The sequence below is a fragment of the Oncorhynchus gorbuscha genome, linkage group LG16 (assembly GCF_021184085.1).
Source record: "Oncorhynchus gorbuscha isolate QuinsamMale2020 ecotype Even-year linkage group LG16, OgorEven_v1.0, whole genome shotgun sequence".
Classification (NCBI taxonomy): domain Eukaryota; kingdom Metazoa; phylum Chordata; class Actinopteri; order Salmoniformes; family Salmonidae; genus Oncorhynchus; species Oncorhynchus gorbuscha.
Window position 1 is genome coordinate 27387123 of NC_060188.1, and position 70869 is coordinate 27457991.

The 70869-nt window shown below is 44.2% G+C and overlaps 2 protein-coding genes and 2 non-coding genes across 17 annotated transcripts; 2 read left to right on the top strand and 2 right to left on the bottom strand.

The window, feature by feature from the left end:
- The first annotated feature begins 762 nt into the window (after positions 1–762).
- Positions 763–40091, top strand: LOC123999095 (supervillin-like). Of its 11 annotated transcripts, none has more exons than XM_046304495.1 (33): positions 763–900; positions 9994–10683; positions 11316–11480; positions 11702–11875; positions 12921–12955; positions 17401–17462; positions 18704–18852; positions 20512–20743; positions 21231–21778; positions 22172–22280; positions 23758–23808; positions 24003–24065; positions 24252–24326; positions 24411–24567; positions 24679–24774; positions 24868–24948; positions 25124–25325; positions 25586–25758; positions 25995–26114; positions 26239–26375; positions 26627–26774; positions 30539–30684; positions 30919–31094; positions 31193–31331; positions 31669–32133; positions 32342–32444; positions 32560–32767; positions 32878–33011; positions 35362–35517; positions 36157–36300; positions 38884–38996; positions 39221–39376; positions 39841–40091. In XM_046304495.1, exons 2-33 carry the CDS (start codon positions 10349–10351, stop codon positions 39925–39927), a joined length of 5139 nt encoding a protein of 1712 aa, XP_046160451.1. In that variant the 5' UTR covers positions 763–900; positions 9994–10348; the 3' UTR covers positions 39928–40091. The 11 variants fall into 11 exon arrangements, with proteins under 11 accessions (XP_046160451.1, XP_046160449.1, XP_046160454.1 ...); XM_046304493.1 differs by having other exon boundaries at positions 777–900; positions 9991–10683; XM_046304498.1 differs by having other exon boundaries at positions 777–900; positions 9991–10683; positions 25998–26114.
- A 228-nt stretch (positions 40092–40319) lies between these two features.
- LOC123999097 (transmembrane protein 98-like) lies at positions 40320–47180 on the bottom strand. Of its 4 annotated transcripts, XM_046304505.1 has the most exons (9): positions 47005–47180; positions 46568–46615; positions 44640–44877; positions 44083–44154; positions 43713–43844; positions 43472–43505; positions 43266–43381; positions 43109–43168; positions 40320–42935 (listed from the first exon to the last, which is right to left on the bottom strand). In XM_046304505.1, the coding sequence occupies exons 3-9, from the start codon at positions 44768–44770 to the stop codon at positions 42734–42736; spliced, it is 747 nt and encodes a 248-aa protein (XP_046160461.1). In that variant the 5' UTR covers positions 44771–44877; positions 46568–46615; positions 47005–47180; the 3' UTR covers positions 40320–42733. The 4 variants fall into 4 exon arrangements, with proteins under 4 accessions (XP_046160461.1, XP_046160464.1, XP_046160463.1 ...); XM_046304508.1 differs by lacking the exon at positions 44083–44154; XM_046304507.1 differs by lacking the exons at positions 46568–46615; positions 47005–47180 and adding an exon at positions 45686–46521.
- A 7488-nt stretch (positions 47181–54668) lies between these two features.
- On the top strand, positions 54669–54740 carry trnac-gca. Its single transcript has one exon. It is a non-coding gene; the product is annotated as a tRNA-Cys (tRNA).
- Positions 54741–61610: 6870 nt separating this feature from the next.
- trnac-gca lies at positions 61611–61682 on the bottom strand. The gene has a single exon. It is a non-coding gene; the product is annotated as a tRNA-Cys (tRNA).
- Between the last annotated feature and the right edge of the window lie 9187 nt (positions 61683–70869).

Sequence of the window (70869 nt, forward strand, 5' to 3'; positions counted from 1 at the left end):
GTACTCTGTTAATTTAAAGGCAGAGTCAACTATATGACGTGGATGCACAAACTAAACAGCATAGTGGGTCAATTTCCGCAACAAGGAAAAGCATTGGAGCACAATGCTAAACTTCACTGTTTTGGTCCCGTGGCTTCCACGTTGTAAGCGTGTGATGCGAACCTTTGCGCAAGCGCAGTTACAGTTTTTATTTAACTAGGTAAGTCAGGGGCAGAACGACAGATTTGTACCTTGTCAGCTCGGGGATTTGCAACCTTTCGGTTACTAGTCCAACGCTCTAACCACTAGGCTACCCTGCCGCCCTAGTTAGACTGTTTGAGAGCGAAGTCTTGCATCTCACTCATTGCAATATTTTCGTTACTGCTTGTGCAACGACATCCTTTTAAGTGAAATGGCAAAGTGCCTGTTTGGGCACTGGAGTCAGTATTTTATATTGAGAGGTGGTAAGGGTACTTCTCAAATGAGTTTGCCTTACAGTATTTTCTGTTATCTAGATAAAACGGTTGATTATTATTCCTGAGACATTTTTGGATAAATACAAGTTGTCTTTATTCAAGCGTATCTTGATCCATGAAATGGCCAGACTTGACATTGTAGATGTAGCCTATGTGGTTGCAAAGAAAATGAACACATCCAATCATAGCTTAAACGATAGAGAAGACCATGCTCTATTGACAGTGTGCTGACATTGTACTGGTTCTGTCAGTTGCTGTCTATAGCTGTCCCAGCCTTGTCCCCTGCATGTGGCAGCGCCCGGGCAAGGGGAGGGGGTTATATTTTTAACCGGGACAGTCTGCGCTCGCCGTAAATGGGCTTTCACGCTCTGTTGCTGCGGCGCACAAATGCCCAGTCCCTGCTGTTGTTAGTGGCCATAGCCGGTCCCCTACGATTCGAGTACATGTAAGTACCCTAGCAAAATTCCTTTATGTAGGCTTCTAAAACAAAACCTGTTGAAAGCCAACGTACAATGGGAATTGTTTAGCTTTTCGTTCATTGTAAATGACACCGTGAGTTTTAGTGCGCTTTGGCACAACTTGATAACAACAGTTGATTTGACTCAAATAAACTGACACATTTAAGGACATAGTTCATTTAAATGATTTGCATTTAAATACGAATTTGATCTATTAATCGTAATCGTACACAGTTAGAAAAACCTCTTCAGTGCGCACGAGTGGCAAGGAAAATAGACCCTCGAATTGTGTCCATTACGCATCAGTTACTGACAAGTAATTGTGTCCCGATTGGAAGGTCTTCCCCCATGTTTTTTTTTCGTTGGCATTTGGTATCAAATAGTGATTATACTCTGTTAACAGATCTGTAATATCAAACTACGGAGAGACTTGGTCGGCCTGGTGTCATTATCTTTCCAAACATTTGACTTGAGACTTGTTTGCATAGGAAAATTGTTCTCATTCGTGCCATGACTCATGTCTTGTTTTGTCAGAGTGTATTTTTTGTTCTTCGATTGCCTTCCTTACATACTATACTGTGAGATCCTATTTTGGATAAATATTTGGTGGTAATGACGTTTGTTGCCATGGTGTTTTCTTAAAGTAGTGAGCTACTGACTGTGTTGTGGCTGATGTAGAGGGTGGAAGTTAGTGGATTGGCATGTCATCTAGGACTGAACTATATGTACAGAAAGGAACCGTGATGTCATCACTAATACTCACATTGTAATTCATGTGATTTAGGCTAGATCTTTTGGACGCCATCTGGCATTGGTGGAGCAAAACTTTCCCAATAGTTCACACTTGGATGTCACACAGTAGACAACTGTTAATGTGTCATATCATTCCAGGGGCTGAGGGGTGGGTTACAGTATGAAGGGTGGAGGAGGAGGAGAGCTACAGCTGCTCTAGAGGCATTATGTTCTGTAGTGTAGACAAGTCCTAGAAGCTGCAGTTGTTATCATTTCAAAACTCAATTAGTGTCTTTGTATAGGCTCTGCAGAAGTCTGCCCCAGTGATAGAAGCATTCTAAGCTATTTAAACCCAGAGCATTTTATTTTAAATACAAGACTCTGGTTAAATCTATCCCCAATTTACCTGCATCACATGTCCATTGTGTCCAGTGATTATCCAGAACATGGGTACAGAGAGAGGTAACACCCCTTATGCCTTCCGCATGCTAGCCGAACCGAACGAGTGTGCTCGCATACTCCCTTAGACATTCACTTGAAAAGCTAGAAAAAAGTGGCAATAGTACTGTTTGTCCATCTTGAGACGCCATAGCCAGTATACACTTCCTCAAAATAGAAGTAATCTAAGATAAGTCAAGAAATCTGTCATTAATTTTGGCATTTTCTGCCAAGGAGATCTTTTTACATCCAACTAAGATGTTTGATGCAGTATTTCTCAAGCGAAACAAATGTTGCATGAAAACGATTAGTCTCATTGAATGACAACAAACACTTCCATACTGTTCACCAATCACCGTAGAAGGGGCGTAGACTTCGCCTTTAGAATGGGAAGAGTGGATGGGAAGCCACCACTCATTTGCCCTTAAATTATACTGCTGCCCAGTGGGGGGCTACCGATCTAATCCCGTGTAATTCCTCTCTTTAATCTGGCCTTCGCAGTCTGTTCCATTCCTGAACCCGATGACATCATCTGATGTAACTTCTTTAACTTCAATGGGGGAAGATGTGAGTTCAGAGACCCCATGTTTGGAAAAAATCCATTGCATTTGTATTGAAAGTTCTAAGGTTTTGTAAGGGTTCTCGTCTGGGAAGTGTCCATAATGTTTTTTTAATAAAGACAATAGAACACTGGAACAAAACAACAAACGATGACGTGAATATACAAAACCGAAAACAGTACCGTGTGGACCAAACACCCACGACCAAACACCCACAACCCAAAAGTGAAACCCAGGCTACCTAAGTATGATTCTCAATCAGGGACAACAATTGACAGTTGCCTCTGATTGAGAACCATACTAGGCCGAACTCAAAAACCAACATAGAAAAACAAACAGACTGCCCACCCAGAAAAATAAAAACAAATACAGACTGCCCACCCAGAAAAACAAATACAGACTGCCCACCCAGAAAAACAAATACAGACTGCCCACCCAGAAAAACAAATACAGACTGCCCACCCAGAAAAACAAATACAGACTGCCCACCCAGAAAAACAAATACAGACTGCCCACCCAGAAAAACAAATACAGACTGCCCACCCAGAAAAACAAATACAGACTGCCCACCCAGAAAAACAAACACAGACTGCCCACCCAACTCACGCCCTAACCATACTAAAACAGAGATATAATAACAGAACTAAGGTCAGAACGTGACAGGTTTAGTATGGACATTATCTATGAATAATCCTTTAATTATAGATTGCTGTGTGGGCATCTTGAGTTCTGTTAAACAAAAAAACATATGCTAATAGGATAAGGGGCAGTTGTGATTTTAGCATGTAAATCTTGGTGGGGCAAAATATTAAAAATGTGTGATGCATGCCAGCAAAGCCAATACACAACACTAAACAATACATCAATTGCACTATAATGGTGACAAACGGTACCCACAAACTGTTAGGGCCTACATAAAGCTGTCCCAACAGCAGTCCCAACACCTTAGCACTGATACACCTGGCTATCAGTTGAGCCTTGTCTGGCAGCGAGACAGTTCATTCAGCCTCATTAAAAAAAACATAGCTGATATGGCTAAATTGCTTGAAAAAATATAGTTTCTACTAACAATTGAGATGTACAAACTATGGCATAAGGGGACGACAAGGGGCCTAGTTAAATAAAGGTTTAAAAAACACAGCCAATCCACTGAATACTATGCTAATGATTACTTTGTAATGCTTGCAGTTAGCCACTGATTCCTTCCAAACCACTCATTGTCGATTTTGAGATATCCAACTTGTCGTGAAATGTTTATGCCCAATGGCCGATGAGCATCGATACGTTTTATCTATAATTTCTGTTCATATTGGGGCAGAACGAAGGCTAGTGGTTAGAGCATTGGGCCAGTAACTGAAAGGTTGCTAGATCGAATCCCTGAGCTGACAAGGTAAACATCTGTCATTCTGCCCCTGAACAAGGCAGTTAACCCACTGTTCCTAGGCCACCATTATAAATAAGAATTTGTTCTTAACTGACTTGCCTAGTTAAATGAAGGTTAAATACAATTTTAGAATATGACAAGGATTAAAAAGGATTTGCCAGTAGATTGTTGACTTGATTCATGATGATGACTGCTAGCTAAGATTTTTTTCTGTAGCCAATAACCTTGAGCTTTCTTCAATGGGCACTTCCAATCTAACTCTATGGCAGCACCCAAGGGGCTTGAATTTTCGAGGTCTACCCTTAGACTTGGCGGTGACGTAGTGTCCCCATGAGTGACAAAACACTGAGCCAATCCCAACACAATACTCCGTATTTTTCTGCTGGCTTGCCCCACCACCACAGAAAGCACTGAACTAGGCTGAAACACATGTATTTTGGAGCTGCCTTACTCAAGAAAACAGAAAAGACACCATGTTTGTATGCAGCTTTATTAACTCAATGATATATATATATTTTAGATTGTTTTCAAACTGATATGTGACAAAATAACATGCAAAACAGGCAAGCCTCCATTTGTATTTTTGGGGCTCTGCCCCACCTGCCCCCAAGGATGGGTCGCCACTGGTAAGGGGATACCTAGCCAGTTGCACAACTGAATGCATTCAACCGAAATACGTCTTCGCAATTTCACCCAACCCTTCTGAATCATAGAGGTAATATGTCCTGCATCACAGAAAGTTGGTGGCAACCTAATTGGGGAGGACGGGCTTGTTGTAATGGCTGGAGCTGTACAGGTGGAATGGTATCAAACACATGGCTTCTACGTGTTTGATGCCATTCCATTTGCTCCTTTCCAGCCATTATTATGTGCCGTCCTCCATTCAGGAGCTGCCACTGTCCTGCACTGCATGACCAAAAGCATGTGGACACCTGCTCATCGACCATCTCATTCCAAAATCATGGGCATTAATATGGAGTTGGTCCCCCCCTTTGCTGCTATAATAGCCTTGACTCTTCTGGGATGCCTTTCCACTAAATGTTGAAAGATTGCTGCAGGAACTTGCTTCCATTCAGCCACGAGAGCATTAGGGAAGTCGGGCACTGATGTTGGGCGATTAGGCCTGGCTCGCAGTCGGCGTTCAATTCATCCCAAAGATGTTCGATGGGTTTAAGGTCAGGACTCTGTGCAGGCCAGTCAAGTTCTTCTGCACGGATCTCGACAAACCATTTCTGTATGGACCCCGCTTTGTGCAAGGGACATTGTCATGCTGAAACAGAAAAGGGCCTTCCCCAAACTGTTGCCACAAAGTTGGAAGCACAGAATCATCTAGAATGTCATTGTATGCTGTAGCGTTAAGATTTCCCTTCACTGGAACTAAGGGGCCTAGTCCGAACCATGAAAAACAGCCCCAGACCATTATTCCTCATCCACCAAACTTTACAGTTGGTACTATGCATTCATGTACAGAACACAGAACAGTGCAAACTGGCTCTAACATGAGTAGAAAGAGGAGTAGGAGGCCCCGGTGCACAACTGAGCAAGAGGACAAGTACATTAGAGTGTTTAGTTTGAGAAGCAGATGCCTCACAAGTTCTCAACTGGCAGCTTCATTAAATAGTACCCGCAAAACACCAGTCTCAATGTCAACAGTGAAGAGGCGATGCCGGGATGCTGGCCTTCTAGGCAGAGTTGCAAAGAAAAAGCCATATTTCAGACTGGCCAATAAAAATAAAAGATTAAGATGGGCAAAATAACACAGACACTGGACAGAGGAACTCTGCCTAGAAGGCCAGCATGTTCTGTGAAGGGAGTAGTACACAGCGTTGTACGAGATCTTCAGTTTCTTGGCAATTTCTTGCATGGAATAGCCTTCATTTCTCAGAACAAGAATAGACTTACGAGTGTCAGAAGAAAGATCTTTGTTTCTGGCCATTTTGAGCCTGTAATCGAACCCACAAATGCTGATGCTCCAGATACTCAACTAGTCTCAAGAAGGCCAGTTGTATTGCTTCTTTAATCAGAACAACATAATTGCAAAAGGGTTTTCTAATGATTAATTAGCCTGTACGCCTATGTAGATATTCCACACAAAAATCGTCAGTTTCCAGCTACAATAGTCATTTACAACATTAACAATATCTACACTGTATTTCTGATCAATTTGATGTTATTTTAATGGACAAACATTTTTGCTTTTCTTTCAAAAACAAGGACATTTCTAAGTGACCCAAAACTTTTGAACGGTAGTGTACTTTTGCATATATAGTGTACATTAAAGCTGTTCGTTCAATGCCCTGTGTGTCCTCAGGGTCAGCGTGGGACTGGGGTGAAAGAGGGACATAAAAGATGGTGTCCGTGACTACTTCACCTCAGCTCTGTTTACAATGACATGCGGGGAGATATGATACTCACCTTCCGTTTTACCTCATTAAAACCTCTCTGTGAACTTACTTTTGCAAGTTGATTCAACTTTATCTCGGCAAATAGTGAAAACAGTATCATTGCTCTGTGTATTCCTAGCGAGTACTAACTAGTCTGTTCTTCCGGGTGCTTTAGAACAAGCTTGTTTATTAGTGTTACTGGATTAGAGACTGATGATCCATGCTGAGCTCCAATGGCAACCAATCTCTCTCACCCAATCCAGCCCTGCCTAGCCCGTGACACGACCTCTGCACCGGTCTGCCAAAAAGATGGGCACTCTGTCTCCGTCTTCATTGTCTTACTCTCAGTCAATTACATGGTATTGGGACGTTCCTCATCTTGCCCTCTGTTACTCTTGGGAAGGTAAGGGCTATACCAACCAAGCTGTCTCTATTCTTGTGGTAGTCAATTTTGTGGTTGTGTTGAACTTGACCTCACATACACAAACATACACACGTGAGCACACACACATACACAGACTTAGCACACAAACTCAGCTGCCCTTCTGATCTTGATGTCCCGTAGGGATCACTGCGTCTGACAGCTCAGCTTTCGGTGCCTGGCCTTTTGCTGTCGTCTGCGACAGGTCAAATTTGGAGATCCACCTGGCTCTATGTTAGTCGCTTGCTTACACTGTCTGAGAGCTGTAGTCAAAGTCAGGGGTGTATCCAAATCAATGTAAGTCAATCATGTCTTCCATATATATAAGCTTGCAATCTGGAAGACACTCTGTCTCACACCATTCCTAATACTCCCAGAGCAAGCGATGTATCTATAGTGTAACTGATGTCTGTGTTTATCTGTATATGGTGAAACCATGACTGTTACAGACCACCACAGAGTACACGGTGCCCTTTAGGCCTGCAGTAGCTCTACTGTACTAAGTCCTATGAGTCCCATAGCTCTCTCTGCTCATTGTTCCATAGGCCCCATTGTGTGTCAGCGGTGGTGGGAAAGGGACAGGAATGCTGACGCTAACATTTAGCCATTTCAGAACACCACTCACACACCAATTTTTGGCGGCCTAGCAAATGGCTCAAGTCCCTACTGATTGAGAATACAAATGTGGTGATGTCATTATTTATAGACGGTTGAAGTCGGAAGTTTACATACACCTTAGCCAAATACATTTAAACTCTGTTTTTTTTTTTTTTTTTTACAATTCATGACATTTAATCCTATAAAAATTCCCTGTCTTAGGTCAGTTAGTATCACCACATTATTTTAAGAATGTGAAATGTCCAAATAATAGTAGAGAGAACTATTTATTTCAGCTTTTATTTCTTTCATCACATTCCAAGTGGGTCAGAAGTTTACATACACTCAATTAGTATTTGGTAGCATTGCCTTTAATTCAATTGTTTAACTTGGGTCAAATGTTTCGGGTAGCCTTCCACAAGCGTCCCACAATAAGTTGGGTGAATTTTGGCCCATTCCTCCTGACAGAGCTGGTGTAACTGAGTCAGGTTCGTAGGCCTCCTCGCTTGCACACGCTTTTTCAGTTCGGCCCACAAATTGTCTATAGGATTGAGGTCAGGGCTTTGTGATGGCCACTCCAATTCCTTGACTTTGTTGTCTTTAAGCCATTTTGCCACAACTTTGGAAGTATGCTTGGGTCATTGTCCATTTGGAAGAGCCATTTGCGACCAAGCTTTAACTTCCTGACTGATGTCTTGAGATGTTGCTTCAATATATCCACAGAATTTTCCTACCTCATGAAGCCATCTATTTTGTGAAGTGAACAAGTCCCTCCTGCAGCAAAGCACCCCCACAACATGATGCTGCCACCCCGTGCTTCACGGTTGGGATGGTGTTCCTCGGCTTGCAAGCCTCCCCCTTTTTCCTCCAAACATAACGATGGTCATTATGGCCAAACAGTTCTATTTTTGTGTTTCATCAGACCAGAGGACATTTCTCCAAAAAGTATGATCTTTGTCCTCATGTGCAGGTAAACCGTAGTCTGGATTTTTAATGGCGGTTTTGGTGCAGTGACTTCTTCCTTGCGGAGCAGCCTTTCAGGTTATGTCAATATCGGACTCGTTTTACTGTGGATATAGATACTTTTGTACCTGTTTCCTCCAGCATCTTCACAAGGTCCTTTGCTGTTTCTCTGAGATTGATTTGCACTTTTCGCTCCAAAGTACATTCATCTCTAGGAGACAGAACGTGTCTCCTTCCTGAGTGGCATGACAGCTGCGTGGTCCCATGGTGTTTATACTTGTGTACTATTGTTTGTACAGATGAACATGGTCTTAGCTGATTTCTTTTGATTTTCCCATGACGTCAAGCAAAGAGGCACTGACTTTGAAGGTAGTGCCTTGAAATACATCCACAGGTACACTTCCAATTGACTCAAATGATGTCAATTAGCCTATCAGAGGCTTCTAAAGCCATTACATAATTTTCTGGAATTTTCCAAGCTGTTTAAAGGCTCAGTCAACTTAGTGTATGTACACTTCTGACCGACTGGAATTGTGATACAGTGAATTATAAGTGAAATAATCTGTCTGTAAACAATTGTTGGGTAGATGACTCGTGTCGTGCTCAAAGTAGATGTCCTATCCGACTTGCCATAACTATAGTTTGTTAACAAGTCATTTTATGGAGTTGTTGAAAAACAAGTTTTAATGACTCCAATCTAATGTAAAACTTCCGACTTCAACTGTATGTTTTGTGGTTCAGGTCCTTGTTTGTGTTCGAACAGCCAGGAAACCTAGTAACCAGGATGGAGGTTTTGCATGTATTTGCTTGTTGAGAGAGACATTAGACTGTCAGATGAGTGATTAGGGACATTCCTGCTCAGGGATATTTCGAGGGACATACATTCCCAATGACATGTTTAGTACCATGTTATTGGTAGAGGATCAGAATGCTGTAGCCTACCTGAACCATGATTGGGTTTGAACAACCAGCAAACTATACCTCTTTGAAATATTATTTACTTTGTAAATGCAATATTTTGTTTTGTTGGTGAACTTAGTGCTTGCCGGACAGCGTCTCCAACTATTCAGCTCGCTAACATAGGAAGGCACTAACTAACGTTGAAAGCAAGAGGGACTGATCTTGTCCAACCTGCAGACAGTCAGCCATGTACTGTAGGACTGACGTGGAGCTGACTGGCTGGCTGGCAGTATAGGGTTTCAGTGCAAGGGGAGATTTCTGCTTTGCAGAGCAGCCTACAACAGGTCAACTTACAGGGCTTCAGCAGGAAAGAGAAGAGAAGGGAGCCGGGCGACAGGGGCGCGGGAAGGAAAAGAGGGGGCAGCTATAATGTAGCTGGTTGCCTACAGATGGCAACCATGGCAACCTTTTTTTGTGTTGTCATCATAGCGACATGTTATTTGATTTAATAGTGCAGGCTGGTGCTCTGTTTATGTCGCGGTGGTTGACTTAACGAAGAACATGCGGATGTGAAACAAACGGTGAATGAGTTATTCAACTGGTAGGGAGTGAATGCGTGGCTAACTGATGGGGAAAGTGGGATGGCGCAAGTGGGATGGCGCAGTTATCTGATGTTTCTATTGCTCCCTCTGTCTCAGCAGTGCGATGAGCTCAAAGGAAGGATTCATCTGTCTGACAGCCTGCTGACTGGAAGAAGACGTTCCCAATGCCAACGACGGAGGTGCTGAATGGTTCCACATGCCAACTTTGGACTTTTTGATTGGTCAAGCACATTAGGATATCTGATTGGTGTCTGCTGTTGTTTGGAGCACACACTAACTTACTGGAGGAGGAATTGATTTTTGAACATCCATTTATCCTTTGGTGTCTGATAGCTGAGAAGTGACGTAGGGAGGGAGTCTCTTGAGGTTTGAGTCATCAATGCCCAGGCCATTGTTAAAGGAGACCTACTGAGACCTTCTGACTAACGGACAGACAGGGAGTGAAATAAGCAGCATGGACACTATCGAGAACCCCGACTTGGAGCCCAGATCGGAGCGGATCGCCCGCTACAAGGCTGAGAGGAGGCGGGAGCTGCAAGAACGCTATGGCAACATGGAGGAGCTCCCATCCAAGTGGGTGAGGAGGGATGGGGCTCTCATGAACTCAGACAGTGCACCTCCCTCCACAGACATGACCCTCTCTGGGGGGTTGAACGGCAGAGTGGGGGGGCCGGAGGGTGGCTGGAGGGGCCTCCACTTGGAGAGCAACACCCCTCTGGAGTCAGAACCTCTGAGATTCTCCAACGGCTTTGAGGCAGACACCGCTGCAGACCCAACATACCTCCAAAGGTGAGTCCCTTCCATGTGTAGCCATTAGCCAATCAGTAGTGGCAATCCGTCTCAACCACATCAGGAAGACAAGTAAACAAAGAGTGATGCAGCAGACAGGTGGCAGACACTGACAATTTTCTTTGTTTCTGTCTTTGATGTCACCTAGTTATGCTGAACGAATGCAGGCAATGCCTGCTGGCCAGTGAATTTCTGTGTTATACAGTATCAGGCCATGTTTCTTTTCCCGGTTCCCTAACAACAGATTGATGAATAGAAACAACCATATTATGTGTAACCACCTCTTAAAACAACCCCCTTCCAGTCGCCAAGCTCCTTTTCCAGTGAAAACTCTATCCTGCGACCTTTCAGCCTCGTAAAACAGTTGTCAGGGTTCACCTGTGCTCTACGGCCTTTGTTGCTAATTCATATGGAGCGAGCTAAACCTGACTTCCAGCGTCATGCAGTACTAGTTCAGCAGAGATCCCGTTGATTCCTCCATGTGTGTTTTATACCCTCCTGACCTGGGCTCCCTTTCCTTTAAGAGGTACAATACTTTGTCAGGGGTGCTCTTTAGGAATGGGTGTAGTTGTGGTAGTTTGCCACTTTCCGTACGCCACCTCTCTCCCACCTCCCTCCTCCCCCGCCTCCAGGAAGTGTTCTTCTGACTCTGCCGGCGTGTTGAGTGGGGTGAAGCCCCTAGCTCCCCCAGGAACCCCTGGACCCGACGCGGCCCAGCTGCAAACGCGGGTGTCGGTGGGCCAGTTGAGGTGTGCCCTGCTGCAGCAGACTGGGACTGGAACACAGCCTGAGAAAGTGTAGGGTCTCCTGCATGAAACGGCCTATGTGTGTGTGTGTGTGTGTTGTTATTCTGAATAGGTGTGGGCGTCAGTCTTCTATTTCTTTCTGTTTGCATGCGTCTGCGGTGTGTGTCAGTGGGAGTTGTCCCACTGCTTCCAGTTGGAAAGTTTTTTTTCTCATCTCTCTCTCCCCTTCTCTCCCGATGCTCACCCTGTTCCTCTGTGGTTGGGGATAGTAGTCCTGACAGTGGCCGTGCGGCCTCTTCCCTTGACCTGGCTGTAAAGCCGGGCTCGGAGGGGGGACGGCGGCGCACCCGTCGCTATGTCCCTGGGTTGTCAGGCGGGGGCAGCAAAACCAACGAGCGCTTCAGGACACAGCCGATCACAGCCTGTGAGGTGCAGGAGAGCGGCGGGTAGGGACTGTGTGCTGAGGCCAGCCATATCAACCATGTCGTATCAGAGCATGCAGGTCAAGCCAGGGGCTCTGCCCTAGTTTGGTTACTCTTCAGGTGGAGAGGTTTGCAGTGTTTTGTGCCATTGCCGTGGTTCTTTTCTTTGCTGATTTTTTGATAGTGTGTGATAATGGTTTGCGTGCATATAAATGCTTCCCAGATATTTGCTGTCCTCTCATATCGGAGAATCGCTTTTGGTGGTCCTCGTGGTTATTTATTGAAATAGTTTGGTCTTGGTACACTGGCAAGAGGCATGATTTGAATGTATGTTTGCATCTGTTCATGGCGCTTAATAGCAACCATGACATGAACAGTGTTGCTTTGTTGAGCATGCAGATATGACCCTGTGTGTGAGATACAGTAACCCGCACAGACATCAGAGAGAGTGAAAAGCGAGAATTATACCAGGCAGGAATGAGCATGGTCAAACTCCTCTCATCTTTTGTCTTGATCTCGTGCTGATTCTCTCTCTCTCTCTCTCTCTCTCTCTCTCTCTCTCTCTCTCTCTCTCTCTCTCTCTCTCTCTCTCTTTCTGTCTCTCTCTTTTTCTGTCTCTCTCTTTCTCTCTCTCTCTTTTTCTGTCTCTCTCTCTCTCTCTCTCTCTCTCTCTCTTTTTCTCTCTCTCTCTCTCTCTCTCTCTCTCTCTCTCTCTCTCTCTCTCTCTCTCTCTCTCTCTCTCTCTCTCTCTCTCTCTCTCTCTCTCTCTCTCTCTCTCTCTCTCTCTCTCTCTCTTCTCTCTCTCTCTCTCTCTCTCTCTCTCTCTCTCTCTCTCTCTCTCTCTCTCTCTCTCTCTCTCTCTCTCTCTCTCTCTCTCTCTCTGTGTATCTTTCTCTCTCTCTCCCTCTCTCTCTGTGTGTCTTTCTCTCTCTCTCTATTTCTCTCGCTCTCTCTCGCTCTCTCTCTCTGTGTGTCTTTCTCTCTATCTCTCTCTCTCTCTCTCTCTCTCTCTCTCTCTCTCTCTCTCTCTCTCTCTCTCTCTCTCTCTCTCTCTCTCTCTCTCTCTCAGGCTGCTGGAAGCAGAGGAAGAGGAGAACGCTAAAGGTACCAAACCCCGCCCACCTGGCTCTCACATGGCCCGTTTTATTTTGCCACACACAAACGGTTGATCCATTGCCTATTGTACAGCCTCTGTGTTAACTGAGTGGGGCGAGAGACAAGAGAGCGAAACAGAGAGGGACAGAGAGAGGGGGGGTCACAGGCATAGTGCTGTGTGGCTTGCCAGTGTTAATGTTTAACACGGTGACAAAGAAGAGCACGTGCTCTCTCTCGCTCTCCTCTCTCTCTCTCTCTCTCTCTCTCTCTCTCTCTCTCTCTCTCTCTCTCTCTCTCTCTCTCTCTCTCTCTCTCTCTCCCTCTCTCTACTCTCTCTATATCACAGAAATGCCGACATAGGCGATAGGAGGTGGCAAAGCTGTCTGATCAGCACTTGTCTCTACAAGTAGTGTGTGATAAAATGGCTCAGCCAGCTACTGTAATAGGCGTTTGTCATCACACAGTAGCTGAAAGAGCGAGAGAGACAGACAGACAGAGAGAGAGAAAGAAAAGGGGGGAGGACAACATCGGGTCAGAAGGAATAACTGTTTTTTTTCTATTTTCACTCATAAACAACCGTTAATATTAACACCCAAACCTACAGTGGGGCAAAAAAGTATTTAGTCAGCCACCAATTGTGCAAGTTCTCCCACTTAAAAAGATGAGAGAGGCCTGTAATTTTCGTCATATGTACACTTCAACTATGACAGACAAAATGAGAAAAAAAATCCAGAAAATCACATTGTAGGATTTTTAATGAATTTATTTGCAAATTATGGTGGAAAATAAGTATTTGGTCAATAACAAAAGTTTCTCAATACTTTGTTATACCCTTTGTTGGCAATGACAGAGGTCAAACGTTTTCTGTAAGTCTTCACAAGGTTTTCACACACTGTTGCTGGTATTTTGGCCCATTCCTCCATGCAGATCTCTAGAGCAGTGATGTTTTGGGACTGTTGCTGGGCAACACAGACTTTCAACTCCCTCCAAAGATTTTCTATGGGGTTGAGATCTGGAGACTAGCTAGGCCACTCCAGGACCTTGTAATGCTTCTTACGAAGTTGCCCTGGCGGTGTGTTTGGGATCATTGTCATGCTGAAAGACCCAGCCACGTTTCATCTTCAATGCCCTTGCTGATGGAAAGAGGTTTTCACTCAAAATCTCACGATACATGGCCCCATTCATTCTTTCCTTTACACGGATCAGTCGTCCTGGTCCCTTTGCAGAAAAACAGCCCCATGCTTCACAGTAGGTATGGTATGGTACTTACCATATATGGTATGGTGTTCTTTGGATGCAACTCGGCATTCTTTGTCCTCCAAACACAACGAGTTGAGTTTTTACCAAAAAGTTATATTTTGGTTTCATCTGACCATATGACATTCTCCCAATCTTCTTCTGGATCATCCAAATGCTCTCTAGCAAACTTCAGATGGTCCTGGACATGTACTGGCCTAAGCAGGGGGACACGTCTGACACTGCAGGATTTGAGTTCCTGGCGGCGTAGTGTGTTACTGATGGTAGGCTTTGTTACTTTGGTCCCAGCTCTCTGCAGGTCATTCACTAGGTCCCCCCGTGTGGTTCTGGGATTTTTGCTCACCATTCATATGATCATTTTGACCCCACGGCGTGAGATCTTGCGTGGATCCCCAGATTGAGGGAGATTGTCAGTGGTCTTGTATGTCTTCCATTTCCTAATAATTGCTCCCACAGTTGATTTCTTCAAACCAAGCTGCTTACCTATTGCAGATTCAGTCTTCCCAGCCTGGTGCAGGTCTACAATTTTGTTTCTGGTGTCCGGTGACAGCTCTTTGGTCTTGGCCATAGTGGAGTTTGGAGTGTGACTGTTTGAGGTTGTGGACAGGTGTCCTTTACACTGATAACAAGTTCAAACAGGTGCCATTAATACAGGTAACGAGTGGGGGACAGAGGAGCCTCTTAAAGAAGAAGTTACACGTCTGTGAGAGCCAGAAATCTTGCTTGTTTGTAGGTGACCAAATACTTATTTTCCACCTAAATTTGCAAATAAATTCATTAAAAATCCTACAATGTGATTTTCTGGATTGTTTTTCTCATTTTGTCTGTCATAGTTGAAGTGTACCTATGATGAAAATTACAGGCCTCTCATCTTTTTAAGTGGGAGAACTTGCACAATTGGTGGCTGACTAAATACTTTTTTGCCCCACTGTATATCAACTAATAGCTACTGTATAACAGTGCATTTAACAGTTATCCTGATGAATATAGTCTGACCTCTACTTACACTCAACCCCACTTTGTAGCTGCCTTTACAGAACATCTATAATAAACAGAACATCAAATAAATCAAGTGATTTTATTTTTAAACACTTCACCAGACCCAGATGGGCACAGGGTGACGGTAGAATGTTGAAGTTCCTCGGTGGCGATGGATTTATGAGCCATAAAAGCATGCCTGAGCACCACACCGCCACTATAAAAAATAGTCCCCGCTTGTACGCAGTAGCTGTCCAATAAGTTCTCTCTCATGCATTCATTTGACTGTCCACCTAAAATACATGATTAAATGGCCATTGAGAGCAGTGTTAGAAACAACAGAGACAGTTGACACTCACTCGATCGGTGTTGCTGTCCAACTACCTGGTCAAAAGGATGAACTGTGTGGTCATTAAGTTCAGGCCAGGTGAGAGGAGAACTAGGCAGCTAGCGGTGCCAGCTGAGAGATAGTGGTGGTGGTGCCATGTGACAGTCTAGTGAGTGCCAGGTGAGAGGAGAAGCAGGCAGCTAGCGGTGCCAGCTGAGAGATAGTGGTGGTGGTGCCATGTGACAGTCTACTGAGTGCCAGGTGAGAGGAGAAGTAGGCAGCTAGCGGTGCCAGCTGAGAGATAGTGGTGGTGGTGCCATGTGACAGTCTACTGAGTGCCAGGTGAGAGGAGAAGTAGGCAGCTAGCGGTGCCAGCTGAGAGATAGTGGTAGTGGTGCCATGTGACAGTCTACTGAGTGCCAGGTGAGAGGAGAAGTAGGCAGCTAGCGGTGCCAGCTGAGAGATAGTGGTAGTGGTGCCATGTGACAGTCTACTGAGTGCCAGGTGAGAGGAGAAGTAGGCAGCTATCGGTGCCAGCTGAGAGATAGTGGTGGTGGTGCCATGTGACAGTCTACTGAGTGCCAGGTGAGAGGAGAAGCAGGCAGCTAGCGGTGACAGCTGAGAGATAGTGGTGGTGGTGCCATGTCACAGTCTACTGAGTGCCAGGTGAGAGGAGAAGCAGGCAGCTAGCGGTGCCAGCTGAGAGATAGTGGTGGTGGTGCCATGTGACAGTCTACTGAGTGCCAGGTGAGAGGAGAAGCAGGCAGCTAGCGGTGCCAGCTGAGAGATAGTGGTGGTGGTGCCATGTGACAGTCTACTGAGTGCCAGGTGAGAGGAGAAGCAGGCAGCTAGCGGTGCCAGCTGAGAGATAGTGGTGGTGGTGCCATGTGACAGTCTACTGAGTGCCAGGTGAGAGGAGAAGCAGGCAGCTAGCGGTGCCAGCTGAGAGATAGTGGTGGTGGTGCCATGTCACAGTCTACTGAGTGCCAGGTGAGAGGAGAAGCAGGCAGCTAGCGGTGCCAGCTGAGAGATAGTGGTGGTGGTGCCATGTGACAGTCTAGTGAGTGCCAGGTGAGAGGAGAAGTAGGCAGCTAGCGGTGCCAGCTGAGAGATAGTGGTGGTGGTGACATGTGACAGTCTAGTGAGTGCCAGGTGAGAGGAGAAGTAGGCAGCTAGCGGTGCCAGCTGAGAGATAGTGGTGGTGGTGCCATGTGACAGTCTACTGAGTGCCAGGTGAGAGGATAAGCAGGCAGCTAGCGGTGCCAGCTGAGAGATAGTGGTGGTGGTGCCATGTGACAGTCTACTGAGTGCCAGGTGAGAGGAGAAGCAGGCAGCTAGCGGTGCCAGCTGAGAGATAGTGGTGGTGGTGCCATGTGACAGTCTACTGAGTGCCAGGTGAGAGGAGAAGCAGGCAGCTAGCGGTGCCAGCTGAGAGATAGTGGTGGTGGTGCCATGTGACAGTCTAGTGAGTGCCAGGTGCAGAGCGATGGCCTCACATGAAGGGATCAGTCACAGAGATCTGTCCATCTCATTGTGTCGCAGTGGACTGGCGGCTTGACTAACAGGTAGCCTCTCTGGACTGTATCTCTCCCCAGGCTACTATGAGCAGGTTAACTGTGTTTTTCTGTATGACAGGGACTGCTATATGATCACAAGGTGTGTGGGGGTGCTGTTATATTTTTTTGTTTGCCTATTTTTATTTAGAGGGTTCGGCTTAATGTGTTTGACAGGCTCAGTGATGCCAAAAGGATATCCCTGCTGATGACACAGACAGGCTGACAGGGATTTAGTGTGTCTTTGAGTGTGTATGCACTTACCTCCAATGTATTTACCTCTGTTTGCCTGACTTGATGTATATATTTAATGTCATGTACACCCCCCCCCCCCCCAGCTGATGTGAAGACAGACGACAGAGCCAAGATGAGTGTGGCGGCCAAGATGTCTCTGTTTAAAGTAAGCACGTCCATCTAGCTCAACCTTGGCTGTGAAACAGGAGCCCCTCCCAGGACCCCCTTCCTGTTCCCTTGTACCATGCTGTCCGTCTCCATGCCTGATCACAAAAGGTCATCACCATGGAGACCAGGTCTATCAACAGCACATCAACAGACACGACAGAGCCCATGTTGAGAGGAGAGAGAGAGTTGTTTATTATCTACTTCACTTGCTTTGTCAATGTTAACATATGTTTCCCCTGCCAATAAAGCCCCTTGAATTGAATTGAAAGAGAGAGAGAGAGGCTGCTCACCTTACAGTCACGGAGCAACACATGATGAGCCAGCAGGCTGAGCTGAGCATGCAGAACTGAATACACTGAACGAATGTTGAGGAATATGAATGGCCAAACAGGTGCTGCTCTCTGATCCAGACAGGGCCTTGTATAATAGTACTGTACTAATATATCAGGACATGGTGCCTGAATAAGACCAGGTATGCAGACAGAGTATAGTATAGGACATATAGGAAGCCAGACCACAGAGTGCATGCAGATGGACCCTTCTGCTCTTAGTTTACTCCCATTGGTTAATGTTTTATTGTTTAAGTAGCCTTTGGCAGTCTGTTTTGTTAACAAGACAGACTACCCCCCCCCCCCCCCCCCCAATATTTCACTTCCTGGTGGGTTTTAGTCACGTAGCATCTGTCTAAACCTAGGTGAAAAGTAGCCAGGGACTATCAAGCCATGAACAGCCATTAACAGGTGGTTATAATTAGCCCACAGCTAGCTCCTGTCAAGCTGGCTGGTGGAGGAGGGAGGCAGGGCCAGGAGGGAAGGGGCTGAGGGGAGGGCCAGGGGGGTAACGGTACACTACTAAGGGAGCTCTGGTTACACTGTGACCTGCAGGCCTGGCATTCTATCCCTCTCCTCTACCTTCTTACATAGGCCTCCCACAGCACCTTACAGATCCCTGGTTTATTCACCAGCTATCGCACCCACTTCCTCTGCCTACTGCACCTCCATTCACATTCCAGGAAAGAGGGACACTTTCAATGAAAGAGATGAAAAAAGGAGAGGACATTTTGTCATTTCTCAGTGATTATTTTATGCTTTGTTTGATCTAAATGTTGATTATACAGCTGTGGCAAAGGCATTATTGTTCAAGATGTAGTATTACCTATCAAATATGAACATAAATGTTATGAATGACTATTTCTCTCGCTCTTTCTTTCTCTCGTCTCCGTCTTTCTCTCTGTTGCAGGAGCTAGAGAAGTCAGCAGCCCCTGAGGCCTCCTCCTTTCTGAAGCCTCGCTCTGGCAGCGTCGCGTATGAACGCAGAGTACGCCGTGGCAACGAGCACCGCTCACTCACTCAGCCAATCACTTGTGAGGAGATGGTGGTGGCCACCAGGTGAGCAGGGTCAAGGGTCACACCTCTGGTCAATGTACAACGATATATTGTATCTGTTGGCAATGAGGTGTTGGCATACCGTATGCAAAAAACATAGCCTCTCACACATTAAAATTCCTTGCCCAGTGGGTTATGGAATCCACATGGAATGGTCATGAGATCATAACTGATTATAGTTGTGATACGGTTTATGGTATTTGGTTTATGTATAGCATTCTAGATAATGCATTTTGGTATGGTACCGCTTAGGTGTAAACTCCCCTAAAGAGGGGGCTAGCGTGCGTTTGGTACCAGTTCCGACCGACATTTTCACATATGAAACAGTGTATGGACACCGTAGATCGAAATGGCTTCCATTCAGCAACAACCCTAGTTCTCTTCCGCCTGTGTGACTCAGGCTGTGAAATCTTACACCACTTGAAGCTGGGATGTCCCACCTACCATTTCATTCGCTCTTCCGACTGTCCATCAACTCCTGGCTGACAAAGCACATGCCTGCAATTCTTTAGATCCTAGCGCAGCAGGAGAGCGTGGGTTCGTCGCTCTGGGACATTCAGATAACAATTTATCACCAATTTTATCAAAGTAACCTAAAATAATTCATAGATATTAAACAAAAAAACGATTTATATTTGTCATAGATGGACAGGATTAATATGAGATGAAAGGCCAAGCTAGAGCCCTGTGTGATGTTCAGAAGGGTGCAGAAGTTTTAAACGAGAGAGACCTTAAGAAAATATGCCACATTTTTTTCGGACACTAAACATACAAATATATATTTTACAGTTATAAGGAAGGTGAAATCTTATAGTGAAGTTATTTTATAATTTGATTCCACTATATTTAGAAAGCATTGAAGTCATTTCAAGTCTTATTCATACAGTTTGTTTGAGTAGGAAATACATCATATAAAACATTTTGTATTTGTGTCAAATTTGTACTGTGTTCTTGAGCTTGTGTCCTCAAAAGTTACTACACCTCAGGAATTTAAAACAGTTTTTACCAGCAATGTGAGATTTTAATATTTCTCACAGTAAAAACATTTTTTATGGTCCTCTCATTATAAAAATTAATTTAGTGTATGTCTATTTAGGTAGAGATCTACATTTTGCCATTACATTGAGCAGGTTTAATGTGGCACTGTTTTTTATTGAAAACCTAGAGCTGGCAGGGTTTGTTCACTCATAATGACGTCCTGTCTGGCTAACTACATGTAGTCTAGTGGTTAGAGCGTTGTGCCAATAACTGAAAGATTGCTGGATCAAATCCCCGAGCTGACAAGGTAAAAATCTATCATTCTGCCCCTGAACAAGGCAGTTAACACACTGTCCCCCAGAAGGCTGTCATTGTAAATAAGAATTTGTTCTTAACTGACTTGCCTAGTTAAATAAAGGTTAAATAAAAAAAATAAAAAATGATGAGACCTTTACTGAGTTAGACAGAGAGATTCATACCCCTAATTAGAACAGGGGGCAGTCAGAGAGGAGGCTAAAACACTGATTTACTGCCATGCATTAAAAATATCTCACATTGTGTTCCCCAGTTCCTGTCAATCCACATTTGAATTAACATGGCTGTTTCTCTGTTTTAACTATTAACTCTTCATCCATGACTTCCATTCACCACTTTCTCCTACCTATCTACCCCATATCCCTGCAGCACCCCCCAGCCAGGAGAATCAGGCGAGGCCCAGGCTGTGCAGGCCGAGGCGGAGGCAGTGGAGGACGATGAGAACAATAAGCTGACTATGAGCGAGAAGCTGGCTCTGTTCAACAAGCTGTCCCTGCCAGGGAACCTGGGGGATGCCGCTCCCCATGCCCCCCCAGAGAGACGCAGGCAGAAGGGGGCGCGCTACCGCACACAGCCCATCACCGTGGACGAGGTCAGCCTGGTGAGTGGGAGTGGGACCAAGACATCCTCAGAGGAATGGAAGAGGGAATATTAGAGATGATTGGCAATTGCGTGTGTGTCATTCTTTAACTGAGAAATGTGGATTGTGACACAGGTGAGTGCGAGTGTGAGTGAGTGTGTGTGTGTATACTGGATGTTGACGTGAGCATGAGGGAGTGAGTAAGTGTATGTGTACACCAAACTGAATGTCACACTCTGTGCTTCTAACTGTTGTGAGCACCTGATTGATCAATAGTTTTATTTGATCAGTATCAAGCCAATATCGACCATAACACTGTCCAGAGGGGAACACTACACTCGCGTCCAATTCAATCACACTAAAATTAGACAGGTCCAAATGGATGACTCAGAAATATGTAGGAACCTCTTCTTCTTATAGTTTTCATACTAATTTACACTATTGTGATGAGTAGAATCTATAATCTCCATGTCTCTGACAGTATTCTCCTCTCTTTGTCCTCCCTCAGCTCCAGAAAGGCCCCATCCGACTGCCCCCGCTGCGTCTGTCCCCCACCTTGTCCGACAGGCAGCAGGAGCGGTCCATCAATCTGAGGCCCAGTGAGGTGCGTCAGGCCCAGCCTCGACCCGGGGCCGATGTGGAGCCTGCCACAGGACCTGACCCGTCCCAGCAGGGCCAGCAGCTGCGCAGGGACTCTGAGCCAGGAGAGATCAGAGGCATCCTGAGGAACAGCGCTTCTGGAGCACCAGTATGGGACCGAGACAGAGACACAATGTGGGAGGACAGACAGCAGGACCAGGACGGAGGAGGGGAGAGGGGGAACGAGGTGGAGGAGAGGAGGGCAGAAAGACATGACAATGTACCAGTGCCTTGTAGAGACAGACCAGCCCCCTCGGCCCCCTGGAGGCAGAGGAACAGGAACAGGAGGGAGACGGTGGCCGTGTGTAGCCCAGCCAGGCCCTCCTCAGAGCAGGGTCATCCCCAGGAGGAGAGGCCTTCCCTGGCTGAACAGAGAAAGCAGATGGACCCCCCTGGGAACACCTCTGGGAGAGACAGGTACACAATTAACACAGAGCCAACATACGGGCCTTTTAAATTGTGTTTGTGTGTGAACGTTGAGGGAACGTTGTGACCCTGAGCGTGTATTGACATTTGTGTGCTGCAAGAGGGATCTCTATTGCTGAGTGTCATGGAAGGTTTGTCTTTGTGTGTGTGTGTGTGTGTGTGTGTGTGTGTGTGTGTGTGTGTGTGTGTGTGTGTGTGTGTGTGTGTGTGTGTGTGTGTGTGTGTGTGTGTGTGTGTGTGTGTGTGTGTGTGTGTGTGTGTGTGTGTGTGTGTGTAATATAATAATATGTGTGTGAGATTGCGAGCATGTGTGCGAGCAAGCATGAGCACGAGAGAGAGATTTGCATGGCTATTTTTTTAGACCTCCCCTCTGCCTCTGTACAGGCTGTCAGATGCTTCCAGGGAGGAGGGAGAGGAGGAGAAGTGGGGCAGGGTGAGAAGAGACACTCCTCCCAGACAACACGTCCAGGTGACTTTAGCGGACCAGAGGAAGGTAAGACCAGCGGCCGTTTTACTGGACCTCGCTTTAGTCTAAACACACAGACACACCTCAGTCAGAGCAGGCAGCTACTGGGAATGGTGGACAGTGGATAGATGCTGACATCACTGTTTTGCATTGGAAATCTCGCACGGACTGAGCTCATGTGTTTCGGAGCCAGTTGGTTGGCTGTTTATAGTTGATTTGGGTCTACACTTGTGTTTAGCATCTTGAATATGTTGGCTCAGAATTACAGTGGGGCAAATCCAGTCTTAGCCTGGAAAGCAGAGCAGCGGACAGCTGTGGACATATCATTCTCAGTCAGATATAGATATATAGATCCACAGGAGGCTCCCAGACAATCCCTAGCCCTCAGGGCCTGTGATACTATGGCTTGGCCCCCACTGTAACACACCAGCCCAGAGAAAAGGCCCTGGCTTCCACTTGTAATCTCTAATCCTCTGGGTGGCTGTCTGGAACCAGTGGGTTTAGTGTAACCTGTCAGCCAGGGAAAGAAGGGAGGATGAGGGTCACCAGGGGGCCTTATCACAGGGGAGATAAGAGGGGATGCTGTCCGCACGCCACCCAGGAATGATATCGAAATAGGATATTTATTTAGAAAATGGTAAAAAGGTGCCGTTGTGCCTGGCCAGGTAGGAGGAATTAGTTAGCTGTCCTATCTGTTCTTGAAGGTTGAACAGATATGTTGTGTGGGCTGGTTCAGCAAGCAGTGCTTAATTTGAGAGTTTGTTAAAGTTTTGCCATTCTACTGAAACTAAAAGAGCATCATAATATCATAGCACCTCTACACCAGCCTTATATCTTACTATGGTATGTGTTTAATATCATAGCACCTCTACACCAGCCCTATATCTTACTATGGTATGTGTTTAATATCATAGCACCTCTACACCAGCCCTATATCTTACTATGGTATGTGTTTAATATCATAGCACCTCTACACCAGCCCTATATCTTACTATGGTATGTGTTTAATATCATAGCACCTCTACACCAGCCCTATATCTTACTATGTATTAAATCACTGAGAGCTACCTTGCTTTACTTAGATATGGGTGCAGTTTCTACTGGTGCTAAGGCCCAGGAATGGGCTGAATGGCTCTGAATGACATGGAATGTTAACAGATAGACTGAGATGCTTCCATGAACACCCCCTTGACCCAATTAGGCCCCCTTAGCTGGACAGTGTTGACAGTTCTCTGGGGTGTGTGTGTGTGTGTGTGTGTGTGTGTGTGTGTGTGTGTGTGTGTGTGTGTGTGTGTGTGTGTGTGTGTGTGTGTGTGTGTGTGTGTGTGTGTGTGTGTGTGTGTGTGTGTGTGTGTGTGTGTGTGTGTGAGAGACCTCCATACATTTTCTCATCGCTCTTCACCCTCTCTTTCTCCTGTTTGCCATCTCTTTTCACCTGCTCGCTCCTCTCACACTCTTTTTTTTTTCTTGGCTTTGCTGACCACACCCCTCTCTGCTCCTGTAGGAAGACAATGAGATCTCCCATGATGCACCAGTCGTCAACCCTCAGTGCTGGGTAAGTGGAGTGCAGGCTCTGTGGCACCCTATTCCCTACATAGTGCACCTCATTGCCTACAAACCTCTGTGTTTGGTTATTTCAACCGAACTTATTACCCTGGTTTGTTGACTATGCTGCTCGTTCAAGTCATATCACATCTATTCTATTCTGTTCTACCCAATCCTGGGCTTATTCCTTTATCCTCCTCCCAGGTTCCTGTCTTTTCCTCTGTCTATTCTAACAGTACACCTCAATATGTCATGTGCTACAATCAGGTGAGTGTGTGTGCAAGCACCCGTTCAGGTGTGTGAGTGTGAAGTGTGTCCATTGCACGCCATTGCCCCTCAATAGTCCATTTAAATGTACTTGTTTGAGTGCTGTGATGTGAGTTGTGTTGATACTGCAGTGAAACATGTTGACGTAGTTCCCCTTCATATATCCTGTTTTCTCTCCCTCCTCAGACCAGCTCTTCCTATGAGGCCCAGGAGGTCTCCTCTCCTACCCAGGTCTGCTCTCAGCCCCAATGGAGACAGAAGGTGACACATACACACAAAAAAACCACACACACATACTGGTAGGTGTTACTGTATGGCATCTGATCCCGTTCTCTGACCATGCAGCAGACTAGACCAGTAGAAGCGGAGGAGCTGCCACAGGCGTCGGTGGCTGAGCGCATGAGAACCCTACAGGACAGCGAGGAGCAGTGGAAGACCAGAGGGAGAGGAGCCGCCAACGACTCAGCCCAGTACACTGTGGCCGGACGCATGGCGAAAAGAGGTGAGGTTTCCCTCGTTCTCATTTTCTCTGTCTCTCTTTCTCTCGTTCTCTCTTTCTCTCGTTCTCTCTTTCTTTCCTCACTCAGACCTGTGTGGGATTGTCCCATTGCAGGTTTGGTGACCCCTGTATCAGACATAGATGAGACCCCTCCATCTCACACTAAGAGACCCTCCACAGGAGCCACAGCAACAGCATGCCCATATGAAGGTAAACATACCCCATCAAGAAAAGAGAAAAGATGTTTGTGTCTGGTTTGTGATTGTAGATCCTATCCCTGACCTCTGGTTCTCCTCTCAACAGAGATCTCCAGTCACCCTGAGATGGAGGTGGAAGAGGACACAAAGCTGGACAAACTGGATTCCATTGTGGACCGGTTGAATAGTATGTCTTATTATCTATTCTAGGATGATTTGTCCAAACCTCAGATTAAGAGAGGAAGTCTATCCACTAGTGTCTATTGTATCACTTACTGTGTTTTTCTCAGTGATGCTTTGAGTATCCTAATGAAGTAGAATACCTGTAACTTCTCTCATGTTGTCCCCCTCTCCTCCCCCAGCCACTCCCCAGGACACACCTCTGGAGGTGACCTCAGTGGGGGAGAAGGAGGTCATGACCCCTGATGACCAGGAGACATGTGGCGGTTTCTACAGGGAGGTGTCTCCCCACTCACCCTCTGCCCTCCCTGCTGGGGCTGGAGCTGCCACTGGAACTGACCCAGAACAGGACCTGAGTGCCCTCTGCCAGACCAACACACCCATGTGAGTTTGTTTGTGTGTGTGTGTGGGGGGGGCTGTGTGTATGTGTTTACATGTACACTTCTATCTAATTGTATGAGTGTGTTCATTGCCTGTGTTTGTGTCTTAATGCCCCTTTGTGGTGTGTGTGTGTGTGTGTGTGTGTGTGTGTGTGTGTGTGTGTGTGTGTGTGTGTGTGTGTGTGTGTGTGTGTGTGTGTGTGTGTGTGTGTGTGTGTGTGTGTGTGTGTGTGTGTGTGTGTGTGTGTGTGTGTGTGTGTGCAGGCTGACATCAGAAGTAGCGCAGCACAGGCGGTCGGTGCGTCCGTCCCGTAGGACCCAGGGCTCCCGGAACCCTCTGCGTGCTCTGGTGGCCCGCGATGACATCAGACAGGACTTCATGGGAGAGAGAATCACCATGGCTACCGTGAACACTAACAGGACACAAGTGGAGAAGTGTGAGTGATGTTAACATATACCAGAGAGATCTCTCTCTCTCTCTCTCTCTCTCTCTCTCTCTCTCTCTTCTCTCTATTTTTCTCTCTCTCTCTCTCTTTCTCTCTATTTTTTTTCTCTCTCTCTCTCTCTCTCTCTCTCTCCTCTCTCTCTTTCTCTCTTTTCTTTCATCAGTCTTCTTATATACTGTTTACGACTTTCTCATCTCTGATCTCTCTGTCCCATGTCTGAACTCTAGCAGGTCTGGCCAGTACAGAGGACTTCAGTAACGTCCACCTGCGTGATGTCACTTCCACAGAATCAGTGAGGAACAGCAACAACCTGCCCATCAGCAACCTCATGCTCATTCACATCAAAGGTCAGCACAGATTGTGTGTGTGTGCATTCATATGATTGCGTTTATGAGTGTGTACGTGTGCATGTGCGTGTGTGGATACAAATTCTCTATTCAACATGTGTGAGTGTGTCTTCTACGGTGCCAGGTTGGCATCATGTACAAGTGCGTCTGGTGGAGCCCACAGCCAGGTCTCTGAACAGTGGAGACTGCTTCCTGCTGGTCACACCCACTCACTGCATCCTCTGGAGCGGAGAGTTCGCCAACGCCACAGAGAAAGCCAAGGTACGACTTCCACGCGACACACGCATTGTATCACGTACTGACGGTCTACTCGCTAGATCCCTGTCTTGTATTGTTCATGAGGGATTCCCATTGGGCGTCTTATTCGTCTGTAATTCAAACTATATATGACTTTTGAATAATACCATTGAAGTACATTTAACATTCTTCAGTTTAACACAATGTGAAGCCACTGATTCATGTCTGTTATAACTGGTGATGATGTTTGCCTGTCTTCTGCTGTCTCTGTCCAGGCGTCAGAGCTGGCCTCGTTGATCCAGACACAGGGGGACCTGGGCTGCCTGGCCTGTGAGGTCATCCACCTAGAGGAGGGGGTCAATACTGACAACAGCCTGGCCTCTGACTTCTGGAACCTTCTGGGAGGAAAGACACAATACGGAGGTCGGACTAGAACTAGTCACCAACCACTCTGACACACCCTCAGTAGACAAACTATGTGAAAATCCTATTAAAACAACCAGAACTCCCTTTTAGGTACGTCAGTCAGTAAGCTAAGTTAGTCAGTCAGTCAGTCAGTCAGTAAACTATAAGTCAGTCAGTCAGTAAACTATAAGTCAGTCAGTCAGTAAACTAAGTCAGTCAGTCAGTAAGCTAAGTTAGTAAGTCAGTCAGTCAGTAAACTAAGTCAGTCAGTCAGTAAGCTAAGTTAGTCAGTCAGTCAGTCAGTCAGTCAGTCAGTAAACTATAAGTCAGTCAGTCAGTAAACTATAAGTCAGTCAGTCAGTAAACTAAGTCAGTCAGTCAGTAAGCTAAGTTAGTAAGTCAGTCAGTCAGTAAACTAAGTCAGTCAGTCAGTAAGCTAAGTTAGTCAGTCATTCATTCAGTAAACTATAAGTCAGTCAGTCAGTAAACTATAAGTCAGTCAGTCAGTAAACTAAGTCAGTCAGTCAGTCAGTAAGCTAAGTTAGTCAGTCATTCATTCAGTAAACTATAAGTCATTCATTCAGTAAACTATAAGTCAGTCAGTCAGTAAACTATAAGTCAGTCAGTCAGTAAACTAAGTCAGTCAGTCAGTAAGCTAAGTTAGTCAGTAAACTATAAGTCAGTCAGTCAGTACACTAAGTCAGTCAGTCAGTAAGCTAAGTTAGTCAGTAAACTATAAGTCAGTCAGTCAGTAAACTAAGTCAGTCAGTCAGTAAGCTAAGTTAGTCAGTCAGTCAGTAAGCTAAGTTAGTCAGTCAGTAAGCTAAGTTAGTCAGTCAGTCAGTAAACTAAGTCAGTCAGTCAGTAAGCTAAGTTAGTCAGTCAGTCAGTAAGCTAAATTAGTCAGTCAGTCAGTAAACTATAAGTCAGTCAGTCAGTAAACTATAAGTCAGTCAGTCAGTAAACTATAAGTCAGTCAGTCAGTAAACTAAGTCAGTCAGTCAGTAAGCTAAGTCAGTCAGTCAGTCAGTAAGCTAAGTTAGTCAGTCATTCATTCAGTAAACTATAAGTCAGTCAGTCAGTAAACTATAAGTCAGTCAGTCAGTAAACTAAGTCAGTCAGTCAGTAAACTAAGTCAGTCAGTCAGTAAGCTAAGTTAGTCAGTAAACTATAAGTCAGTCAGTCAGTAAACTAAGTCAGTCAGTCAGTAAGCTAAGTTAGTCAGTAAACTATAAGTCAGTCAGTCAGTAAACTAAGTCAGTCAGTCAGTAAGCTAAGTTAGTCAGTCAGTCAGTAAACTAAGTCAGTCAGTCAGTAAGCTAAGTTAGTCAGTCAGTCAGTAAGCTAAATTAGTCAGTCAGTCAGTAAACTATAAGTCAGTCAGTCAGTAAACTTTAAGTCAGTCAGTCAGTAAACTATAAGTCAGTCAGTCAGTAAACTATAAGTCAGTCAGTCAGTAAACTAAGTCAGTCAGTCAGTAAGCTAAGTTAGTCAGTCATTCAGAAAACTAAGTTAGTCAGTCAGTAAGCTAAGTTAGTCAGTCAGTCAGTAAACTATAAGTCAGTCAGTCAGTAAACTAAGTCAGTCAGTCAGTAAGCTAAGTTATTCAGTCATTCAGAAAACTAAGTTAGTCAGTCAGTAAGCTAAGTTAGTCAGTCAGTCAGTAAACTAAGTCAGTCAGTCAGTCAGTAAGCTAAGTTAGTCAGTCAGTCAGTAAGCTAAATTAGTCAGTCAGTCAGTAAACTATAAGTCAGTCAGTCAGTAAACTATAAGTCAGTCAGTCAGTAAACTATAAGTCAGTCAGTCAGTAAACTAAGTCAGTCAGTCAGTAAGCTAAGTTAGTAAGTCAGTCAGTCAGTAAACTAAGTCAGTCAGTCAGTAAGCTAAGTTAGTCAGTCATTCATTCAGTAAACTATAAGTCAGTCAGTCAGTAAACTATAAGTCAGTCAGTCAGTAAACTATAAGTCAGTCAGTCAGTAAACTAAGTCAGTCAGTCAGTAAGCTAAGTTAGTAAGTCAGTCAGTCAGTAAACTAAGTCAGTCAGTCAGTAAGCTAAGTTAGTCAGTCATTCATTCAGTAAACTATAAGTCAGTCAGTCAGTAAACTATAAGTCAGTCAGTCAGTAAACTATAAGTCAGTCAGTCAGTAAACTAAGTCAGTCAGTCAGTAAGCTAAGTTAGTCAGTAAACTATAAGTCAGTCAGTCAGTAAACTAAGTCAGTCAGTCAGTAAGCTAAGTTAGTCAGTAAACTATAAGTCAGTCAGTCAAAACTAAGTTAGTCAGTCAGTCAGTAAGCTAAGTTAGTCAGTCAGTAAGCTAAGTTAGTCAGTCAGTCAGTAAACTAAGTCAGTCAGTCAGTAAGCTAAGTTAGTCAGTCAGTCAGTAAGCTAAATTAGTCAGTCAGTCAGTAAACTATAAGTCAGTCAGTCAGTAAACTATAAGTCAGTCAGTCAGTAAACTATAAGTCAGTCAGTCAGTAAACTATAAGTCAGTCAGTCAGTAAACTAAGTCAGTCAGTCAGTAAGCTAAGTCAGTCAGTCAGTCAGTAAGCTAGGTTAGTCAGTCATTCATTCAGTAAACTATAAGTCAGTCAGTCAGTAAACTATAAGTCAGTCAGTCAGTAAACTAAGTCAGTCAGTCAGTAAACTAAGTCAGTCAGTCAGTAAGCTAAGTTAGTCAGTAAACTATAAGTCAGTCAGTCAGTAAACTAAGTCAGTCAGTCAGTAAGCTAGTCAGTCAGTAAACTATAAGTCAGTCAGTCAGTAAACTAAGTCAGTCAGTCAGTAAACAAGTTAGTCAAACAGTCAGTAAACTAAGTCAGTCAGTCAGTAAGCTAAGTTAGTCAGTCAGTCAGAAACCAAGAACGTAAATTAGTCAGTCAGTCAGTAAACTATAAGTCAGTCAGTCAGTAAACTTTAAGTCAGTCAGTCAGTAAACTATAAGTCAGTCAGTCAGTAAACTATAAGTCAGTCAGTCAGTAAACTAAGTCAGTCAGTCAGTCAGTAAGCTAAGTTAGTCAGTCATTCAGAAAACTAAGTTAGTCAGTCAGTAAGCTAAGTTAGTCAGTCAGTCAGTAAACTATAAGTCAGTCAGTCAGTAAACTAAGTCAGTCAGTCAGTAAGCTAAGTTAGTCAGTCATTCAGAAAACTAAGTTAGTCAGTCAGTAAGCTAAGTTAGTCAGTCAGTCAGTAAACTAAGTCAGTCAGTCAGTAAGCTAAGTTAGTCAGTCAGTCAGTAAGCTAAATTAGTCAGTCAGTCAGTAAACTATAAGTCAGTCAGTCAGTAAACTATAAGTCAGTCAGTCAGTAAACTATAAGTCAGTCAGTCAGTAAACTAAGTCAGTCAGTAAACTAAGTCAGTCAGTCAGTAAGCTAAGTTAGTCAGTCAGTCAGTAAACTATAAGTCAGTCCAGTCAGTCAGTCAGTAAACTATAAGTCAGTCCAGTCAGTCAGTCAGTAAGCTAAGTTAGTCAGTCAGTAAGTGAAGTTAGTCAGTCAGTCAGTAAGCTAAGTTAGTCAGTCAGTAAGCGAAGTTAGTCAGTCAGTCAGTAAGCTAAGTTAGTCAGTCAGTAAACTATAAGTCAGTCCAGTCAGTCAGTCCAGTCAGTCAGTCAGTAAACAAAGTTAGTCAAACAGTCAGTAAACTAAGTCAGTCAGTAAGTAAGTAAGTCAGTCAGTAAGTAAGAAACCAAGAACGTAAGTATGCAAGCAACCAGTAAGTGGCCATTTGCATCTGTCTTTGTGTACTGTTGGTGTGATCGTATATGTTTGTGTTCCCTGTAGGAGCGGGAGCCCCAGAAGAGGATGAGCTGTATGAGAGTGGGGTGGTGGAGTCTAACTGTTTGTACAGGCTGGTGGAGAACAGACTAGTACCCCATGAGCAGGCCTGGGCAGCCATCCCTACTGTCTCCCTACTGGGATCCACTGAGGTCAGTCCCTCTCTGGATCCCCCTGTGTGTTTCTGTGGCTTCTCAGCCATTGCTGCCTTGGTGCTACATATCAATCAATGGGTTTTAACTCAAAACAAAGATTATAAACTGGAATGCCACCTGTCTACTCGTGTGTGTGATTTTCAACACTACAGATAGAATCTGATCTCTGAATGGTTCTCTCTCTCTGCCTCTGTCTCTCTGTCTCTGTTTGTTCCCTTGTCTCTCTACCAGGCCCTGGTGTTTGACTTTGGCAGCGAGGTGTACCTGTGGCATGGGAAGGATGTTGCCCCTGGTGACAGGAGTGTGGCTGTACAGCTGGCCCAGCAGGTGTGGGGTGGTCCCTACGACTATAGCAACTGTAGGGTCAACCCACTGGACCCCACACACTGCAACCCCAGCATACAGCCGTAGGTACACACCACACAGGCGCTTACATAGTAAAATACCTCATTTACATACATACTGTTGTATTCATTGATACATTATGTGTGTGATTTGTGTACAGGCAAGGTGAAAGACGGCCCAACTGGGCCCTGTTTGGCTGTGTCTCTGAGCACAAGGAGACAGCCCTCTTCAGGGAGAAGTTTCTGGACTGGGCTGCAGATAAGGAGGAGACGGCTGCAATGGTGGTAGAGGAGGCACAGGTTAGTTACAGAAAGATTAAATCAAATTGTATTTGTCACGTGCTAAATACAACAGCTGTAGACTTTACCGTGAAATGCTTACTTACAGGCCAAGTCAAGAAATATTTACTAAATAAACTAAAGTTTTTTAAAAAGTTTTAAAAAAGCAACAATAAAATACTAATAACGAGGCTATATACAGGGGATACCGGTCCCGAGTCAATGTGCGAAACACACGACTCAAAGCCAAATAGGACCCATCCTGTACAGATTCAGAGTGACTGTGAGAAAGATGCCTGGTCTTTTTTGACTGTATTTCTCCTCTCCCTTCCTCTCTCTACTGTGTCTCTCTGTGCAGACTGCCATGCCAGTGTGGACAGACAGTGCAGACTGCCATGCCACCCTGCCCCAGCAGCAGATAGAGTGTGTGTCTCTGTGTGCGTGCGATGCCAAGGCGCTGGTGGCAGGGCAGGGGGTGGCGCTGCCAGGGGACGGGGTGGTCTCTACAGTCCTGGAGGGGGTGGACGTTCGGAGGGGGCATGGGGTCGTACCCCTGGAGGACGGGCGGCAGGTGGAGCTGAGCACTGTTTCCGTGGATACCTGGCACATTCAGGAGTTTGAGGACAGCGAGGCCCAGCTGGAGAGCCCAGGGCAGCTTCATGAAGGAGACACTTACCTGATCCGCTGGACCTATACTCTCAGCCCAGCGGATGAAAGCGGGCAGCCTGGGAGGGAGTGCTCTGCTGTCTTCATCTGGCAGGGCCGGCACTCCAGTATCAATGGGCGAGGCGCGTCTGCACTCAGGAGTCATGAGGGAACAGAGGTGGGTGGTTCTTCCAATTAAACTCTTAAACCACCCATAGCCTCAGTTAAAACCATAGAGTCACATATAGAACATGCACGTTTTAGGATGTCTATGGTTAAACCTGCCTAGCATTTCAGAGGCCTGAGTTTAACCAGTGTTATTGCTGTTGAGTACAGTTGGCTCTCTGACGGATGTTTCTACCTGTGTTGTTGTTGTCCTGTTGAAGGTGATGGTGCCTCAGGGGCAGGAGCCTCCGTGTTTCCTTCAGCTCTTCCAGGGAGGTCTGGTCATCCACAAAGGCTGCCGAGCGGACACCACCAACAACACAGGTGGGATATTACCTTGGCTTTACCTCCTCTGATTTAGGTGGTGTGTGTGTCTGGTTGTGTGTCTGTGTTCTGCATAGATGTGTGTTCCTCACTGCACTCTCTCTGTGTCTTGCAGGGGTCTGGCGTCTGTTCTGTGTGCGTGGGGAGCTGCCTGAGGAGGCCAGTCTGTTGGAGGTGGACTGTAGCTGTGGCGGCCTGCGCTCCCGAGGTTCTCTCATACTGCTCAACAGTCAACAGGGGGCTCTCTACCTGTGGTACGGCTGTAAGGTCCACGCCAGCTCCCGGGAGGCGGGTAAGAGGGCTGTGGAGCGACTCACTCAGATGTAAGTTTCCCTTCATGGATGTGTTATTGTGCTTCTGTATGTATTCATTCGTTGGAATGCAAACAGTATTAATATGTGGTTATGTGTGCTTTCTGCGGTCTCTGTGTTAGGTGCCCTCCTGAACTGGGCCTCAGCAGTGATAGCCTTTCGAGGGTGCAGGAAGTGGAGGAAGGGGCGGAGCCTGTGGAGTTCTGGAACGCTATTGGGCAGCAGGACAGGAAGACCTATGACTGCATGCTGCAAGGTACTGAACACACCTCTCAGCTCCTGTTCATACCTGAACAAAACACACCTCTCAGCTCCTGTTCATACCTGAACAAAACACACCTCTCAGCTCCTGTTCATACCTGAACAAAACACACCTCATCCTGAACAAAACACACCTCTCAGCTCCTGTTCATACCTGCTCATACCTGAACAAAACACACCTCTCAGCTCCTGTTCATACCTGCTCCTGTTCATACCTGAACAAAACATATTCCTCTCAGCTCCTGTTCATACCTGAACAAAACACACCTCTCAGCTCCTGTTCATACCTGAACAAAACACACCTCTCAGCTCCTGTTCATACCTGAACAAAACACACCTCTCAGCTCCTGTTCATACCTGAACAAAACACACCTCTCAGCTCCTGTTCATACCTGAACAAAACACACCTCTCAGCTCCTGTTCATACCTGAACAAAACACACCTCTCAGCTCCTGTTCATACCTGAACAAAACACACCTCTCAGCTCCTGTTCATACCTGAACAAAACACACCTCTCAGCTCCTGTTCATACCTGAACAAAACACACCTCTCAGCTCCTGTTCATACCTGAACAAAACACACCTCTCAGCTCCTGTTCATACCTGAACAAAACACACATTCAAATACAGTGCCGTGAAAAAGTATTTGATCCCATTCTAATTTTCTCTATTTTGCATATTTCTGATACTGAATGTTATCAGATCTTCAAGCAAAACCTAATATTAGATGAAGGGAACCTGAGTGAACAAATAACATAACAATGACATACTTATTTCATTTATTTAATAAACCAAGTTATGCCACACACAATGCCCCTGTGTGAAAAAGTCATTGCCCCCTTACACTCAATTACTGGTTTGGCCACATTTAGCTGCAATGACTCTAAGCAAACGCTTCCTGTAGTTTTTGATCAGTCACTCGCATCGCTGTGGAGGAACTTTGGCCCAGTCTTCCATGCAGAACTGCTGAAACTCAGCAATATTTGTGGGTTTTCAAGCATGAACTGCTCATTTCAAGTCTTGCCACAACATCTCAATTGGGATTAGGTCTGGTCTAGGCAATTGGGATTAGGTCTGGACTAGGCAATTGGGATTAGGTCTGGACTAGGCAATTGGGATTAGGTCTGGACTAGGCAATTGGGATTAGGTCTGTAAAATGTGTTGCTTTTTAGCCATTTTCATGTAGACTTGCTTATATGTGTTTTGGATCATTGTCGTGCAGCATGACTCATCTGCCCTTCAGCTCACAGACAGATGGCCTGAGATTCTCCTGTAGAGTTCTCTGATACAGAGCGGAATTCCTCCAGGACTTGAGTCAGCGAAGCATCCCCCAAACCATCACACTACTGCCACAATGCATGACCTTTGGTATGAGGCTCTTACTGTGGAATGCAGTGTTTGGTTTTAGCCAGACATAATGGAACCCATGTCGTCCAAAAAGTTAGACTTTTGAATCATCTGTCCATAAAACATTCTTCCAAGAGTCTTGATGATCATCCAGGTGCTTCCAGGTGCTTCCTGCTCCTGAGGCAGCAGCTACACTTCCTGGGGTCCAAAGCACACCACATTACATATAAAACAGTGAACTATGTTTGTACTGAATGAGGTAAAGATAAAACAGGACATCATATAACATCCCTACACCACCACATATCCACAACACAAAATGTTCACTACCACCATACAACAATATCACAATGTATGTGTATGCGTGTGTCTGTACCGCACAGTCCCCGCTGGGTATTTTTACCTGTGCCTGCTTTTTAAACCTGATTCTACTGCTTGCACCAGTTACCTGATGTGGAATAGAGTTCCATGTCGCCATGGCTCTATGTAGACATGTATCAGAGACTTCTACAGGAGGTCAGGCCATCCATCTGTGAGCTGAAGCTGAAGCACAGCTGGGTCATGCAGCAAGACAATGATCCAAAACACACAATCGAGTCTACACGAAAATGGCTAAAAAGCAACAAATTTGAAGTTTTGAAATGACCTAGTCAAAGTCCAGACCTAATCCCAATTGAGATTACTTTTTCACACAGGGGAATTGGATGTTGCATGACTTAGTTAATTAAATATATACAATAAGTATACATTTTTGTGTTATTTGTAAACTCAGGTTCCTTTTATATAATATTAGGTTTTGATTGAAGTTCTGACAAAAAATATGCAAAAGTAGAGAAAATGACAAAGGGGGCACGTTTCACGGCCCTGCATTTAAATGTCTTCTTTTTAAATGAACACACATATGACTAATGTAAGAAGGTTTACACCAGCTGAACCTGACTGAGTGCTGGAAGGTTGAGAGGTTGATGTGATGAGATGCTGTGTGTTGTTATCTCTCAGATCCAGGGAAGTATAACTTCACGCCACGCCTCTTCCATCTGAGTGGCCGTTCCGGAACCTTCCAGGGGGAGGAGCTGCAGAGCCCTGCACGGTTGCCAGGGGTTGTCATGGCGATGCCCTTTGTCCAGGAGAGCCTGTACTTTGTGCCACAGCCAGGTGAGTGTCCGCTCAAAGCCCAAACACACACGTATGCATGCACGCACTCATAAACACAACTTCCATTGTTATCACGAGGACTCGAGGTACAAAACACTCACCTAATATCCCTCCTTTTCTTTCCCTTTCTCACCCTCCTTTTCTTTCCCTTTCTCTCTCTCTCTCTCCCTCTCTCGCTCGCTGTTTCTCTCTCTCTCTCCCTCTCTCGCTCGCTCGCTGTTTCTCTCTCTCTCTCCCTCGCTCGCTCGCTCGCTGTTTCTCTCTCTCTCTCTCTCTCCCTCTCTCTCTGTTTCTCTCTCTCTCTCTCCATCTCTCTGTTTCTCTCTCTCTCCCTCTCTCTGTTTCTCTCTCTCTCTCCCTCTCTCGCTGTTTCTCTCTCTCCCTCTCTCGCTCGCTGTTTCTCTCTCTCGCTCTCCCTCTCTCTCTGTGGCTCACTGTTTCTCTCTCTCTCTCTCTCTCTCTCTCTCTCTCTCTCTGTTTCTCTCCCTCTCTCTCTCTCCCCCTCTCTTTCTCGCTTGCTGTTTCTCTCTCTCTCTCTCCCTCTCTCTCTCTTTCGCTCACATTTTCTCTCTCTCTCTCCCTCTCACTCACTCTCTCTCTCTTTCTCTCTCTCTGTCTTTCTCTCTCATCCCTCTCCAGCCCTGTTCCTGCTGGATAACTGTATGGAGCTGTATCTGTGGCAGGCAGGTGAGCCTGAGGACAGTCAGACCACTGGCTCAGTCTGTATCCGCTGGGCGAATGAGAGGAGGTGTGCTATGCAGACAGTGCTCCAGTACTGCAAAGGTGAGAGCATGTAGACAAAGCAAGGCAGCAAATAGAATATTTATTTTTTATTTGACCTTTATTTATCCAGGTTTTTCTCATTGAGATAATATCTCTTTTCCAAGAGAGACCTGGTCCAATAGCAGCAGGGGGAACAACGTTTCAGACAAAACAATTTACATACACTAACACAACATTGAACAAAACTATAAACACACAGTACAACAAAAACATTTTACTTGACTAAAAACAGCTGTCCTAAAGACAATTACACTCTTCTATGATATATACATCGATCAAGTGTTTAAACTCCACCAACGAAACAAGATCATCAAATTTTTAAATGTTCAGGAGAGAGTTCCTGGACCAGGGAGCTAAGTAACTAAAACTATTTCTACCATGACCTGTTCTAATTTTTGGTACTGTTAGAAGCACATGAGAATGGGATTGTAATTGATATTTATTTACAGACCTGACTAAAAAAAGAACAGAGATAAAATGGCATTTGACCTAATATGGCCTTATAAATCAGTGAATACCCGTGTTTAAGCCCACGCAAGGTCAATGACGACCAGCCAACAGCTCTGTAGAGATCACAATGATGTGTTAGACGTTTTTGATTTGTAATGAACCTGAGGGCTGCATGATACACTGAATCTAGTGCTCTCAGGGTAGTGTTTGAGGCCTGCATATATATATATATAACATCACTCAAATCTAAAACTGCCAGTAATGTACATCGTACCAGCTCCTTCCTGGCCTCAAAAGAAAAACAAGCCTTATACCGGTATTAAAAACCTATTCTAAGCTTGAGCTTCCTTATCAAGTTCATTACATGCACCGTGAAGCTCAGCTTATCATCAACCCACACACACAAATATTTGTACACTTGCTCTATAGTATGTTCTGCCAATGCGGCAATGACATGATTAGTAACATGCCTGACATTTGAAAATAGCGTGCATTTAGTTTTACCTGAATTTAGAACCAGTTTTAAATCCTACAGATTCTGTTGTATGATGTTAAATGCTGTTTGGGCATTTTCAAAAGCCGAAGATAAACTACTACCACTTGAATAAAGATCAGTGTCATCTGCATAAAAATGAACATCCGCTGTTTAAATAAGATCCCCAATGTTGTTGATATACAAAATGAACAACAGTGGGCCCAAAATAGTACCTTGCGGAACACCTGAGCACACCTCTATAGATTTACAACCATCTGTCATTGCCCATTGTGTACGATTTTATAGGTGATTTATAAACCAGTCTAGAGCATGACCAGTAATTCCACAACATTTGAACCTTTCCACTAACACAGCATGGTCCACGGTGTCAAAAGCCTTCGACAAATCAATAAAGACAGACACACAATGTAACTTCTTATCAAGAGCATAGTGGATGTCATTTAAAACCTTCAATGTTGCTGAAACAGTGCTGTGGCCACACCTAAAACCAGATTGCATTCCATTTAAGATGTTGTATTCTTGGAAGTAGGCCTTTAGCTGCCTACTAACTAAGGACTCCAGTACCCTAGACAGTACAGACAATTTTGATATGGGTCGATAGTTGTCAAGTAGCGAAGGATCTCCACTTTTCAGGATAGGCAGTACAAAAGCAGATTTCCGTAACTTGGAGATTTCCTTAACGTTAAGCGTGAGCTTAAAAATACATGTTAAGGGGGAGCAATGATGTCTGCAGATAGGTGCAGGAAGCGGGGGTCTAGTTCATCAGGGCCAGGGGATTTTTCCCATCAATATCTTTCAGGGTTTTACACACTTCTGAAACAGAGAAGGATGAAAAGGAGAACCTGGTAAAGGAGTGCACAGGGGTGTCAGGTAAACTCATAGGGCTCAATTATACCTTTGACCTTTTCAAATAAACTGCCTGCATCTAAAAAATGCCGATTCAAGGCTTTCAGAATGTAGGTTCTCTCAGTTACAATCTGTGTGCCTACCAACAATTGTTTGGGAAGCTGTGTATCTTTTTTTTGCACTCCAAACCTTTCACTCCTTTCCAGAATTTGGATGGATCATTTAAATTATGTGAAGTAGATTTCAGGTAGTGGTCTGCTTTCAATTTACGGATCATAGCCACACCCATATTTCGAAGACGTTTAAAAGCCATCCGATCATCTGCCAAACCAGTCCCTTTTTTCTTTAGCCCACATAGCATTTAGTTCCCTTATGATTTTTGTAAGTTCTTTAGTAATCTTGATTTTTTTTAAAAAGGGGCATGCCTATTGCATACATCCTGGAATGCGTTGTGGAAGTAAGAAAAGGCTAGTTCAACATCAGGGATGAATTACATCTATTCCATTCAATGCTAGATACATCATGTAAAAAAAACCTTGATTGTTTAGATCTGTGGTACCCTATGAGGTCCAGAGTACTGCTGGTAATTACACCCACCTGGTGTCCGAGGTCAAAATCAGTCCTTGATTAGTGGGGAAGAACGAGTTAAAAAAGCAGTGGAACTGACTTCGAGGTCCACATTTTAATCTGAGTTGTTTAGATGGTTGGAGTGTGTCGGGGATATGCTGTAGTTAGGGGTTAAGTTGCTCTGTGGTTCTCTGACGGTTTGGGGTGTGTTGGTGGTGTTTCAGAGAGGAACCCGAGGCGCCCCCTTCAGGCCTACCTCATCCAGGACGGTGTAGAACCCCTCACCTTCACCAACGTTTTCCCTCGCTGGGAGAAGAGACCCACACCCACCACACAGGTACAGGAAAAGAGGACTAATTCGTCCTCCTCCTCATAATAATTTTCATTATCAATAATAGCATCTGTACGCATCAGTAGCATCATCACAACAGCAGTAAACACAGTTCAGTATTATCTGGTTGGGTAAAGACTGTTGTGTCATAGCAACACCACAGTCTTTGTCTTTCAAAGTCAGGTATGTTTTAGATTTAGATATGCTGACTTGTGAATGCTGTTGTCCAGGGGGATGCCGGGCGGGTCAAGCTGACCTTGGTGCAGGACGCCCTGGCCCAGCTCAGTAAGACCCAGTACCCCCTAGAGGAGCTGCTGCAGACCCCTCTGCCCGAGGGAGTGGACCCCCAGCGCCTGGAGATATACCTCTCCGACCACGACTTCCAGGTTGACAGACAAATAAATACGCTTGTCCTGCGTGGCTCAGTTGGTAGAGCATGACCCTTGCAACGTCACGATAATGGGTTTGATTCCCACTGGGGCCACTCATATGAAAGTGTATGCACGGACTATGTATGCACACTTTGGATACATTCGTTTGCTGAATGTTTTGTACAGTATTATGACGTTATATAAAACAGAGTGCAGCTACACCTGACAGCCACTAGGGCGCACCACTAACGTCTTAATGATGTGGCCAATTGAAACATCTTCTTGTGGTAGCCTCAAGATGATAAAAACTATGTGACGTACAGTGCCTTGCGAAAGTATTCGGCCCCCTTGAAATTTGCGACCTTTTGCCACATTTCATGCTTCAAACATAAAGATATAAAACTGTATTTAGTGGGTGCTTGCTTTTCTCCAGTATCCTACAGTATCTGAAGTAATGTCTGTTTGTTTATATGTTTCAGACTATTTTGAAGATGAAGAGAGATGAATATGACTCCCTCCCAAACTGGAAACAAGTTAGCCTGAAAAAAAGCAAAGGACTCTATTGAAAACCTAAACAAACACAAAAAGATCCCATTTTATTTATGTCAACATATCCCGAGGAGAAAATGTTTTTGTATTTTCTATTTTTAAGAGAATGATATTTCCCGGTCAGGTGATGACAAATCGTGTACAGTGTTTTCTTAGTAGCTGTATTAAAGTTGTGTCTGTGTGTCTTCTTTAAGTATGGTGCTTTAGGGCCTTATTCGTTCTCAGCCAATCGCTCTCGCTTGCAGAGAGACAAGACTGCCTATACCCTCAAACAGCAGGACAACCATCCTTATCCCCAATCAATCAACTGGATCCATTGTCTTATTCCTAGAGTTTACATGAGTGTGTGGTTTTCTTACGGACTGTGGATTCCACCAGAAATGTTGACTAAAAAGAAGAAGAAACAGCATTACACATTTTCCTATGAAACTTTAATTTACCTGTACAAATCAATGGAAGGGGAAAAAAGAGAAAGGTGAAAAAGGCAGGAGATAAGGAAACATCACTAACGAACGGTGGGTGGGGAGGAGAAAACACAGGAGAGCTTACATACAAAAGCAATCAATTGTAATAAAACGACGGAAACCAGGAAAATAAAGGAGTGGCCACTTTTCATGTTTCATCTCAATCAATATCATTCCATCACAGAGCTCTGCTTATCTGATGTAGGCTGCAGTTATGCTGGCAGTCTTCTCTTAGGCTGAATTTCAGAGCTTGAATTATTTGACTCCGGGTTCTAAGTAGCAGTGTATTGCTCTGAGTAAGACTGTATTGCTCTGAGTATCAGTGTATTGCTCTAAGTAAGACTGTATTGCTCTAAGTATCAGTGTATTGCTCTAAGTAAGACTGTGTTGCTCTGAGTATCAGTGTATTGCTCTAAGTAGCAGTGTATTGCTCTGAGTAAGACTGTATTGCTCTGAGTAAGAGTGTATTGCTCTGAGTAGCAGTGTATTTCTCTGAGTATGGTAGTAGTGTATTGCTCTAAGTAAGAGTGTATTGCTCTAAGTAGCAGTGTATTGCTCTGAGTAGCAGTGTATTGCTCTGAGTAGCAGTGTATTTCTCTGAGTATGGTAGTAGTGTATTGCTCTAAGTAAGAGTGTATTGCTCTAAGTAGCAGTGTATTGCTCTGAGTAAGAGTGTATTGCTCTAAGTAAGAACATATTGCTCTAAGTAAGAGTGTATTGCTCTAAGTAGCAGTGTATTGCTCTGAGTAAGAGTGTATTGCTCTGAGTAGCAGTGTATTTCTCTGAGTATGGTAGTAGTGTATTGCTCTAAGTAAGAGTGTATTGCTCTAAGTATCAGTGTATTGCTCTGAGTAGCAGTGTATTGCTCTGAGTAGCAGTGTATTTCTCTGAGTAAGAGTGTATTGCTCTGAGTAGTAGTGTATTGATCTGAGTAGTAGTGTATTGATCTGAGTAGCAGTGTATTGATCTGAGTAGCAGTGTATTGTTCTGAGAAAGAGTGTATTGCTTTGAGTAAGAGTGTATTGTTCTGAGTAAGAGTGTATTGATCTGAGTAAGAGTGTATTGCTCTAAGTAAGAGTGTATTGCTTTAAGTAAGAGTGTATTGCTCTGAGTAGCTGTGTGTTGCTCTGAGTAGCAGTGTATTGCTCTGAGTAGCAGTGTATTTCTCTAAGAGTGTATTGCTCTGAGTAGCTGTGTATTTCTCTGAGTAGCTGTGCATTGCTCTGAGTAAGAGTGTATTTCTCTAAGTAAGAGTGTGTTGCTCTGAGTAGTAGTATATTGATCTGAGTAGTAGTGTATTGATCTGAGTAGCAGTGTATTGATCTGAGTAGCAGTGTATTGTTCTGAGAAAGAGTGTATTGCTCTGAGTAAGAGTGTATTGCTCTGAGTAAGAGTGTATTGCTCTGAGTAAGAGTGTAGTGCTCTGAGTAAGAGTGTATTGCTCTGAGTAAGAGTGTAGTGCTCTGAGTAAGAGTGTAGTGCTCTGAGTAAGAGTGTAGTGCTCTGAGTAAGAGTGTATTGCTCTGAGTAAGAGTGTAGTGCTCTGAGTAAGAGTGTATTGCTCTGAGTAAGAGTGTAGTGCTCTGGGTAAGAGTGTATTGCTCTGAGTAAGAGTGTAGTGCTCTGAGTAAGAGTGTAGTGCTCTGAGTAAGAGTGTAGTGCTCTGAGTAAGAGTGTAGTGCTCTGAGTAAGAGTGTATTGCTCTGAGTAGGTGTGCATGTATTTCCCAGGCCTTTGGTCCTATTGGGTGTCCAGGGTTTTCCCCCACATGGATTAGTCTGACTAAATGTAAGCTTCCATGTGACTGCACTCCTAACGGGGTGGATTATAGCTCACCGCTGGGAGATGGACGACACCCAGGAAGGAATGTCAAGGGGGCAGTCGTCCATGGCAACAACTACACACAAGCCTGTCTCAGTGAGCTCTCCACTTACAATACAATCTGAGTCTGAGAGTGTAACATAAAATCTATATAAATCCTAATCATAACATACATTATGGTTATACATAACTATATACAAAACCAGAAACATGGTAAAAGTGAAAGGATCAAGAGCAAAATAGCACAAGGATCTGGCAACCCATCCTTTTCTAAAACCAGCTCTTTTCTATTATCTAGCAACCCATCTGTATGTAAATCAGCACAGAACAACAGTGAGAAAGATCATTGGGAATGTGTGTTTTGGGAATGTGTTGAGTTTTTAAAATTGTGTGTTTATCAAGCATTGTGTATGCGTGAGAATGTGCCCGAGATGTGCATTAATGTGTCTATTTGTATGATATATAGAGAAGGAGTGTATGTACCTGCTTGCCTATGTGAATGTGTGCGTGCATGTGTGTATGTACATGTCTGTGCGTTCTAGATAGCCTGCTCTCTCTGCACGTCTATTCCAGGTAGACTCCGTTCCGGTTCAGATGCTAGCGCCGCCTCCCGCAGCACCACCATGTGATCCTCAGCGGCGTGCAGTGATTGGTCGATCCAGTCCATGCTGCCAGACATGTGACAGGCGTTACGTGTCACCAGCACCAGGTGACTGACTGACAGGAGGAGGGCGGTGGCCCTGAGGGGACAAAATAGACAAAGGACATTTAGAATTTCTCCAACAGAGACCTCTTAATCATATGAGTTCCATCAGCAGAACTATGGTCTATCTTGTCTATTTGCTCAGCTATCTTTGTCCCCTCAAACCATTATAAATGATGTCATCTAACAAAAGCAAACTTCATTAGGTACCTGGCATCAAGAAGTATGGGGTCCAGGGGAGGGTACATTGACCGCACAACGTCATCCACCCTACAGACACACACGGGATGATGGGAGGTGATGAAGGACGAAGCACGGTCAGATAATTGAAGGGTTATGTGATAGCACTGTATAACCTGACAGTTACCTCGGACTGATGCGTTTAGCCACAGTGATGATGTCACTGAGGCTGGCTGGTGCTTTCACCTTAGCGCCTGAGCCCATTGTCATGGCAACCAGCTTTTCAGTCAGGGTGTGGCAGATCTGCCAATGGAGAGAGTGTGTAAATATCATTGAGTTAGATCGTAATGAAAACGATGCATTCGTGCAGGGTGTACATCACATAGACATTACCTTTAAGATGGAGATACAATGTGAAACCAATCCACTGTTAGAGAAAGAGAGAAAAGCTGTAAATAAGGGTTCATTTCTTTGTATGATCATGTCAGAGATCTATCACTTATTTGAACTTGATGATGTTATGCTCATGTTAAAGTTATTACTCTTGTAACCACGGAAGGCTATATATACGAATAGCTACAACAGCTGGCCTGATTTACTCCTGGCACATGTCAGTGTCACATGGCAGACGTACGAGGCGTCCTCGATCCAGTCCTCGTTCTCCAGGATGGCCTCGATGTGAGGGTTGGTGATGACCACGTCGTCCAGCTCCAGCTCGGACGGCTCACTCTGGGTCTCCATGGCACCGATCAGGTCAACACTGGGTCTGTGGGGAAGGAGAGAAGTTCTGATGAAGGGAAGAGAGAGCGAGTGTGTGAGAGAGAAAGGGAGGGAATGTGTACTGAGTAGGTGTTTGAGAGGGAGGGTATGTATTCTGAATAGAAGCGTGTGTGTGTATGAAAGAGAGGGAACGCGAGCGAGAGAGTGAGACAGAGAAATATTACTGGCTCTAGAACTTTGCCCCTGTATGTTGACTTAGTATTATTCCCGTGTATCGTTTTGACCTTAGTGCTGTGAAGTCGCTCTGTTCAATCCATAGACTTATAGCTTCAAACCAGCAGGTCAGTCCATTGGGCCTGGGTAAGAGTGGGATACAGTTGAATCAGCTATATCCAGGACCCCTTACCACCACCTAATGCATTGTAGGGCCTAGGCCACAAACCCCATCACTAGGGCCAAGAGTTTTCCTTGTCTGGACAAACTCAGGGCACTACCCATAACCACCCAAAATGCCACTGTCCCCTCCCCCTCCCAGATGAAGCTTGCTAGGCATACTACGCACGGCTAGGAGTAAGGCACTAACCCTGACGACCCAAGATGCCACTGTCCCCTCCCTCCCCCTCCCAGATGAAGCTTGCTAGGCATACTACGCACGGCTAGGAGTAAAGGCCTAACCCTGACGACCCAAGATGCCATTGTTCCCTCCCTCCCCCTCCCAGATGAAGCTAGCTAGGCATACTAGGCACGGCTAGGAGTAAAGCCCTAACCCAAGATGCCACTGTTCCCTCCCTCCCCCTCCCAGATGTATTGTATGTAGCTAGTAGGTATACTAGGCACTGACTTGGAGTTGAAGTGGTGCAGCAGGTGGTGGGGGTGGCAGTAGCGGTGTCGACACACCACCACCAGGGCAATGAAGGAGGCCAGGAAGATGGTGGCCAGCACCCCAATGGCCACGATCACCACCGTCTCCATGGCGACGACGGGTCCCAGGGCGTCGGCAGTCGGCAACAGGGGGAGAGAAAGAGGTTCTGACCAGGGTTCTGGTTGTCTGGGCTATGTGATTATGGCTGGTCGCTCATCTGTGGAGGAGTTGGTCATTAGTGGTTGGTAGTTTAGTAGTTACAGACAGTCGATTTCTAGACATATGGTTACACCTTAAAGACGCTTTAGCTGAGAAGCCATCTGAAAACGACATACTTCAACTTCCATTTCGACCATGTGCAACTACCTAGTTAGATATAGCCTACTTCACAAACCACAGAGAACATGCCCTGTGACGTGGCTACTAAATATGAAACCCCTCCAGAACAAACAAAACTCAGATCTTTATCTGAACTCATTGAAAGCTATCAGCGGACAAGCCCTTTCTGTTTGCTTCGTTTTCTGTAGCAGAGTACATACTGTCCATTAATACAACACAGTTAGTTGATCATAACATCTGAATCTCAACCTAAAATAATATAATCAGACATTATAGGAAGAGATTAACATAATATTGCATGTTTTTTTCCTCCGGTGCATCCACATCCTTCCTACAAGAAACCCATGATAAAAATGATGTGAATGCTTTATAATGATCTGTTTCAGATCCAAAACCAGAGTTTCTCGAAAGCTTTTAACCAGAGTCATGTGAGCCGTTTACGGTGTACTGTTGTGTTTTTGGTATCGGGCGTACTTTATGACTCGCTGTTCAGGATCCAAATTTACACACAGCAAAAACAAACAATATCCTTTCGAAAGAAACAATATCCGTTGTCTACCCTCTTACCCTTTTGGGGTTCTCGGGTCCTAGTTGTGCGAATCTGGAATGTACTTCTGATGGTCTTACCACAGTGTGTAAGTTTTCACACAGGATGTGTCAAACAAAGACTACACAAAATACAGTACCTGTCGTCTGCCTGGTGTAGTCACTCATTAACCTCGCCTTGCCCGACCTGGGAGCCCAATGTGTGCGTGTGAGTCTCACTACTACCATACGAGGCCATGAGCAGAAAGACAAATTTACTTCTGGTACAGCATAATAGCTTTGTAGTGAGTTGGCACTCATACGGTGGAGAGACACCATTGAAACACAGCTTTTTGTGCAGTCACTATGGGCAACGGAATTACGGAATTACAACATTCCCAACCAGCATTTTGATCCAGATGATTATATGAGATTCTGCTTTGGAATGTTGTAATTCTTTAAGCAGATTAATTTGCAGCACACTGGCCGTATCATACAGTTCTTTCGCCGCTCTCTTTCAATCAATCATTTTGGACTCCCTTTCTGTTCAAGGGCCTCTGGTTTCAGAGGCACTCACTCAGGGTGGAGTTTTGACTGGTTTCTCCACACGTTTCCATTGCAAAACGATGATTTGATAGACAGATGACTGTTTTATTCTGTCATTTTGGCCAGATCCATTGGACCACTGTTCATTAACCCGACCAGCCCTACCAGCCTATAGTGTGTCATTGCGTAACATTGTAGTACTTCAATTTAATACATCCTTCAACCATCTGACCAAAGAATATTCCGTGGTCACCATCTTTTGATTCTTATGTAGTGAGACACAGTAGACTAGAGCCTGGAGACATTTTTGTAGGCTTAATGTAAACATCTCTGTGCCCCCTCAAGAAGGGCCACATTCTGTTCCAGATTGCAGTTCCCACACCCCCAAATTCACTACAGCAACAATGTTGATGATGGAATAGTGAGAAAGGGGTGTATCGAGTCATTTGAGGAATATCTGCAATGTGAGACCAAGCTCTTTAAAAACAAAGATTTACCTGAATCGAGTTGAATTTCCAACTACAGATCATTCATGGAACAATGTTCTGCAAAAAGAAGCAACAGCGCCTCATCTCATCATCTCCAATCTTTGAAATAATACATGTTTGAAATGAATACATAAATAATGATGAATATATATTTCTATTCACTAGTCAGAGTTACAGTTACAGTTTCTCAGTTGTGTTGTGGTTAACTTCCTACATATCAGAACTGCATTTGCCATATTTGCAGAATTGTTAGGTCAGTGAACCCCAAATAACCCCCCAAATCATTATTGTTCCTCAAGGAACAGTTCAGATTTCATAGAGTAATACAATTCATTCAATGAATCCCCCCCAACCTAATATAATTCACACTTGCATCATCCTATTCTGAATACGGAAAGTAAACTAAACACACCTATCCTAAATGTGTTGGAGAATAATAGACTTACCTATACATTTTGTCCGTTTTCTTGAATTATAGCTTTGAGAAACAAAGCACCTTTTCCTCAAGGCGAGCGGAGATGGCACCGACCTCTCCAAAACGGGAACGCGCACAGGCCATACGTGAACGGCTCAGCACTGAGCAGGCAGCCGGTGAGTGAGTAGTGATGGAAGTTCGCCTAACTTTGCAAGAGTGAACTCAAATTAGCAGTGCCGTGCATGAGCAAATGATTACGGTTACGCGCGCACAAGAATGTATGGTCCGCTTGCTGAAATACTTTGTTTGTAACCGGCTAAGAAATAGGCCTAGTTTATTTATACAGGGTTTATAGACATGCACAAGATTTAAACAGTAAAATATACATTTTGTAATTATACAAAAAACTTTATAATCATAGATATGTGGTTTATATCTGAAACTTTATTATGTGACATCAGCCAGGCTAACCACTTGGAGTCTGATTAAACTATAGAAATGAACTTCGTTGTAACCAGACTCTCATCGAACCCACGGGCCCTTCAGAGGTGATAAATAATTAGGGTTATAGTTTATTGTTAGCCTACCTTTATTGACCAATATGTCTTCAGTACTAGGCCTCACTTGTAAGACCGATTAATACGCTATATACAGCCTATTAGCATAAGATAGGTATAGTATTATTATCATAACATTCATGTGTTTTGGTCAAATGTTTGATAACTCTAGAATGCATCCGTTTTTTGGTTTACCATTAATATAGGCCATTAATAAAAAAATGCAACATTTAACAGATCTTCAAAAACCCGCTAGATGGCGTGCCCGTCCATCAGATCTCGGAAGCCTACATCTTTTGGAGGAGTGAAAGGTAAGCTTTTAATTAAAAAAAGAACAATCATTAGCTAATTGTAGGGGAGCATGTCAGTAAATATAGTCGTCACATTATGGCTAGAGTTACACACTCCCTGAATCAATTATGAAATCAAATACATGCAAGCCATAGGTTCAATGGTTGAAGACTCCGTCAAACCCTTGCCTTCAGGTATCAAGTAGGAGTGCTGAGGGTGCTGCAACACCTCCTGAAAATTCTTAATAAAATATATATATTAATAGTTTTATTTAGTAGTAAATAAGGGCCTTTAATAGTCCTCTATTAGTGGACGATATATCGTCTGCAGCACCAGGGAGGGCAAAAAGATGAGTCCCCACCCCGTTGGAGGAAAAATGTACAGCACTCCCAGGCCCAAATTACTTCCTGCGGCTACACCTAAAGTCCATTGAGACAAGAAAGATAGCCCTCTGTAGCTCAGTTGGTAGAGCAGGGATCATCAACCGTTTTCTACTTGAGCGGATGGTCAGGTGACCGGAACATAATTACAAATCATTTGTAGACTGCAAATTAACCGCAAGAAGCCCAAACAGATATAATATTGGGCTAAAATAGAATTTCAAATCTTGTTTACATTTGTATATGATCACATATATCTCTCTATAATGTGTGGGAATACTTTGAAACAGATTTCCTCAATTGGATCTGATTTGCTCCTGTTTTTACAGTCTTTTATGTCCAACAAACAAAAAAAATACAAATAAAACATTTATTATTTTTTAGTTTTTCAGAAAACTTGGGGGAGGGGGGGGGGGCAAATAAAACATAAAACACTGGCCTGCAGGCTGCCAGTGAAAGGGTCTGGCCCCTTTGTGATCAATCTCTATGGGTTGCTTTTGTTTGTCGTCGCTCTGCTAATGCTGCTGTGCTACTCCTAGCTCGAGTGTGTGTAATGACAGTATCCCGTGCACCAGATAGCAGTGATGGAGATAATAATAGGCTACACTGTTATGTATGTGTCCTGCAATAAAGTAAGGGGCTCTTTGCAGAGACTATGGCTGGTTAGAGTGTTTACTCCTCTGTTCCTATCAGAATAATGTGTCATGGTGGAGTGGCAGCTAGTGCAGGAGTGTGCAGGCAAGCAAACCCTACAATTCCAGCATATCACATGTAGTTTGAGTTTGAATAACCCTGGCACAAAAGGAAACATAATCAATGAAAACACGTTCTGGTACACTAGTTCAAGAGAAGCACCTTGTGTTTTCAGCGGGAATGTAACATAGTTGTGTGTAACAGAAGCAGGGTGATTCCATGCCAGCAGGAGCGGAATATATTTTGGATATCAGATTGTTCTGGCAATTCTCACAAAAACAAACTTAATTGGGAGAAATTATGTTTGAAATGCTTTTTACATTTGTATCACAATTTGTTTTGAAAATGATGATGAAAGTGGCCATTTTAGGCCCCTTTTAGACCTACAGTAAACATGCCTCCAGTAAGACCCTATGCTCTGTCAACCGTACATGATACAGACAACATCTTGGTGTTATTATACTCCTTATACTATCCTCTGTCAAAATAAAAAAGCAGTGTTTTTAAAAATATTTATATTAATATTTTTCATGTTGAATAAATTCATGTGAACATTTTTATTTCAGAATATAGACACACTCCATATTTTACTGCACACTATAAGGAGTATAATGACACCGAGATGTTGCCTGTGTTCTGTACGGTTCACAGATTATAGGGTCTTCCAGGAGGCATGTTTACTGTAGGTCTAAAAGGGGCCTAAAATGGCCACTTTCATCATGATTTTCTAAACATGGTTTGAGATAAAAAATGAAGTTCCTATGTGAGAATTACCAAAACATTCTCAGATACCCAGAATATGTTCCGATGCTGTGGAAGCAGAATGATGGCCGGGTGTCATCACCTGATGGTAGTATATAAATGGTTCACTCCACAATGCACGCATCCATCTCAGGCCACAGCCTATTACCTCACATTAAGGGCATCTACACTGTACACTCAAACAGCAACATACAGGTTCCTCTCGGCACCCAGAACTTGGCCATTTACTCGATTTCAAAATGAGAGTCATGAGAGACTACATACACGTGTACCCTCCCTGTACAGTTCCGCTAAACGGAAAGTAAGTTTCCCCTTTATCACCCCATGTTCAGTATTACTCTGAGCAGGCTTTGAGGTGGGCCACCTCTCACCTCAGAGTGTGTAGTGTTAATAGCATCCTCAGCCAGAGAGCTGTGCAGCAGTAGTCGTGATTTTGGCAGAAGTAGTCAGTCAGCATCTGCTGTGTGAACATAACAGCAGATCCAATCTCCTGCTAACAGTCAGAGGGGGAGAGAAGGAAAAAGAGAGGGAGAAAGGGAGAGAGAATTTAATGGAAATTGAGAGAGAGAGATCATTACAACACTGTATATGAACATAATATGTCTATTCTTTTGGAACTTTTCTGAGTGTAACGATTACTGTTCATGTTTTTATCTATTTCACTTGCTTTAGCAATGTTTCCCACTCCTATAATGCCTCTTGAACTGAATTAAGAGAGAGCCTGGCTCTGACTGTTGTGTAATTGAACTAATTGCTGTCATTAAAACTGCCTGGCTGCACAGTGTGATTTAGAGCTGCAGATCTAGCTAATGTCAGGCTGAAGGAGAGTGTGACCATAGACCAAGTTGAGAGTAGTGCAATTTATCTCTCTGTCGTAGCTAATCCTGTTGGAGACTAGAGGATGCAGTAGAAATGGCCAGGTATGGTCTTTTGATATGCCAATCTCTCTCTCTCTCTCTCTCTCTCTCTCTCTCTCTCTCTCTCTCTCTCTCTCTCTCTCTCTCTCTCTCTCTCTCTCTCTCTCTCTCTCTCTCTCTCTCTCTCTCTCTCTCTCTCTCTCTCTCTCTCTCTCTCTCTCTCTCTCTCTCTCTCTCTCTCTCTCTCTCTCTCTCTCTCTCTCTCTCTCTCTCTCTCTCTCTCTCTCTCTCTCTCTCTCTCTCTCTCTCTCTGGGATTGAACCTAGGTCTGTAGTGACGCCTCAAGCACTACAATGTCTCAGAAAACTGTGCCACTCGGGAGGCTCTAGTGCACTATTTTTGACCAGGGTCCTTAAGCCCTGTGATCTCTCTTCTCTCTCTGCATCACACAATTCAGACCCACATCAGGGCACAGGACTGGGCTCAGTGTGAAATGGATGCTGGGCGCTGTTTGTTAGATCGCCTCAGTGTGGTTTGCCTCCATCACACACTATTTAGACATTTTGATATTGATTAGTTACAGTTATTTTGAGTTAGACTTCCTTTAGTTCTTAGAAAAGCTGCCATTGCTGCTAAAGCCTGACAGATAAGCTTTTTTGGGTCCGATATCGATTATTTTGGGGGGCAAAACTTACCGATACCGATATATCTGCTAGTATACTGTTTTACAGCAGGGAAATTAAAGTGTCATTTTTCCACACTGAATTTTCATAAATTGTCCTCCAAAAGATAAATGGTCCAATAATTATGCTTCAAATGTTGTTTTCGTACATTGTGACAATAAAGATACATCATGAGAATGACCTCAAGTGTTCAGATAAACATGAGATTCGGTTGGGCTCTATTTGCTGCCGAGAATATCTCCATTGTCCTTTTCCCGGCATCTGTAGTCCTCGGCGTCTGCCTGCATTGGGACACAAAACCTGTGTATGGGTGGGGGTTTGAATAGGGGGGTAGCTGTGGTACCACAAAAGCACTAATAATTAATCAATTGCCGTTTTCAAAGATAATCACAAATGGTGGGCAGCATTCATCACTGACAATTTATCACAGTAGTGTCAACGTGCATGTCTTGGTTTGTTAGTGACCATTATCGTAGAGATACACCTTCTGGTCTGTCAACTGGTGTGGTGGGGAGCTGTGAGACTAAAGATATCATCCCATCTGTTGGTTTATTGAACAGCGGTTGGAACCGGTTCAGGGAACAGAACCGAAAACCGGAAAATAACACAATTCTTCAAGAAACAGAAACGGAACCTGGAACGAAAGTGATCCATACTGTTTGAAAACAGAACCGTTATTTTAAAAGCATGGGAACTGGTTAATAATATTCCAGGTATTGGTTTTCTATTCCTACAACAAAACACCTATGCAAAGCACTCACTCTGTCACTCAGAAACGTATTTCAGTGTCTGCCTGCGAGCTGGGTATCTTAACCTTTCCTGTAAGTGTTTAGGCTACCTGCCCCTCCCCCCTCCGAAGCATAGGCTACTGTACTGATGTTACAAGCTTGATTCAGAAGATGGGGAGAGAGATTTTTAATTAGCTACAGTTGAATTCTGAAGTTTACATACACTTTAGTTGGAGTCATTAAAACTTGTTTTTCAACCAACAAATATCTTGTTAACAAACTATAGTTTTGGCAAGTCGGTTAGGACATCTACTTTGCATGACACAAGCAATTTTTCCATCAATTGTATACAGACAGATTATTTCACTTATAATTCACTGTATCACAATTCCAGTGGGTCAGAAGTTTACATACACTAAGTTGACTGTGCCTTTAAACAGCTTGGAAAATTCCAGAAAATTATGTCATGGCTTTAGAAGCTTCTGATAGGCTAATTGACATAATTTGAGTCAATTGGAGGTGTACCTGTGGATGTATTTCAAGGTCTACCTTCAAACTCAGTGCCTCTTTGCTTGACATCATGGGAAAATCAAAAGCAATCAGCCAAGACCTCAGAAAAAAATTGTAGACCTTCACAAGTCTGGTTCATCCTTGGGAGCAATTTCCAAACGCCTGAAGGTACCACGTTCATCTGTACAAACAATAGTACGGAAGTATAAACACCATGGGACCACGCAGCCGTCATACCGCTCAGGAAGGAGACGAATTCTGTCTCCTAGAGATGAACGTACATTGGTGCAAATCAATCCCAGAACAACAGCAAAGGACCTTGTGAAGATGCTGTTTTAATAAGCCAAGCAGTTAAACGAGAGACTGTTGAAGGATTGATCCATCAATACAATATTGGGATCAATACTGATCAATATCATTGCCTCACCATGGTGGATCAGTGTTATTGGTATCTGTGAAATATGCTGATCTTGTGTGTGTGTTCTGCATATTGCCATCAAATTAGGTATTTTTACAATGATAAAATATGTCCATCCATACCTGTGCCTTGACAGGGGTTCCCGTACTAGAGTGGTTTTGTCCTCCCTGCCTTTTCTATTGGTATTTTCTTGTCTGAGAAAACTGAGAAACCATGACAACGCCATCTGAGCCCCCTGCCCATGACAAGCACCTAATGGTCCATGAGAATGCTGCCCATTGGAATCTGTTGTTCCGTTGACATGGCAATGGACAGGAGAGGGAGTCTTGTCTTGATGTAAGGTACTATGACCATGTAGGACTGTGGGTGAAAGGACTTGTGAAGAGCAGGAATGATGAAAGGAAGGAAATCCATATGATGATGATGATTACCGAGCTGATGTGAAGAATAAGGCCTACTCTCCTCTCGTTGTTACTCTGCTACTCCCAGGGGTCAAGAGCTGGGGTCACAGTTAATGAGGTTCTGGATCTTGCTTTATGGAGACGCATCATAATTCAAATATGTGTTTGAGAGACAGAGGAAAAAGAGCGAAAGCGCATCATTTTTCCTTTGATGATAGTTTGGTCTGTTTATCTCCCTCAAGTTGTGTTCGCATCATTATGTGTCTCTCTGGCCTGTCAAATCTATAGAAAACCCATTTTCTGTGAAACACGACCCTCAAAGTCACTGGAATTTTGGCTCTCAGAACTGTGCTTGCTCCATTCTGTTAGAATTAAAAGAGGAAAAAGAGAGAATTTAGTGTGAACTTTCCTAGCTGTGCCCTCTGGCTTTTTCAATTCCCACAGCCCCTCCTGGCTTACATGGCTCTACGTTCCATAAGCGGCTGAGTGAGAATTGCAGGGCAAGCTTTCCCCGACACTGAGACAGAGCCGATGGGGATGAGTAGAGGACACTGTAGCGTCCTTAAAAATGAGACCAATTCAGCTTTTAGCCAGAGAGCTTTTCTTTGTTGTTCTTTGTCTCTCTACTCTGTAAATACAGGACTGTTGAGAATCAGCTTCTTGGCAGAGAGGATTTACAAAATAAAGTATAAAGACATTGGATACTACTCAGTTGAGACTTTATAAACTAACAAACATAGCGTTTAGAGTTTAGAAAATTTTATTAAAGTGGCACTCCACAATATAACAACGATTGACAATATATCTCTTAGATGAAAAAAACAACATTGGAGACTACCCGGGAAGAGTCTTGAGGAACTATAAACATCCATGAGACAGTATCATAAGCTTTTGTTGTCAGCCGTATTCAAACCTGCACAGGAACCTCAATGGATGTCTAGTCCTTTGGCTTAACCACTCAGCCAGGACAACCTGATAGTCTTGACACAGAAACAGTGCCCTGATACTTATTGACTTTTCAGAAGCAGCATGAAGGGGTCACAATGCAGGGTCTCGGTGTGTGTGTGTCTGTTATTGTTAGGGTTCAGCAGTTCCTATTCAGAATGACTGATGGAAAGGTGTGTTTTGTGTGACTGTATCAGAGTGCCAGTTTGTATGTGACCACCACGCAGCTTCCTTTGTTTGCTATTGTTTGCTCAGCAGAGCAGTGCATGGCCCATGCTACAGTGTGAGGTTGAGTGGCTTTCTGTCCTCTGGTGCTGTTGACACACACATGCACACACAATAACCGATACTCAATGAGAGAAAGGAGGTGTTTCCCCAGTCTGATCACATGGCCCTGGCAGTAATCACATGGCCCTGGCCTAAAACCAACAATACAATGATAACACCTCTGTTTGCACTTTATTGCAACAGGGGGTATAGCTCAGTGGTAGAGCAATTGACTGCAGATCAATAGGTCCCTGGTTCAAATCCGGGTGCCCCCTCATTTTCTCTTGGATTTCTGTAGTAGTCAAATGTCGCAATCAAATTGCTTTACTCATGCAATTTGATGATGTTTTCTCTGTCTGTAGTCACTTATTAGATCAGATAACCCCGCGCTATCAGTCAGTCAGCAAACAGCACCAGTGAGAACGGAGATGTTTGACAAATGATTGCTCTCCCCCTCCATCTGGGTCCTCATCTGTCAGGGATCGCTCCATCGTCCTCTTGTCCATCTGCAGGAGCGATTGCTTCTGCCTTCCAATACACCTTTCAAAACAATACGTTTCTCTGCCAACTTTAGCATCCCGGCAACTTTTTGCCAACTTTTCGTTATATGTGAATGGTATTGCCGGAGACAAAGCCTACTTTTATTTCCGCCAAACGACTTAGTCATAATTGCGGTAAAGTTCTGCCTACGGCTTATTTGCTGACAAGACCGCAGGTGCCATCGCATGCATGTTGATTTTGTCCACCCACACCAGACAAGATCGGGTCATGCAGGTTGAAATATCAAAACTAACTCTGAACCAACTACATTCATTTGGGGACAGGTTGAAAAGCATTAAACATGTATGGCAATTTAGCTAGGTAGCTGTCGCTAGCTAATTTTTCCTGAGATATAAACATTTGGTTGTTATTTTACCTGAAATGCACAAGGTCCTCTACTGCGACAATTAATCCACAGATAAAAGGGTAAGCAGAGTTAGTTTCTAGTGATCTCTCCTCCTTCAGGCTTCTTCTTGTTTGGACTTTATATGGCGGTTGACAACCAACTTTAAGGTGCATTAACACCACCAACTGGACCTCTGTTCATCTTTCAATCACCCACGTGGGTAAATGCTCCTAAAAACTAATGAGGAGATGCGAGACTTGCAGCGCGTCAAGTGTCACAAATAGAACCAAGTTCTATTTGAGTGCTTGGCTACGCGAGCTGTATGGGTGCAATGAGAAAATGAAAAAGACACCATGTTTGTATGCGGCTTTATTAACTCAATAATATACAGTACCAGTCAAAAGTTTGGACACACTTACTCATTCACAGGTTTTTCTTTATTTTTACTATGTTCTACATTGTAGAATAATAGTGAAGACATAACTATGAAATTACACATATGGAATCAAGTAGTAACCAAAAACGTGTTAAACAAAGGAAAATATATTTTAGATTCTTCAAAGTAGTACACTTTGCCTTGATGACAGCTTTGCACACTCTTGGCATTCTCTCAACCAGCTTCACCTGGAATGCTTTTTTAGTGGGACAATCATTTAACATGCAAAACTGAGTGACGGGTCGCCACTGCTATAATGTAGCCTAAATCAAGTAGGCCTATTATTTTTGCTTGATCGCATATAGGCAACTCCAAAAGCCTGCGGAGGTTGTGAAATATGAACACGAGACACACATGCTCTTGAAAATATAGATTGCTATTATTTTCTATTAGTATTATGAAGATACTCTCAATGTAAGACCCTACACCTATTCCCTAAGAAAGCAGAGTGATGGTAGAAAGACATAAAACGTGGAACAAAAAAGCATAGACTTGCCTTGGGCTCTGTTTCAGAATATATATATTTTTTTATATGAAAGCAGTTCACGTGTTGCCTTGACGCAAGCTGTGTGGTAAAAATATTATTTGTATTTTAATCTGTTATATTTCATTATGTAGCCTACTGTAAAACATGTGTGTTGACTGTGATCAGGGTAGCCATGTCTGTTAAATTAACAAGATACCTATTGATTTAATGTGCGTGGCGCAACTACGTAGCCGATAGGCTGGACAGACACCCACATCAGCCACGTAATGCCACTCTTAAAGTTGCCGGCATGTGCACTGGATAATAATCTGCTAAAAATGGGACAGTATGGATTCGATAAAAAAATATTGCCAGATATTGTTTACAGGCAACATACCGTAAAGTCTGTCTGTACAAGTCTCATTTCTCAAACTCTTCTCCCTGTATTTCAAGGCTCCCTGTAGAGAAATCCCTCTCCTCCGGCTTCCATCCATGATATTGTCCTTATTGAGTATTCTCCCCTACATTTTTTATTTAAGTTAATACGATTACTCCCCTTTTGAATTCTTTATCACTCCACCTTTAGATCTTTCTCTCCAATCTCAGAGAAATGGTTCCCGCTCAGATCTCGTATCCAATCTTTGAGCAATTTCTCCTCTCGCTGAGCCTAAGTGTGGGTATGAGAGCTTGCGTCCCAAATCGCACTCTACTTCTTTTATATAGTGCCATTCGGGATACACACCGAGACAGCAGTGATAGTTAAGGGGGGACTTTTATCACTCGCCCAGCTTGGTAATTGGACGTGTTCAATGGTGTCGTGAAGCAATGCAGTAAGAGGAGTCGAAGGAGAGAGCCAGCCTTCATCATCCAGATGGGGGAATTAAAGTGAATTAACAGACCCAACATTCAGAGAACCCCTGTGGAGTAGAACACCCTCTGTGTGGCATTTAACAAAGCAGACCTGCATCAGCTCATCCAGTACTGCTGGAGAGAGCGGCAAAATTAACTTGAATTTGAGTCTCTGATTGAATTGAACCATAAGAGAGAGAAATAAGAATATGACTACATTGGTATGTTACACGGGCAGGCATGTTATTTTCCTGATGGAGGTGGTGAGTGAGCGTATGACAAGGCGCCCGGCTGGAAGCGATGTGTGTAACAGCCGTGATCTGCTCGACACTGCAACACTGATGATATCCACTCTGTGGTCTATTGATCTGGCCTGCAGTTTGATTTATGTTGTCCTTAAAAATTCATTAGGTTGAGGCATGGGGGAGCTGCAGGGCAGCGGGTGCTCCTGTAGGGCACATTTGTCTATGTTTACAAAGCCACCAGCCTTCACTCCGCAGCAGGAAAAGACACTAGGCCAAATGAGTCTGTGTGTTGTTGTTACTCTGTACCACACACACACACACACACACACAGATGATTTAAAATCCCTGTAGTTTTGAAGTGCATCTGTTGCTCTATGCCCTCATCTCGGTGTGACTACGTTTGCTATTGATTCCTGCATGTACCTAGAGCTCTGCACTGCTGCTACTTGCACCCATAAATCACATGACGACTACAGGACGACGACCCCGGGGATTCACTCCCATCAACCCCTACATCCATTTGAACGTGTGGAGGTACTACAGCGTCGGGTCAAAAGTAGTAGTGCACTATGTAGGTTGCCATTTGGAATGCTGACCACATGTTAGAGTGAGGCCACAGAGGAGCGGGCAGCACACAAAGAGTTAATGATCATCAGAATAGAGCAAGTCCCCCCTCATAGGGAAAACAGCAGGTTGATGAGGGGTGCCGTTTACTATCAAGACACGCTGTTAATTAAGACCGCATGCTTCAATTAGCTGGGTAGTGCTTAAAGGACGGATTGAGAAGGGGCCTGGGGTTAATGTTCTACTCGGGGTTAGAGGGAGACAATGGACTGTACGGCAGCGGAGGGAGAGGGGGAGAGAGTACTTGCCTCTAGTAAGAATGCTGCAGAGGGAAGCCTTGACTTGCACATGAAACTCTGCCTGCCTGGATGTTGGCTGTTTGAAGCAGGGAAATTAGAATTTGGGTACGGCTGTGCTCCTGCCTCAGCCCTGGATCTCTGCTGTGCCAGAGTGGGAAGAGTTCACATAGACACACACTGCTCCACTCCAGCACAGAACTTGCTTTCTTCTGTGTGTGTACGCTCTTAGAAAAAAAAGGGTTCTGGAATGGTTCTGCGGCTGTCCCCATAAGAGAACCCTTTTTGATTTCAGGTAGAACTCTTTTGGGTTCCATGTGGAGCTCTTTGTGGAAAGGGTTCTACGTGGAACCCAGAAGGGTTCTACTTGGAATCAAAAGGGGTTCTTCAAAGGGTTCTCCTATGTGGAAAGCCGAAGAACCCTTTTTGGGAACCATAGTGTTTGTGTGTGTGTGTGTGTGTGCTCTTACACAGCTAAGAAGTTACTAGAGTTTAGTATGAGAGACTCCTTCATTGAAGATGGATAATTGTCCAGCAGTGTTCCCCGGAAGGCATTTGTAGTTCTGTTGAAGGGGGTGCTTGTGTGCGTGCATGACTCCAGTTGGATTGTGTGTGGGGGGAGTGCATTTACATGTGTGTGTAAGAAGCGAGTGGTTTATGCGTAGAGTAGATTGCACGTGTATAAAAATGGGCCCCTGGCTTTCTAATCACCATATTATTTTCATTACTGGGTTCAATTGAAAAATGGCACCTCTGGTTGCATGTAGCAGGTTACATAACACAGTCGTGTGAAAACCTGACAAAATAATTAGTTCTTCCTTCCTTGGAATTTGCGTCACATCCCAGAAATTCCAAAGGAAACTCTTCAAAATGCTGTTTTTTTCACCTGCAGAGATAAACAAAGAGATAAGCATGGCGTGTGTTTGTGGAGAGGTCCGTCAGCCAGTGAGTCAGCAAGCCATCCAGCCAGTCATTGAGAGCCTTATGGAATAATGAATCCCCATTGTTCTGAAGCTTAGATTTTTTTTTAAATCGCTTTGGAATTATTTTCACAAGTATGTGGCACATTTTCACAACTCTTAGTACAAAATCAATAAAATGCAACTTAATGATATCTTTTAATTTAGTAGTTTTAACTACCAGTTAATCCAATAGCAAACAATGCAAGATACGTGTTTCAAATTGCCCTTTGAAGTGCTGAAAGTAATATGCTACAGTACTGTAAATTATAGTAGATTACACAGTTCACATTAGGTAATGCTAGGTAACATTACCTAGCAAAATTGGCATAAAATCTATAGTTTGCATAATATCTATCCGATGTGTGATCAATGAAGACATTCTCTACAATCGTTTATGCAATTATTTTATTTTTTTAATCCATCAGATATAATTACGACATAGTTGTACTGTCTGTAAAAAATATATATATATATGAATTAAATAAAACAAATGAAATGAAAAATAAATCAATGTTAAGCATGCATTTATTTGCATCAAGCCTGTCTTGAGCATTTGGCCATAAATTCTCATACCACATCACAATGAATGTCCTCATTGTTCATGCACTCACCATTTCCACCACTGCCCACTCCTGTTGGTTGGGCAGCACATGGCCACGACCACCACCCTGGGGTCTTCTATCAATTCTGAGGGTAAAACAGAGTGTACTGTCAATAGATCATGTTACAGTATTATTACAGTAAGTTTTGTGAATTTGCATTCTGCCATTTAATGTAAATGTAATGGTTGAGCATTGTGCATATCCTGCAGACTTACCGCTTTTCTTGCTGAAATGTTCTCAGGATCAAATTGACATGGTCAACGACAAAAGACGCGGACGACATCAGGCAACAGTTTCCTGCCGTCTGCTTCCCTCACCTCTTAGATGTGGCCCACCTCTTTGAGGGGCCCCTTGTCCGCCAGCTCTTTTGATTTCTTCCTCTGCCTTGCTGTCTATTCTGCTCCACGTTGAAAGAAATATCAAGTGGTTCACACACGCCCTTTTAAATGGTGACCAAATGTGGTTACCACTATGTGGAATCAATTAGCAATAACAAGTAGTCATTTATGTATGGTTATCATGTATCATACATGTCATTTAGATGTTTATACTTTACAAACACACTTTATTCTGTAGTTCTCAAAATCCATATACAGTATAGTAGACAAACCAGTTTACAATCTATAGGTTTACTTAACGCTTAAGTGATTAACCAGTAAGAGCAGTTGGATTAAGTGATGGTTAAGTGTATTTAAACAAATGAGAAGAGAGTCATGTGTATTGTGAGCATGGCATTGGGAAAGGCAATGACTTTATATGAAAGCTATTTCTTGATGAAACACGGATTAGGTGTGGTGAAAAAGTTACTATGTGATTTTGTGTGTTGTACTTAGTCAATTGAAAATGTGCTTAAAGTTTTGAAAAAAAAAAAAACTTTTTGATGATCTGTTTTGAGTTATGGGATGGACCATAAGTGTTAGACTTTTCTTCAGGCTGGTCAATATGTGCATGTGTATCACCAAATGTTTATCCATCCCCGAAACTGTAATGGAAAACAGTAAAAAACCTCTGAAACGTTTTACTGCAGCATACTGTAAATGATGATAAATTCTGAAAAAATGTCTGTATTTCAAATGGTACTGTAATTCCACTCCACAGAATACAGTACCGTACCGTATCTTTGGAGGGAAAAAAACTTTTGACCACTAGTGGTTGCATGGTATTGTTGTTTTGGGGTCATTAGCATATTTTGAGGTGTGCCTTGTAGGAGGCCATATTCATTTGCACGTGTGTGTGAGAATACTGTACCAATGAACTCCTATGGTGGTTATAATGCCCCATCAATTTCAAATGTATAGTGGACATATTGGAGTGGCATGGTTGAGCAGTAAATGGTCATTTCTTTGTTAATTGTTTCTTTTTTCTTATGATTTGATTAACTTAAGTTGAATTGATTTTTTATTGTTTATAATTTAAGTTTAACTGAATTTGATGTTACATTTTTACAACCAAATAACTGTACCATATTTATTAATACACTGTACTGTGTTAACACTTTACCAAGCAGCCAACCTGCTTGAACCAATCCCTTGTAATTAAAGTAAAATATGGGACATACAAACCCTTCCCCTCAATGAATTGAATTAGTTCTGATTACGGTAGCATTGACCTTTTTACCGTATAATTACAGTGCATTTTACGCTATTGGACTGTGTGTCATTAGACAGTGCTTGCTTTGATACCATATTTATATTACAGTAACTGTATTGAGATATTAAATACATAACTTTACTTGCCACAAGCTGCCTGTAAATCACCATCAAATTTACAGTAACCCTTTTACAGTGGACTGTTGTCTTGTATTTTTGATAGGTAATTAGGAAAACCTAAGAGAAAATGAGGGGGCACCCGGATTTGAACCAGGGACCTATTGATCTGCAGTCAATTGCTCTACCACTGAGCTATACCCCCTGTTGAAACCTTGCTGCAAACAGAAGTGTTATCATTACGTTGTTGGTTTTAGGCCAGGGCCACGTGATCACAACTACCAGGCCAGTGCACCACCCTCTTTTCATTCTTTCAGGCTCAGGTCACTTCAGTGTGCTTGTCGGGACACAGAGTTCTCACAGACAAAACAATCAGGTTGTTGTGGCTGAGTGGTTTAGGTGATGGACTGGAAAGCCCAAATTTACAAAATAAAATAAACTAAAGTAAAAAACCAAAACACAAAGTAACACAAAATAACAATGTGTGGGGATACAGATAAGGCCATTTGTACATGTAGGTAAAGGTAAAGGTGGGTAAAGTGACTATGCATAGATAATAAACAGCAAGAAGCAGCAATATAAAAACACATGAAGTGGCAAAAGACAGAAATAACTGCACAACTCTCATCTCCTTCCCCCTCACTCCCTACCTTTAACATCAGTGGTGTTCCCCTCAAAGTGGTACCCCATTTCACCACCCTAGGTGCTTCTCTCTCCCCGAAGTCCACACTCTGTCAATAGAGTCTCTGCTTCCTTCGGACGCCATCGTGCCAGGGTCTTTAAAAAATCTAAACCCCAAGACCCAAACCAAGGTGGCAGTATACAATGCTGTTTGTTTCTCCACCTTGCTTTATGTCTCAAAGACCTGGACCCCGTATAGGCGCCTTCGACATCAGGTGCCTCCAATGCATCTTTGGGATAACCTGGGAGGACAGACTATCCCATAATGAGATTTCGTCGACCTGTATCGAAGCAAGCTAAACGGCTAAACGACACCTCTGTTGGCTTGGCCACGTAATCCGAATGCCTGAACACTGTCTCCCACGCCGAGTTCTCTACAGCCAACTGAGTGCAGCCAAACGCTCTGCGGGAGGTCAAACAAAAGCACTTTAAAAGGCCACAGCATGGACCCGCTGAAGCGCTGCAACATTGATCCCTCAAGCCTGGAAACCCTTGTATTCGACAGGACCACCTGGCAGTCCACCTGTGCCAGGGAGCTTCAGCACCTGGAAGGTGCCATCCTATAGAAGAGAAGTGAGAAACGCACCCAGAGTCTCCAACGCGGAGCTGCAATCACGCTATCGGAATTCCAACATATGTGTCCCACCAGCAGCAGATTATGCGGCTCCCGCAACGGCCTCCACAGCCACATGAAGTGGCATCAGGGCCAGAAGCGTTGATCCCAACCACCCCCACCCCAATCACAAGAGGAGCATTTGTTATCATTGTCAACGATGGACAGTTTGTGTGTGCGTGTGTGTGCGTGCGTGTGCGTGCGTGCGTGTGTTCTCATTGAACGTTTACCCATCTCTAGCAGACTAAACTCCACTCCGTGGCGAAGGATGTTTATGATGAACTTGACCAACAGAGTGGAGCAGAGACCAGGCATGGTGGAATCTAGCTCTGACAACATTGGTTAATTCTTTAAAAATATATATTCAATGAAACACCGATGTATAAGGAAACTTAAGGAAACTTCGTCGGAAGAAGGAACACTCAAGAACACAGTTCTATATGTCTATTGTCAAAGACCTCTTCGCAAAGGAAAAGTGCGGAATCCTAAAAAAAACTCCAAAGCCAGAACTGGAAGAACATCTGGAAAAAGGTCCATCAGGACATAAAAAGGCAGATAATCATCCCACATGACATCCCACCTATTCAACCACCAGAATTCAATCTGGACTCTGACCCTCCAAAATGGAAGGAAGTAGAGAACGTTGTCCGAAGAGCAAGAGCGGCCTCGGCTCCTGGGCCTAATGGAGTACCATACAAGCTCTACAAGAACGCCCCGGATGTTCTACGCTTTCTTTGGAGGCTCATGAGCATAGTGTGGCAGAAGGAAATAATACCAAAGGCATGGTGAATGGCTGGTGGTGTGCTAATCCCGAAAGAGAAGGATGCAACAGACATCAGTCAATTCCGACCAATCTCACTTCTCAACATCGAAGGGAAGATCTTTTTCAGGATAATAGCACAGAGGCTGTCCACTTATCTGGAAAGGAACAACTACATTGATACTTCTGTACAGAAAGCAGGCATTCCTGATTTCTCTGGTTGCCTGGAACATACTAGTATGATTTAGCACCAGATCAAAACAGCTAAGAAGGCCAAGAGAGACCTCTGTCATCTTCCTCGACCTGGCCAATGCCTTTGGCTCAGTTCCCCATGAACTCCTCTGGGAATCCTTCAACATTTTCCACATACCAGAACCCATCACTACACTGGTAAAGGCCTATTTCCAAGACCTGCAATTGTGTTTCACAACACCTGACTTCACAACAACATGGCAGCGTTTGGAAGTAGGCATAATGGCAGGCTGTACAATTTCTCCTCTGGCCTTCACTATGGCCATGGAAGTCATCATCAGGGCATCGACATGGGTGGTCGGCGGTGAGAGAACTAAGGAAGGGCTCCGTCTCCCACCTATCCGAGCATACATGGATGACATGACTACACTGACCACCACTGCAGCATGCACCAGGCGGCTACTTGCAAAACTGCAGAATAACATCAAGTGGGCAAGGATGAAAATCAAGCCAAGCAAATCTCGAAGCATCTCCATAGTCAAGGGACAGCTTAAGGATGTGAGGTTTTGCATTGGAGATGACCCGATACCAACGGTGTCTGAGCAACCCGTCAAGAGCCTGGGTAGATGGTACAACGAAAGTCTCTGGGATAAAGATCAAGTGCAGCAAGTAAGGCAGGACATCGCCGACGGTCTTGAGAACATCAACAAGACCCTACTGCATGGGAAGCTCAAGCTTTGGTGCCTACAGTTTGGACTTCTCCCCCAGGTAATGTGGCCACTCACCATCTATGAGGTCCCAATAACAACAGTGGAGAAGATGGAGCGAACCATTACCTCATACGTGAAGAAATGGCTGGGTGTCCCACGATGCCTGAGTAACATCGGCCTCTATGGCAAAGGGGTCCTTGAACTACCTCTTACAAGTCTAACGGAGGAGTACAAGTGCTCTAAAGTAAGACTTCAGATGACATTGAAGGACTCCAAAGACCAGACCATTAGCAAGGCTGCACCTCCCCTACAAATTGGACGGAAATGGACATCATCCAAGGCTGTGCAGCAAGCAACATCAGCCCTGAGACACCAAGACATTGTGGGGAATATCCAGCATGAAAGAGGAGGCTTTGGCCTGGCAGCAAGCAAACCAACGTTCCATAAGGCAACAACATCTGAACGCAGGAAGCTGGTGGTCGAGGAGGTGTGCAGACAGGAGGAGACTGCAAGAGGTGCAAAGGCTGTCTCTCTTGCTAAACAAGGGCAATGGACGCGGTGGGAAGGCCCGGAGAGGAGAAAGATCAACTGGAGTGAGCTTTGGCAAATGGAGACAAGCAACATCAGCTTCATCATAAGAGCTGTTTATGATGTGATTCCATCACCAAAAAATCTACATCAATGGTATGGCGAGGACCCGACCTGCCCCCTCTGCCCAGCTCCAGCGACTCTCATGCATATAATGACAGGTTGTAACACCAGCCTCTCACAAGGCCGCTACTGCTGGAGGCACAATCAGGTCCTCAAGAGCCTGGCTGCAGCACTTGAGACCAAGAGGAGTGCAACCAATTCATTACTTCCAAAAACAAGCAATCCCGTCAAAACAACAACATTCATCCAGGAGGGACAGAAAAGGCCCAAGCATCCTCCTATGAAGCCAGAAACTGGACACCTAGCCATGGCCCGGGATTGGAAGATGCTTGTCGATATTGGCGAGCAACTCATTTTTCCACCTGAGATTGCTTCTACCAACCTTAGGCCAGACATGGTACTCTGGTCCCCTTCATGAAAGGCTGTGTACATCATAGAGCTCACAGTCCCGTGGAAAAACTATGTTGAAGAGGCCTATGATCGTAAGAAACTGCATTACACAGAGTTGGCAGCAGACGCAACTCAGCGTGGCTGGAATGCAAAAGTCTGGCCAGTTGAAGTGGGATGCAGAGGATTTGTGGCTTCTTCCACCATCAGGTTGCTGAAAGAACTTGGAATCCATGGACAGGCTCTGCGGCAGACCATCAGAGCAGTTTCTCAAGCAGCTGAAAGAGGCAGCCAGTGGATCTGGATCAAACAGAAGGACCCTTGCTGGGCTATATGACCACCCACCCCCACCTGAGAACCCAATTCAGATCCCCCCAACTTGAGGAGGGCATATGAGGTATGCAGTCAGCTGTAGGGCTGGCTCAGGGAAGAGGACGCCCCTGCCTTGCATAGTCCCATGGGACATCTTAATTGGGCATGGGACACAAGCTAAGGCTTGATCACCCTTTAGCTGGCCACCTTTGATGAGGGTGTTTAGTGATTAAAGGCCGAAACACCCACTGATTCGAAGGCACACTACTGAGGATGTGTCCCAAAATGGACATCTTAACCCAGTCTAAGAAATAAACCTCCCATGCCAATCTGTCAACATCACGGCAAATCTCACGTGAGTGCATTCCATCTATTGGCACAATGGGCAGTTTTTAACATCTCGTCCCGTGTTTTATGATTATTTGTCCTCTGTAGTTCTTGCCTTTCTTCTTTTGCTGAAATCCATATTTTTTCAATAAATGTTTGTCAAATACACCACTGACTTTTTGCTCATTTCTGTTTCTTGAAGATCAAATCGTATTAGTCACATGCGCCAAATACAACAGGTGTTTGTTTCACCTTAGAGTGAAATGCTTACTTACGAGTCCCTAACCAACAGTGCAGTTGAAAAAATATGGATAAGAATAAGAGATAAAAGTAACAAGTAATTAAAGAGTAGCAGTAAAAAATAACAGTATTTACAGGGGGTTCCCGGTACAGAGTCAATGTGCGGGGGCACTGGCTAGTTGAGGTAGTATGTACATGTAGATAGAGTTAATTAAAGTGACTATGCATAGATGACAACAGAGAGTGGCAGTGGTGTGGAGAGGGGAGGGGGCATTTGACTAGAGTTCAGGAGTCTTATAGCTTGGAAGTAGAATCTGTTTAGAAGCCTCTTGGACCTAGACTTGGCGCTTACCGCTTACCACGTGGTAGCAGAGAGAACAGTCTATGACTAGGGTGGCTGGAGTTTTCGACAAATTTTAGGGCCTTTGACACCGCCTGGTATAGAGGTCCTGGATGGCAGGAAGCTTGGCCCAAGTAGTGTACTGGGCTGTTCGCACTTGCGGTCGGAGGTCGAGCAGTTGCCATACCAGGCAGTGATGCAACCAGTCAGGATGCTCTCGATGGTGCAGCTGTAGAAACTTTTGAGGATCTGAGGACCCATGCCAAATCTTTTCAGTCTTCTAAGGGGGAATAGGTTTTGTTGTGCCTGATTCATGACTGTCATGGTGTGCTTGGACCATGATAGTTTGTTGGTGTTGTGGACACCAAGGAACTTGAAGATCTCAACCTGCTCCACTGCAGTCCCGTAGATTAGAATGAGGGCGTGCTCGGTCCTCTTTTTCCTTTAGTCCACAATCTTCTCCTTTATCTTGATCACGTTGTGAGAGAGGTTGTTGTCTTGGCACCATATGGCCAGGTCTCTGACCTCCTCCCTATAGGCTGTCTCATTGTTGTTGGTGATCAGGCCTACCGCTGTTGTGTCATCTGCAAATTTAATGATGGTGTTGGAGTAGTATTTGGCCATGCAGTCTTGAGTGAACAGGGAGTACAGGAGGGGGCTGAGCACGCACCCGAGGGGCCCCTGTGTTTAGGATCAGCGTGGCGGATGTGTTGTTACCTACCCTTACCACCTGGGGGCGGCCTGTCAGGATGTCTAGGATCCAGTTGCAGAGGGAAGTGTTTAGTCCCAGGGTCCTTAGCTGATTGATGAGCTTTGAGGGCATTATGGTGTTCAACGCTGAGCTGTTGTCAGTGAATGGCATTCTCACATAGGTGCTCCTTTTGTCCAGGTGGAAAGGGCAGTGTGGAGTGCAATAGCGATGGCATCATCTGTGGATCTGTTGGGGCGGTATGCAAATTGGAGTGTGTCTAGGGTTTCTGGGATGATGGTGTTGATGTGAGCCATGACCAGCCTTTGAAAGCACTTCATGGCTACAGACATGAGTGCTACGGATTGGTAGTCATTTAGGCAGGTTACCTTAGTGTTACCTTAGTGTTCTTGGGCACAGGGACTATGGTGGTCTGCTTGAAGGTATTACAGACTCGTACAGGGAGAGGTTGAAAATTTCAGTGGAGACACTTGCTAGTTGGTCAGGGCATCTTCGCAGTACACGTCCTGATAATCCATCAGGCCCTGCGGCCTTGTGAATGTTGATCTGTCTACAGGTCTTACTCACATCAGCTGCAGAGATTGTGATCACACAGTATTTTGGTACAGCTGGTGCTCTCATGTATGTTTCAGTGTTATTTGCCTCGAAGCAAGCATAGAAGTAGCTTAGCTTGTCAGTAGACTTGTGCCACTGGGCAGTTCTCGGCTGTGCTTCCCTTTGTAGTCTGTAATGGTTTGCAGGCCCTGCCACATCCGATGAGCGTCAGAGCTCGTCATTTAGTACGACTGGATCTTAGTCCTGTATTGACGCTTTGCCTGTTTGATGGTTTGTCGGAGGGCATAGTGGGATTTCTTATAAGCTTCCGGGTTAGAGTTCTGCTCCATGAAAGCAACAGCTCTAGCCTTTAGCTCAGTGTGGATGCTGTCTGTAATCCATTGCTTTAGGTCGTGTTATGTATGTACGGTCACTGTGGGGTTGACGTCATCGATGCACTTAGTGATGAAGCCAATAACAAATGTGATGTTCTCCTCAGTGCCATTGGAGGAATTGCGGAACATATCCCAGTCTGTGCTAGCAAAACAGTCCTGTAGCTTAGCATCAGCTTCATCTGACCGCTTTTTTAATGATCTAGTCACTGGTGTTTCCGGCTATAATTGTTTGCTTGTAAGCAGGAATCAGGAGGATGAATTATCGTCAGATTTGCCAAATGGAGGGCGAGGGAGAGCTTTCTATGCATCTTTGTGCGTGGAGTGTAGGTTGTCCAGAGTTATTTTCCCTCTGGTTGCACATTTAACGTGCTGATAGAAATTTGGTAAAACTGATTTAAGTTTCCCCGCAATAAAGTCCACGGCTACTAAAGAAAATCATTTTTTTTGTCACATACACATGGTTAGCAGATGTTAATGCGAGTGTAACGAAATGCTTGTGCTTCTAGTTCTGACCATGCAGTAATATCTAACAAGTAATCTAACAACAACTACCTTATGCACACAAGTGTAAAGGAATGAATAAGAATATGTACATAAAGATATATGAATGAGCGATGGCCGAACAGTATAGGCAAGATGCAGTAGATGGTACAGAGTACAGTATATACAGTGGGGCAAAACATTATTTAGTCAGCCACCAATTGTGCAAGTTCTCCAACTTAAAAAGATGAGAGGCCTGTAATTTTCATCATAGGTACACTTCAACTATGACAGACAAAATGAGAAAAAAAATCTAGAAAATCACATTGTAGGATTTTTTAATGAATTTATTTGCAAATTATGGTGGAAAACCAGTACTTGGTCACCTACAAACAAGCAAGATTTCTGGCTCTCACAGACCTGTAACTTCTTCTTTAAGAGGCTCCTCTGTCCTCCACTCGTTACCTGTATTAATGGCACCTGTTTGAACTTGTTATCAGTATAAAAGACACCTGTCCACAACCTCAAACAGTCACATTCCAAACTCCACTATAGCCAAGACCGAAGAGCTGTCAAAGGACATCAGAAACAAAATTGTAGACCTGCACCAGGCTGGGAAGACTGAATCTGCAATAGGTAAGCAGCTTGGTTTGAAGAAATCAACTGTGGGAGCAATTATTAGGAAATGGAAGACAAACAAGACCACTGATAATCTCCCTCGATCTGGGGCTCCACACAAGATCTCACCCCATGGGGTCAAAATGATCACAAGAACGGTGAGCAAAGATCCCAGAACCACATGGGGGGACCTAGTGAATGACCTGCAGAGAGCTGGGACCAAAGTAACAAAGCCTACCATCAGCAAGGGCATTGAAGATGAAACGTGGCTGGGTCTTTCAGCATGACAATGATCCCAAACACACCGCCCGGACAACGAAGGAGTGGCGTCGTAAGAAGCATTTCAAGGTCCTCCTCAGGACTCTAGTGATACGGGCCATAAACTTTTATTTATCCCTTAAGGTGACCTGACCTGCCCTCAAACCCTCCTCCATCACTAATCCATGGCTCTCTCCCCTTATCAATGCCTGCCACGTGTATTCGCTTCCCTGCACTCAACACATTCCAAGCTTATTTGCACACAGTATATTCCTTCCTCCTATAACCATTCACTTCTGGTGTAGACCCTCTAAACCTCAGCCCTCCCTCAGTGACATGAATAAGTATATTTCATATTCTCAGAACCCAACACTACCATGGACTACTAAACACGTTGGACAAGCAGAAGGAGAAACGTAACAATACTCATGGTAGATTTCAATGCTAAGATGGGAGCAGACAACAGTGGCTTTGAGGAAATCACGGGAAATCACGGGACTCGGCGAGATGAATGAGAATTGGGAGATGTTTGCAAACATATGCGCATCAAACAAGCTTGTCAACGGAGGGAGTGTTTCCCCATAAGAGAATACACAAAGCAACATGGATCTCCCCAGACCAGAAGAAAGAGAATCAAATAGATCACATTTGTATAGTGCAGACGTTTAGGAAATCAATGCAAGACAATTAGATTAAGATTTTATTTCGGATCCCTTTGCCCGATGCCAATGGCGAAAGCTAGTCTTCCTGGTGTCTGACACAACTAAATAGACACTACAGACAAATAGACCAAAATGTACATACATTTCAAAACATTTACATAGACATTATATACTTACACGCATACATTACTACATATACATATTCCTTAAATAGGTTATAGGTCAGCTCGGGGGGAGGCATTGTGTTGTTTTATTAGTTTTTTAAAGCTAATATTGCTGTTTGCCTGAGTAATTTGAGATGAAAGGGAGTTCCTTGTGATCATGGCTCCATATAACAATGTGCATTACATTGAATTAATCTGGATTTGGGGACTGTGAAGAGGCCCCTGGTGGCATGTCTCGTGTGGTAAGTATGTCGGTCAAAGCTATATGGAAGTTGATTATACAGACAATTTGGAATTAAACACAATAGTATTTCACGAAAAAAACTAGAATTGATGCAGTCAGTATCTCCTCTACTTTG

Excerpts from the sequence above, each read along its gene's own strand:
- LOC123999095 (XM_046304495.1), top strand. The coding sequence starts at position 10,349 with ATGGACACTATCGAGAACCCCGACTTGGAGCCCAGATCGGAGCGGATC. Across the intron at positions 11,481-11,701 it reads GGAACACAGCCTGAGAAAGT|TCCTGACAGTGGCCGTGCGG; the intron begins GTAGGGTCTCCT and ends TGGGGATAGTAG. Across the intron at positions 25,759-25,994 it reads CAGGACACAAGTGGAGAAGT|CAGGTCTGGCCAGTACAGAG; the intron begins GTGAGTGATGTT and ends TCTGAACTCTAG.
- LOC123999097 (XM_046304505.1), bottom strand. The coding sequence starts at position 44,770 with ATGGAGACGGTGGTGATCGTGGCCATTGGGGTGCTGGCCACCATCTTC. Across the intron at positions 43,845-44,082 it reads AGCGACTTCACAGCACTAAG|ACCCAGTGTTGACCTGATCG; the intron begins GTCAAAACGATA and ends CCTTCCCCACAG. Across the intron at positions 43,506-43,712 it reads GACTGGATCGAGGACGCCTC|TGGATTGGTTTCACATTGTA; the intron begins GTACGTCTGCCA and ends TTTCTCTAACAG.